The sequence below is a fragment of the Ostrea edulis genome, chromosome 8 (genome assembly GCF_947568905.1).
Source record: "Ostrea edulis chromosome 8, xbOstEdul1.1, whole genome shotgun sequence".
In the NCBI taxonomy this organism is placed as follows: Eukaryota; Metazoa; Mollusca; class Bivalvia; order Ostreida; family Ostreidae; genus Ostrea; species Ostrea edulis.
The window spans coordinates 30,550,738-30,622,826 of NC_079171.1; the positions used below are offsets into that span (position 1 = coordinate 30,550,738).

The following is a 72,089-nucleotide window of genomic DNA, read 5'->3' on the forward strand; positions in this document are numbered from 1 at the left end:
TATTCATATCATCTACCTCTGTACCGACAAGACACGAACATGTATCTTCTTCAAAACATGAATGGCGACATTCCTATATTGCATTTCCTTTGATATCTGTACATCATCATTTTGGTGATGATCAGCTTATTTCATACGCTTTGACATGGTTGTTTGCTGTGCAATTTTGTCAGTATCAAAATAAGTTTATTTTATACGTTTTTACATGGTTAATTGAGTACAATTTTGTCATTTTACAAATTTTAGTCCTAGAATCTTCGGAATGTAAAAGTTTTTTTTTCTTCTTATGATTTGAACCAATTTTACGGTATGTCAATGGAATACATTTGTTATCGTATAAGGGTGTGTTAATTTAAGAAATAAATTTCATATTTGAAAATACTTGAGAGTATGAACCACGACGCTTGATATCGTAATACATTTAATATGAATCGCGTTAGCGTCGGAGCTTCCTGTGGGCGTGAAACGTCTCAGCTCATGTTCTAAAACCTTTCAATGAAAAAATATTCTACTTTCATTTCTGTCGAAATTCACGGCTGACAAAATAGACGTACTAAGTTCACCAAAGTTCATGCGCGCATTCTTTACAATTGCATTTCGTTAATGACTAAATTGTGATCATTACAATTTGTAGAGAACAATGGAAAGGTAAATCTTATGCGGTGATAGTTGATGGTGAAAATAGTTTTTTGGGTCTTTTTTTTTTCGTGATATAGATATAGGAACAATATCATTTATGCTCTCCATTTTTGTAAGAATATGAAATACTATTCGATGAAACCGATTTTCTCATGTCTCGCAGCTTTGTTATTTTTCTTGTTAATTAATACCAAAGTACATATTGTTGGTTGAAAATTGTCATTCATTAATGCCGATTGCAGAAGTTGACATCTTATTTATAAACCCTATAATATGGAGATCCCTGAGCATCAAAACTACAACTCAGACAACCTAAACAAGAATCGCATTGGGATGCTTACTCCTCCTAGGCACCTGATCCCACCTCTGGTGTGTCCAGGGGTCCGTGTTTGCCCAACTATCTATTTTGTATTGCTTGTAGGAGTTATGAGATTGATCACTGTTCGTTATCTTCACCTTGCATTGGGATCTCCCTAATTTTTATGTCTTGTTAAATACAAACATAATAGATTAGAAAAATAAGGTCACACCTTAAAATTTTGCCTCATTTCATCATTGCGACTTCGTGAATTCTTTGGGAGATTAAATTCCATTTCCATTCAAGTGAACGTACAAGAGAACTTCATTAATTTTAGAAGGATTGAGTGTAACATTGATTTCCATATGTTTGGAAGATAATTTCTTTTCAATATGAGTCCGTATCTTTGTGTACTTAAACCACGTCAATATCTTCATGTGATGCAATAATACATTAGATAAATAGTGCATGTAGCTGAAGGTGACTTTGAAATTCTTCACCTTAAGAAAACCATTGTCAACGGAGGCGCAGTCGAGATTTACAATTGTTTTCGAGAAGTGAACATTGTCAATGTTACTCTCAACTACATGCAATATATGTTTTATTAAACTGAATGGCATACATTTATTATGAGTTTTACCGACTATGTTGTCTAACAGTTTTCAGTGAACCGTACACGTACAATCTGTGCGCATGTGATAATGTTATTGAGAACACCTGTTACCCAGTATTGTTTTCCCGTTGCTAGGAATTACCACCCCGGAAGGCGTGGTTTCTATTGTCAGAGGATAACATTAAGTTTTTTGCAACTGCTTCTCGACCAATCAGATTCAACTAAACCACACGAAAATATAATGGTGTAATATGTGTAAAGGTCAATAAAGAGGTTATGTGAAATATAATGTTGTATGTTTCAATTTCTACATGATGTTTTGGGGTATTCCATGGAATAAAACGTGACGGGAAACCCCATTCTTAGTCTGCCAACTTTTAAAAATACAACAACAAAACCAAAAAAAAAAAAAAAGAAAAGAAAAGATACTGCTGCATACAATGGTATGTATGGCTTAAAATAAAACGCTAATACATATATCTTATATAGATTTACTTATTTGAACTTACAGAACAAAGGTCTGTTTTATGCATTGTATTATTACATCACACAGACAACACAAAAGTATGTTTTAGGTCACGTGTGTTTTGATATTACCATTTAAATGCTAAGTGGTGAATCCATGAAATCCATGAAATTCTAATGCGGCGGGGTGTGGGTGACATAAGGTTCTATATCTAATGACAGTGTCAAAGTTCTAAAAATAAAAGGTGGCAAAATATTGCCTTTTCAACAAAAGGGGGAAGCGCAAATGTCATCCCCCTATATCCCCCACCGAATGTTGATAGGGTAAAGTGGCCATGAACGCCACGCATATGTCACAGTTTGTTGAACTTTCATTTACAAATTTCTGAAATCTCTATTGAATGACAAAATATCCGATGGGACGCATACCAAGCGCACAGGCTATCAAACTGTGTCATCTCACAGAGAAAGAGCTATCCATGTTTGTAAAAGTTGTGAAACGATGCGTCATATAATTTTCTACCATATCATTGTAAGGTCACACTCAAGGTCCATAAAATGAGTACATCGAATTATTATTGGGAATTATCTTATTTATGGCCAATTGTTTCTATTACTATATGGCGGAAGCAGGTGCTGCAATTTGTAAAGAGTTGATGCTGGGGGACTCAACAAAATAAAACCATGGACTGAAAACATCATCGCCAGTCATAATTGTGTGTTCATATTCCCTATGTCCTATGTATTTGCCCTTGATATCTCTACAAATTGTAATGATAGATAATCCTTCATTAAAAAAAACTTAGTAGCTGTACACAAGTTGCGTATGAATACAGATCAACGTGTTAGGGATACTTTAACGAATGGAATCCCGACCGAAATATAAGTAGAATACAAATATGAAAAATAAACTTCACTTTTGAAAATACCAACGCACTCCATGAAGCATGCTGGCATGAATCATCGCTGTTTATTCTCTTATGTTTTTTCAACAACAACAAATATTTCAAAAATGTGCAGTTTCAATAAAAATAAAAAAATATCTTCGAAAATATATCTCAACGAAACTGCAAAATCTTAACAGTCGACGAATATTTGTCCCCACGAATCTACCGTAATTACTAGTGCACCTCATCGGCTTCTGTTACAGACCTAAAAATTATCAAGGGCTTTATAATTAAAACTCACCCGTCATAGCAAGGGGTACAAATTAAAATCACTCAAAAACGATTGTTGTCACGTATCGGGAAATATCATGTATCATTACAGTATGATGACTTATCTCCCTTGCTTGATGACATCAAAAGAGACTGGCTTGACACATAGATACTAACATTTGCGGGATTTAGTCCTGAAGATAATTCAATGTGCTTATATTCAACTTTGATAGATGAGTTAAGAAGTGTGTTTAAATGTTCTTTTCGCCTAAGGATTTAACGTTCAGATCAAAGTCACAAACTCGAATTCGTGAGACAATCATTTTTCTTGGGGGGAGGGGTCAGTTTAGTATACATCCTCCTTGGCCAAAAAAATATCAAATGAAATAGAAATGATAAAACATTAGAAAAGATATTGGGTGTTAGAAATCTTTAAATTATTTCATCGCGACCAAATTGTTTTTATTTACTTCAAGAATGGCGAAGACGGGAAAATCCCCCAACCTTCCATTGATTGTATATTGATGAACATCTCGATCGAGATATGGAAGACGTCACCATTGCCAGTGAAGGGCTGCAAAATTTTGGCCTATGCTCAGCGCTTATGGCCATTGAGCAGGGAGGGGTTTTTATTGTGTCACACCTGCTGTGACCCCGGGGCCTCGGTTTTTGCGGTCTCCTCCGAAGGACCGCCCCATTTAGTCGCCTCTTACGACAAGCAAGGGGTACTACGGACCTATTCTAACCAAAAACTTTGATAGCTTTTTTCAAACATGTATGCATTATATAGTGACAGTAGTGAGGATGTTTATAATTTAATACACTGTATCAAGTAGTCATATGAAGCTCTTCTGATCAGAACTTTTTGTAAATATATATAAGTATCGGTAAATAAATTATGTACAGATGAATATATCTAACGTCATGTTGAAAGTTAAATTATCAGAACCCTTCCCCATCACCACATTTCTGTTTGAAAAAGAATGTCCAAAGAAAATGGTGGAGCGATATCAAAATTACAAATATACATTGAGCGAAATAAACTAATGTTCACACTCATGCAGGAGTCGGGGGATTGGTTTTTTTGTTTTTGTCTTTTTTAAAATTCTTTTTATTCGTTTTTTGTTTTGTTTTTTGTTGTTTTTTTTTTAAATTTTTAATGAAGCATACATTTACACGTCGGCGTCCTTACCAAGGACGAAATTTTAAAAAAAAAATGGTAACATTTTGTTGAGGGATACTAAATTATCCTTTATATAGGCACTAATGCAGCAAATTGTATTGTAAAAGAATGTCAAGTAGCCATTATCTTTATTGTAATATATTCAATTGTCATACGAAAATAGCTGCACACGATGCATGTGAAAATCCACGTACAGATAAACTGGGCGACTGCCCTCTCCACTAGTTGGAGTAAGTTTTATTTTATAAATTCTTCTCACACCACATCCCCTGCCACGATTTTGGATTTTGAAGATTGGACGAAATTCTTCTTTGGAAGGGGGGGGGGGACACGGGAATATATTTCTATATTTAATTCTTCGGTTTTTTTCTGATTATGACGAAACTTCCAAAGAGTCGATTTGTAACCGACGAGGATTAAATACCGAAATCCTTGTATTTTTCACTGTGTCCCCCCATTATATAAAAGAAAATAATTTGAATGAAAATACTCTCAAAATGACATAGCTACATGTATATACTTACTTTAAACAATGGATATAATTTATACCTTAAAATGTTATTAGTGAAAACCAGTTCATGGAATAAATAAATCATTTCCAGAAATCCACAATTTTTCATCTCTTTTTTAAAAGTATCTTGTCCCAAATGATGTTTTAGATAAAATTTCCGGGGAAAAAATGTCAGATTATCAAAATTAGAATAATTCTTGATAATTTTGTGACTGTCATTTTTATTTATGAGGTGGGGTCAAAAATAGCCCTTAACATACATATACCAAATCAAATCGTAACTGCTTGGTTATTTCCGTAATCGCAAATGAACATCGTATGTAGATCGACGCCATCAGAGTAAATTGCTACATGTACACAAATGTAACTATGACGTCACAGTCGTACGTTACAATATGAAACGCTAGTATTCAAATGCATCTAAGATATCATACATATCATATAAGTTATTATTATATACTTTCAATTTCATCTCTTCTTTTTTCTTTAAAAGCTTTCGGGCATATATCACACAATATATGCCCGGAAACATTGCGGCCCGCAAGCATTACGTCAGAATCAAATTTCAACGCCGTTAATTTTCAAATTTTTCGTGTTTTTCATCTTTAACTCAGTTAAACCAATAAAGAAATTGTTAAAAATAAAATTATTGTTAGTTTCTAAATGAAATTGAAAGTATATGATAAAAAGGTTATAAACTTTGTATGGGAAAATATGACGAATAATACAGGAGTTTGGTTCTGTCCTTTTAACCTCATCCACGGGTGCGCTTCCGGTGAAGAAATGCATCGATTTGATGCAATTCTTGCACCGATCCGTTCCAGTCTTCTTACCGGTTGCGGAAAAAGACGAGCGCGTGACCCGATTGATACCTAGTCCGTTGTACATGTATATAAATCACAAAGTAGCGTAACATAATGCGCGCGCAGATTGCTACATCCACCGGAAAAACATATAAAATCAACTGTGATTGGTTGCAGCCTATCAATTAATATATGTGTAGTAACGAATGAAAGCCATTTCTACTTTTTAATGGATAAAGGGGTAGAATTGTTGACACAGAAAAATACCAGAATACATCTAACTTTAAACTGTCATATTAAAAACATACCACGCCTTGCAATAAATTTTATCATGATTTAACAGAATCTTATCTTGAATCAAACAGAGTTGTGCATTCGTATCATTTGAGTACACATGTTTTCCGATCTATCCATATGCGCTTGTGCAAGAGTAAGACCCGTGGCATCCACATTCACAGTTCAACAATCCAAGCGTTCTAGACCTGTGCCGAAAGGTGGTAAAGGGCGGTAACTGATTTCCGGTGAATGGATTTCTACACATAATACACTCATCCTTGCACGTGACTCTTCTCTGAGATAAGGGGCAGTTCACAGATCCGCTACAGCGGCAGAAACATCTCTGGAAGTGACACTTGGAAAGCTGAACCCCGAAAACAGTCAGTGACGTGTACGATTCGCCTCTATAGTCACAGTCACGACAACGCTGTAAAGTGGTGACGCCCACAATGCAGGTGAGAAAAACTAGGACGAAACAGCAACGAGAAACCTAGCAAAAGGCAAAACACATTCCTTAATTTCAAATATTAAGTGAACTGGCACGATGAGAAAAAGCAAATTTATGTTTGTTTGCATTGATATTTTTTGTAAAAACCAGTAGAGAATTTGTTTCTCTTGTGCAAAACTATCACCAGCTTTGATAGGTGAGGTACCACAAATGCTTGACCTATGCGTGGCGTTTACGGTCGTAGTAATGGTGATTCTTTGCCGTGTCAATGACTAACGTAATGCAGGGCCTCCTTTTTTCAAGGTCATATCAAAACGACGTGTGACCGGAGTTCGCGAATACGAAGCGAACGCTCTAACTTCTAGGCTAAGTGTGAAGATGTTCTTAACCATCGTGAAGAAATGTTGGAAGGAGAATGTGCTTACAAACATTCGAAACAGGTACTATATAGAGAATTTGTCAGATAATTCATATGTCGACTTGTCTGATAATCATATTGACTTGTCAGTTAAACATGTGGAATTGGCAGATAATTATGTCGACTTCTCGGAAAAATCTGTGTTCATATTTTAAATTTTGATATGCTTGTACCATTTGCTGGCATTTATTGTCCGTCGTTAAGTCTGATAAGTCAACAACACGATCATACAAGTCAATATACCCCTCTGACAAGCAGGGGTGTGATTTTTCACCTTTTCAGAGGAAATCCTCTGATTTGCTCAATTTTCGAAAAAATGTAACACTCTGGATTTGATCTAAAGTGGCAGAAAATTATATTTTTCCAGGTAGGGTGAGGTGTTTTCCTCCCCTTTTGACCAGTTTTCCTCCGATTTCTGAGGAATTCAGTCACATCCCTGGACAAGACAGCATTGTAATCTGAAAACTCGACAAAACCATCATCAAGTCAACTTGACAAAGCATTATGTTGACCTGTCAGATTTTTTTGTCAGCTTGTGAGGTCATTACATTGTATATCGACTAATCAGATCATTAGATTGTCTAGTGGATAGTATATCATATTTACAGTTACTGTTTTATTTGACAAGTGGACATCTGAGCAGTAGATATAATTAACTATAAAGTCGACATAATTATCTGACAAGATACTATTGGAAGGTTCCGCTCCCGTGACGTATCCGATACGATAAAAATAGCGTCCCCCCCCCCCGTTTCTTCGCCTTCCTCACAACATAACACAACATAACCCTGCCATAACTGGACTATAATAAATGTAATAACTGTTGACTACAGTTCTTCAACGGGATTGGGATATGTACATGTGGTAAATCAAGAATCAAAGTTTGCAACATAGGGCATTAAAAAAGAAAACCTTTATGTTTATACTAAAGTCAACTAATAATCAGATTTCGCACTATAAGAAATCAGTTTTTATGCTATAGTAAATTAAAGTATGTACGATAGAAAATCAAAATCTCAAAGTGTTTAAAGCAGTAAATCAAAGGTAACACTAACTTGGAGTATAATAAAGTTTTACAAGTAGCAAATCAAAGGATCGAAATATGTACTATATTATGCTAAATCAATGAATTAGAGTACATTAAACTTTAAAGTACGTATATATAAAGCTTTTCTATGATAAATCAAACTGTCAAAGTTTGTTCATATTAAATCAAAATATCAAAGTGTTCTCATATTAAATCAAACTATTAAAAGTTTGTTCATATTAAATCAAAATATCAAAGTGTTCTCATATTAAATCAAACTATTAAAAGTTTGTTCATAATAAATCAAAATATGAAAGTTTGTTCAATTTCATCTTAAAAAAATTAATATTGTATATTATTGATAGGAATTATGGGATTGATCAGTATTCGTTATCTTCACCTTTCATTAAATCAAAATATCATAGGTTTTTCATATTCATCGAAATAAAATAAAAAAAACCTTTTAATTTGGTATTTTTTCTAGGAATTATGGGATTGGGGTCAGTGTTAATTTTGTTTAATATAATCCCACTAACACTAAAAGCTTAGTTATAACATAACGCAGGCGAGGTAACGATCACTGAGTATGAATGAAATAAAACAAAAACACCACACACGTTTTGCAGGTAAAAATCAAGGTGAACAACTTACAGCACAATCTCTGCTGATTGGAATCCAAATTATGAATCCCTATATTGAAAACACCTACTGTTATATATCAGATTTAAACGAAAATTTCTTTTTTCATACGATAAAACAACTCACCATTGTGCGATGCATGTTGGATCTTGTCGTGAGGGATGACAAATAGATGTTTTTATTGCTTATTTGAGTGAACTTTATCGTGCCCCAGTTTTACGCGTTAGGATGGAAAAATAGAATAATTATCTGAACATTTAAATTTGCATTATATAGACAATTGAGGAAATCATATCAGAAATATGGGATTGTTACAGATTATCTTGTTTGTAAGTGCAATCTGACGTGGGTCAGCTGTTGTCTGGTGTGTCACGTGCCGGTAGTTAGGGCATTGTTTGCGTGTCGATTTCGGCCAGATTACTTTATTTGCGTGATCGGAATGGAAGCTTCGCGATGGTTGTGACCTGCCAACTAACGAAGGTTGTTCTTCCTGGGTACTAGTCCGAAATATCTGACGTTTTCCTGGCTTTTTTTATGATTTTGATATTTATCGTGCCAAGAAAACGTCAGAACCGGCGCCATTACGTAAACTGGAAATTCTCCGCCTCCAGCTGGAGACGGCATTCTCGGGCCGATTTTAAATACTTACGAGCCGAATTTAATGTTAAACTCATAATTAATCAATAAAATGATGCTTCTATCGATTTTATAGGATCCTTAATCACATAAACAGCCTCATGAAAACATTTTAACAAACTGTCGAGCTGTTTTGAGTCACGTGACTCGTTTGCTCAAATGACAGCGAAAATTCGGTTGACCTCAATTGTGTGCTTCTGTTATCGAATTTTGGAGTTAACCGATATTAGTAAGTACAAGAAGCATGTTAACGACCTACATTTAGGACCCTCCCAAAAATGTTATAGAATTTTAATGTTTTGATACTGCTAGGAATTCAGTTCTACCACAAATAATAGTTTGCATTATCAAATATTTGAATTTTGTTTCTATCTATAGATTCTACAGGGGGGGGGGGGGGGGGAATCGGGGCGTAGCAGGTGAAAAACAATTCGCCTCTGCAATGTTGCCGACGTTCATCTCCCGCTTAAGGATGTACGGGACTGACGATTTTGAAATTACCGCGCAACTCCGAATGACGTAAATAAATCCTATGTCGTTCGCATCTCCTGTTTGATTCTGAGTGTATGTTAGATAATATCTACAATGCAATTAATTCTATAGATATATTTTACATAAACTATGACAAAAATATTATTAGATTCGAAATATAAACAAATCGCGTAAATTTTACGACTTTAATTACTTTTCGGCAATGTATAGATATTGAGACTTTTGACACATTGAAATGCGGGGGAAACGCAGATTTCAGTCAGCTAACCAATTAAGTTATAGATACCTTTAAATACGTAGAGTATAGATATTACTGACCAGTAATTTATCTAAATGTAATAGCTGAAAATCACCTGACATTGACTTGTCTCCATTTTTGGTAATAATATCCATATTTGAACGATGGTAGAGAGAAATGTCTAAACTCATGAAATAAATAATTGTTTAATATATGTAAGTGTTATTTATTATTATAAATTCATTATAATGTAAAAGGTAAAAAAAAAAAAGCATATTTTTTTTAAATACTACTTTCGCCAATGCCACGAAATAGGTCACGGGAATGTGTATATTTACACGCGGTAAGATGACACTTAAAACTGCATCTATCTAGAATGAAACAAAATGTGTCTTCATAGTTGCAAATGTCATACAAGAAAAAAATGTGTTCCTGGATTCATATTTCATAGAATGTGCATATCAACACGAGGGCAGACAACATTACAAATCCTAACACAAACTGTGCCTTAATAGTTACAAATGACAAACAATGAATCTCGATAGAGAGTCAGTGAATTCATGTAAATATAAACACCCTGTCTGCACCAAATCTGAAAGTGACAATGCCGGAAAAACTCTCAAACATTCTTCAATGAAATTTCAACAATATTTCGTTCTGTGAATCATGGTAAGGATGAAGCAACAGATGGAACCAATATGTCTTCCCATTTCGAGGATATTCGTGCAATTGGAGAATATTTAGTCTACGTTGTTTTTATTTTCACCATTTGAATCATGAGGCATAAGAAAATCCCACTGTCAGTAGCATGCGTGTGTATTCTTTTCTTTAATGTGTTGTTTAGAATCAACAAAACTGCGTTATATATTTGAATAATATGACAATGAAATATTTTATTTCAGTGTTAAGAATGGTTTTTGTTTATTCTAACCTTTTCCTCGCGTACAGTTTTGGGGGAAAAAAGGCCTGACGAAAATTATACAATTCATTTCGCTCAGTCTCCGATACACGCAAGCTTAAACCATCAATGATTTTTGGAGAGGAAGCTGTATAGAGTATAGTCTTGTTGATGTTTAGAAAAGTCAATATTTCTCGTACATTGAAGCCCCCTCCGCTTTGTTTCTTACAATATAACGAGTCAATAACATGTAGCCTCCATGATTTATTTCAGTACTGTTGATCTGATTGAAGGTACATCTGAAGAATTAAGAAATACGATTATGGAAATTTACAGGCCTTTGATTCAAAGATTTAGGAAACTTGAAACTTTCTTTTTCCTGTTTAATCCTCTCATAAAATAACAGGTGCTTTTCATGCTTTATTTGTGCAAGATATACAGTCATCGTTAATTAATGAATACTCACTGGCACGGCATCTTTTGCCCTATTCACTGCTCTTCCAATCTGAAGACGGAGTGAAAATGCGTATTTTGCAAATCGTTCTAGCATATCTAGTTTTAAGCGTTAACACCAATGTCTTTGGTGAAATAACAGTAGAAAAGTTCAAAAAGCAGAATTGTCGATACGGAGGGCCGCCTATAGACGGCGCTGTTGTAGAAGTCAAAGCGAGATCTAAATTGAAATGCGCGGCAGAATGTTCCAGACAGGCGTGCAAGTCCTTCACATATGACAAAACAACAGAGGCGTGTCACCTGAGTTCTTTTCTCATTAGTGACGAATCCGGAGTGTGGTATTGTGCTCCATTTTCACGTAAGTTTCATTCCTGTTGAGATTGATATCAATGTATAAACATAGAAATGAATTTAAAATGTAAATATAAAAAAGATACTATTTTAAAAAAAACCCATGTACATTAGGGTATGAACTGCAGCGCTTCACGCCGGGATACTTTTCACGAAGCGCTTATGAAATTCATTTTTGAAGTTAATCTAATCAAAATACAGTGTTTGTAGACTTATCGCAATGGCAGGAGTTATATCGTTAGTAGAACACTTGGCCGCATTCAGAGAGTACGAGCTCGATTAACAATCTGGCTTGTTAGCAATATCAGAAACCTGCTACACAAGGATAAAACAACATTGCATTCAGTTACCCTATTCATGAGTTTGGCGAGTTTTAGATTTAGAACAGTTATAAATCGTAAACTTTCATTTTTCTCAAATGCCTCAATGACATGAAATCTAGAATTCACGATCTAGATCGAGAAGTTAATGCTCTGAACATGCACTGAGGAACATATACTGGTCAAAGGAACTGATACCGGTTAAAGGAACTGATACCGGTCATAGGAAAAAAATACCGGTCAAAGGAACTGATACCAGTCAATGGAACTGATACCGCTTAAAGGAACTGATACCGGTCAAACCAACATATACCGGTCAATGGAACTGATACCGGTTAAAGGAACTGATGCCGGTCAAAAGAACTGATACTGGTCAAAGGAAATGATACCGCTCAAAGGAACAGTTACCAGTTATAGGAACTGACACTGGTCAAAGCAACCAATACCGGTCAAAGGAACTGATACTGGTCAAAGGAACTGATACCGGTTAAAGGAATTGATACCGGTTAAAGGAACCGATACCAGTCAAAGGAACCGATACCGATCAAATGATTGATTGATTGGGGTTTTTCGCCGTTTTGGCAATATTTCAGCCATTTGACGGCGGTTAACTTGTTCAATTATGTTTGGTTAAGAGTGTTTGAGTTTCCCTGTCGGACCCCAGTGAACATACTCTTTTTCGAACATCATGGAGAGGATCTTTTGCGTGACAAGGGGGTTGTGATCCTTGACACGCGACATCCTTTAACGTCCTGATAGAGGTCAAAGGAACTGATACCTGTCGAAGGAACTGATGTTGGTAAAAAGAACTAATACTGGTCAAAGGAACTGATACTGGTTAAAGGAACCGAAACCGGTAAAAAGAACGAATACCGGTTAATGGAACAGATACAGGTCAAAAGAACTGATACCGTTTAATGAACTAATACCTGTCATTGGAACTGATACCAGTCAAAGGAACTGACAATGGTCAAAGGAACCAATACCGGTCAAAGGAACAGACACTGGTAAAAGAAACCAATACCGGTCAAAGGAACTGACACTGGTTAAAGAAACCAATACTGGTGAAAGAAAATGATACCGGTGAAAGGAATGGATGTCGGTCACAATATTTTTACATAAAATATAAGGATTAAAATGATTTTTTTTTTATACTAAAGTGATGAAATTACAACAGAAAAGCACTTAGATATCTTGAATTTCAGAAAGTGTAAATAACAGAGGTATATATTTAGAACGTTTTTTGTTGTTGTTGTAGAGTTCATTTTGTGATGTTCATGATCACAATAACAGCCATTTCATCACAAACGCGTTACATTGACGGAAACTAATATCTAATAACAAATACATGTAGCTAATGGTGTTTGATACTTGCTAACGAAAGAAATTTCATTCGACCTTAATTCATTGTGATTAGCAGACAGATCAACAAATGAAGAGAACGAACGGAGATAATTCTCAATAAATCCTTAAAAAATACAAAAATAATAAGCATAGGGAAAACACGGAGCCATGTAAACACCGGAGACAGGATCAAGGTGACTAGGAGGAGTGATCATTTCTCGTTGACCGCCTAACCCATCATGAACCCTCTATCTTGACCGGGTAAACGGAATCATCTGCAGTAGACTGCTCTAAATTTTGTATTCTCTTCCAGATTTATAGGATTGGTCATCGTTCGTTATCTTCACATTTTAGGTCAACCGAGTAAACGTAGGATACCTATTGCAAGTTGTTGTCTCCCGGCGTCGTGCGTTAACAACTGATTTTTTTTAACTCCTTGATAACTACCAGTTCAATTCTTTTCATAGTTGGCATGAAGCATCTTTGGGACAAGGGGGGGGGGTACATAAATTACAAGACTGTTGCACTCCTGGGGTGTTTGGGGCGGGACAAAAACTGCCCAAAATTTACTAATTTCCAAAATGTTTCTTCTCTAGAACCGCACAAATGTAAAAAAAAAAAAAAAAAAAAAAAAAAAAAAAAAAAAAAACCAAAAAAACCCCCAACTATATGCATAGTGATGTAGAGAAGGAAAACCTTTAGCAAAATTGTAAATTGGATGATCTCCGGGGTAGGGGTTCTGACCCCAGGGTGGGGTCAAACTTAATGTATAGTGTTTATGTGTAAAACACTTAAATAGCATATTTTAGTGCTAGTGATACTAAACTGAAGCTAAATAAATATTTAGAAAGAGCAGGTAGTCCTTTACCAAGATTGTAAATTTGATGAACCCAGAGGCAGGGGTTGTGGCAGGACAGGGCAGAAACTGACAAAAATTGACCAAATTTCAAAAACCTTCCTCTCTAGAACCACACATGTGTAAGAAAAACAAAATGCATAGTGATGTAGGGCAGGAAGGCCTCTACCAAAATTGTAAATTTCATTATCTCAAAGGTAGGAATTCTGACCCCAGAGCGGGATGAAAGTTAGTATATAGTATTTATGTGTAAACACTTCAATAACATCTTCTTTAGTGCTATCGATACTAAATACGGAACTTTCGGGATATGCCGGAACGACCGATTATATTTGACGTTTATACACCACGGTCACGTGATTATAACCAATTGTAGGGCAAAGTTGACATCGATACGTGTGGTGTTTTGCTAACAGACGGTCCGTAAAGAGCTATGCGCAGTCCCACGATGACGATCCAACTCATTATTGGTGCTTAGTACCTGGTTGTAAATTAGATGGAAGGGAAAGGGCGCATTTAGACGCGTACCATTGGATGCAAGGCGTGGAGTTTTACCGATATCCTCAAGATATTCCCTAGATTTATTTCCCGCGCCGACTCGCATAATTTAATCAATTGTATTTTCCTATAAAATGGTTGTAGTGATTCCTTTCTTTCAAAAATAGCATTTAAATACAGTAACTTGATAGCAATTAAAGTATTCCATGTTTGTTTACTTAGTTGTTATTGTAATCCGGAAGTGATATGCTCTACAATTACGTTCAACGCGCGATAAAAGTCAGAGTGGATCCGTATCTCGAAAGTCCCGTATTGAAACGAAATAAATATTTAGAGAGAACATGTAGTCCTTTACCAAAAGTGTAAATTTGATGATACGGGGGGTAGGGGTTTTGGAATCTGGGTGGGGCAAAACTAGCCAGTTATTAAATGTGTGAAGAATATAAATGTTAACTGCTTCTTGGTTGCTATCTTTCCAATTATTTTCAAATTTGGTATGAAGCATCTTTGGCACAAGGGAAACATAATTGTAAATGTTGGGATTCTTGCACCCCTGGGGCCTTAGGGGCGGGGCAAAAACTGTGTAAAATTGACTAATGTTAAAAAATCTTATTCTGTAGAAACCCACATGTGTAAGAAAAACAAAATGCATTGTGGTGTAGGGCAGGACGGCCTTTACATAAATTTTAAATTTTATGATCCCCGGGGTAGGGGTTCTGAAGTCAGTGCGGGGCCAAATTTAGTATATAGTGTTTATGTGTAAAACACTTAAATAACATATCCTTTAGTGCTATTGGTACTAAATGCTAACTGGGTATGTAGAAAGAGGAGGTAGTCCTTTACCAAGAATGTATATGTGATGATCCCAGGGGTAGGGGGTTTTGTATCAGGGTGGGCAAAAATGGTCAGTTATTAAATGTGTGAACAATAAAAAGTTTTAACTTCTTCTTGGTAACTACATGTACATGTATTATTTCAATTCTTTTCAAATTTGGTATGAAGCTTCACTGGAACAAGGAGGACACATATTTTAAGATTCCTGCACCCTGGGGTCTTAGGGGCGGGACCAAAAACTGCCCAAAAATGTCTTATATTCAAAACTGTTTTTCTCTAGATCCGCACACGTGTAAGAAAAGCTAAATGCATACGTAGTGATGTAGAACAGGAAGGTCTTTACCAAAATTGTAAATTTCACGATCCCCGGGGTAGGAGTTTAGACACCCAGTCGGAACCAAACTTAGTATGTAGTGTTGATGTGTGAAAGACTTAAATACACGTAACATCTTCTTTTGTGCTATTGTTACTAAATTGAAACTAAATTCATATTTAGATAGAGCAGGTAGTCCTGTAAATTGTAAATTGTAAACTTGATGATCTCCTGGGTGTGGGTTCTGGCCCCAGGGTTGGGCGAATCTTAGTATATAGTATTTATGTGTAAGTTTGCTGATGCTGTATAAAATCAAAATTGGGTCTGATCATTTTATTTGGGTTCATCATTCACTTTGTATGGGTCCACCCCACCTTGTGTTTGGTCCATTCCTCATTGTGTGTTTGGTCTATTCTCCACTTTGTGTTTGGTCCATTCCTCACTTTGTGTTTGGGTCCACCCCACTTTGTGTTTGGTACATTTCTCACTTTTTTGGGTCCATCCAACTTTGTGTTTGGTCCATTCCTCACTTTGTTTGGGTACACCCCACTTTGTGTTTGGTCCATTACTCACTTTGTTTGGGTCCACCTCACTTTGTGTTTAGTCCATTTCTCACTTTGTTTGGGTCCACCCCACTTTGTGTTTGGTCCATTCCTCACTTTGTTTGGGTCCACCCCACTTTGCGTTTGGTCCATTCCTCACTTTCAAACTAATTTTGCTTGAGTCTACTTCCCACGTGGCTTCCCCAAATTCATATGAGGGCGTGTGTAAAATATGGGTAAAAACGGTGTTCCGGCAGTAACTCGAAAAAGTGCTATTCATTTGTCCCACTGATCACTTTGTTTGGGCCCATCTAGACTTTGTTTGGGTTTACTCCGCATTTTGTTTTTGTCCATTCTCTATTTCTTTGTGTCTATTTTCCATTTGGTTCTGGTCCACTTCATACTTTACTTCGGAACACTCTCAATTCGCTTGGGCCCACTTCCGACTTTTTTAGTCCATTTTCCATTTCGTTCAGGCCCATTTTCCACCCAATAGCACTTTATCCAGATCCTCTTTCCACATTCTTTACCTTGTTCAAGTCCAGCCCCCACTTTGTGCAAGATTATTTCCCACTTAGATTGGGTTTTTCCCCACCCCTTCCCATCCCACTTCCTTTGGATCCACCCTCTCTTCCTTTCCACCGGCCTTTTACACTGTCAAGTGATTATTATTAACATGTATTTTTAATGACATTGATTTCATTCAGGAATTTTCTATTCTAGAACAACCAACCTCTTCGTCCTGCTCCGCCTATTTTCGATATTATCGAGGTGTTTGTATCGCGACCATTAACAAATCCGAAGACTCAACATACGAACAAATGAATGGAGTATGTAATCAGATTAATGGACAGCTTTACCAAATTGAGGACATGCTATTACTATCTACCACGAAAAGGAATATTCTCCAAACCTATGTGACCAGTAAGTGAATTCATTTTCATAATAAAATTATCTTAACAGATCATTTAATTTTTCGTGGGGGAGGGGAGGCGTTATTTCAACTAAATTGGTTTTTCATGAATATTCATCCTCCATGAATTTGAAGTTGAACATACCCAGAGTCCTTTTTGTCACCAGTTGGATTTCTGCTTTCCTTTTCTGATCGTTTTTGAATAACTGCCACTGTGAGCTAAAGTTGAAAACAAGTTTACCTGTCCGATATCCCTTAAACATATACAACTCTTAGTGTTCTTTTTTTTCATCGGTAAATTCCATGCATGATGAAAACTCAAGTTCTGGTTTAAGGATGAATTCAACCCGTCTTTCCATCCATTAAACATATGCATGTGTTAACAAGATGTGTTTTTGAAACACAAATGCCCCCTATAATGGCCAATTCAAAAGACGGCTAAGGTCACAAGGACAAATATCTTGGTACCAGTAGAAAGATCTTGTCACAAGAAATGCTCATGTGCATTATGGATGCTCTAATATTTACCATTAGAAGTTATGACCGATGTCATTTCTTTTAAAAAGTAGGTCAAATTTCAAGGTCAAAAGGTTTAGTACCAATGGAAAGGTCTTGTCACAAGGAATACTCATGTGAAATATCAAATCTCTTAGAGTTGATAGACAATTACTTACTGTTCAAAAGTTATTAGCAAGATTAAATTCTCAAAAAGTAGGTCAAAGGTCGAGGTCACAGGGTCAAAAATGTTGGTACCCACGAAAAGGTGTTGTCACATGTGAAATATCAAAGTTTCTAGCACTTACTGTTCAAAAGTTATTGGAAAGATTAAAGTTTCAGACAGAATTGTAGAATGACAGGTAGGACAAAAACAATATGCCCCCGATCTTCGATCTCCGGGGCAAAACAAAAGTAAGGATAGTATGTTATTGTATGTATTTATGTAGGTAGGTAGGTAGATAGGCAGGTAGGTAGATGTAGGTGGGTAGGTAGGTATCCAAACATTAAATATTCTCAGTATCCGGTCTTTAAATATTTAAATTATAATATAAAAGCCAACACGAAAGTAAAACGTTAGCGCTTCCCTTAATGGTGACCGCCCAGTATTCCGACGGTCCGATAGTCCGACGGCCAATTAGTTCGCCGGGCCGGTATTCCGACGGCCCGATAGTCCGACGGGCCGGTATTCCGACGGCCCGATAGTCCGACGGGCCGGTAAGTCAACAAGTAAGATGGCTTGGATAACTTAATGGGTGTGTATAATCTAATCATTAAATCATATAATAAAATGAATGTTTTTTCACTCGTATTCATAAACTATCATTTTTGTTATAAATTTATGAAAAAGTGTCATACAAGTATTTTGAATATGTGCTGTTTTCATGCATAGTGTATTGTTTTTCTCTTTAATTACATTGTAAGTCATTTATCTTCGATTTCAACTATCGACATGTGTATTGATAATCACACTGTTGGCTTAGCTCCTCCCACTAGTTATTTTGGCTTAGCTCCTCCCACTAGTTATTTTAACCCCGCCTATTGGGACTGCTGGCACTGCGTTTCGGTTTGTTTACTAGAACTGCTGTGGGACTGCCCTGGCACTGCTTTCTGTCAGGTTGAGTCTGGTTGGTTCTGTACAATATTCACCTCGTCCTTTGGGCTCGGTGAATATTGTAGTACTCAGGCGGCTTAATCACTGTATTGGCCTCAAAAACAGCACTATTTGTATAATGTTACATTTTTTATCAATTTGATGGTCACTGGTATCTGTTAATTATATTGAAAAAAATTGCATATTAAGGGGAAATTTGGTTATAATTCTCATTTTTACTAAGAAATCAGAGAAATGGAAAGTTGTTTTAAAACAGCATTCCTCATATGTTATAAACATCAGCTTATACCACATGCATGTATTTGAGTAACAGGCATTGGGTGTGGTAATAGTGGGGAGAATGGTGTATATTGATATATCCCTGTAAGCTCGAAATAAAGGACACCACAGAGTCGTCCACCTCTGCTTCATACTTAGATATTTTATTGAAAGTAGAAATCAACGGCAAACTGACAAATCAACTGTATGACAAACGGGATGATTTCAGCTTCTCCATCGTCAACTTCCCATATTTATGTAGCAATATTCCATTATCACCTGCATATGGTGTTTATATACCTCAACTGATTCGATATGCAAGAGCTTGTTCTGCGTATAGTCAGTTTTTAAATCGAGGTAAGCTACTGACAAACAAGTTGATGGTACAGGGATTTCAACAGTCTCGATTGAAGTCAGTATTTCGCAAATTCTATGGTCGTTATAACGATCTACTTCGTCAGTACAACCTCGCATTGGGTCAAATGCTGTCTGACGTGTTTCATACCGATTGTTAAGCCGTTCTTGGCAAACTGATTTTGACTGCGGATAACTCCGTTTACCTGATCAGGATATAGGGCTCACGGCGGGTGTGTCCGGTCAACAGGGGATGCTTACTCCTCCTAGGCACCTGATCCCACCTCTGGTGTGTCCAGGGGTCCGTGTTTGCCCAACTATCTATTTTGTATTGATTATAGGAGTTATGAGATTGATCACTGTTCGACATCTTCACATTGCATGTCCTACAACGGAAAACCAAAAAAAGGAGGTCATTAAAAGTCTTAGAAACATACAAATATTTACAGTATTAGCTGACATTATCTTAATATTTATGCTATAGACATTATATATTTACTAGGAATAGAATAAACATGTTGCTTCTCGGCTGCATTTCCTTAAAATAACTTTGATATAAACTAGTGTAAACATTTTCTTCGTTACGGACGACATTTAATGGCATGGCACTGTAATTTACAATCTCAATCGGTTACTTGGTGGTATTTTGAGTTTTAGTTCAGAAGATATATTTACCAGCATCATATACATGTACTTCATTTAGAATATATTTTTTAATTGGGGCATATTTCACGCCTTTTCGTAACAACCTCTTATATTATTAAATCACTTCTTATAAGATCTTGACTCACATGGATAACGACACCGGGGCTCTGTTTTTCCTTTGTTTGCTCTGTTTGCTTTTTAGGCTTCTTCTTTTCTTTTCTTTCCCTATTTTGCTAACAAACATGGTTATTGCAAGTATTATGAATGTATAAATAAATGCTATTTTTGCCAAATCATACCATTAATGTGAAGAAGTTTTTTTTATTTTACTTTCTGTACGCGACAGTTCATTGTAACATTCATTTTGTTTTGATTGATTATACAGATTAAAACTTACAACACGTGTAGCACTCTTTCATCATCGACCAAAATATCATTTGCCTCATTATCTTGATAATAATTTCATAGACTACTAAATTCATATTCATACACAAAGACCTACAGTGTAGTCAGTTAAATCTAAAAAATGAAGTAAGAATTTTATCATGTCAGGGAGTAAGACGCGGAGAGACTTAAACATATGGGGCTCACGGCGGGTGTGACCGGTCAACAGGGGATGCTTACTCCTCCTAGGCACCTGATCCCACCAGGGGTCCGTGTTTGCCCAACTATCTATTTTGTATTGCTTGTAGGAGTTATGAGATTGATCACCGTTCGTTATCTTCACCTTGCATTGAAAGGCAATAATTATTGTGGTTTTTTTTAAAGTTATGTGTTTTGGCCAGATTTCAAAGCAATCCGGTTTAAAGCTTGACGATGTTTGTCCGTCCGTGTAAAAACATTGGTTGAATTTCTCTGCAATGGTAAGGGTCATTTACTACATATTTTGCCTGTACTTCATCAGCAGTTTTAATTTCCATCATAAATACCAGGTTTCTCTGATTTAGTTCACAATTGAATGATTTTGATCAGAAATTGATTGTCTGATTTTTAATCAGGCCGTGTCGAGTTTGGCGGCTTCTGGTAATTTCCATAAAATAATGCCTGACATGAATAAATTTTAACTCTATTAATCCAAATGTTTGGTAATGGTCAACATGTCGGACTATCGGACCGTCGGAATATTGGACCGTTGGAATACCGGCCCGTCGGACTATCGGACCGTCGGAATACTGGGCTTGAACCCGAGTGTTACATCTTTCAACTGATTCGATACGCAAGAGTTTCTTTTTTTTCTGCGTATGGCCAATTTTTAAATAAAAGCAGGCTACTGACAAACAAGTTGATAGTGCAGCGGATCCAACAGTCTGGTATAAGTCAGCATTTCTCAAATTCTATGGTCGTTATAACGATTTGCCAATACAACCTATCATTGGGTCTAATGTTGTTTGACGTGTTTCATACCGATTATTAGGCCGTTCCTGACACACTTATTTTGACTATGGATAACACCGTTTACCGGATCAAAATATAGGGCTCACGGCGGTGTGGCCGGTTAACAGATGATTACACCTCCTAGGCACCTGATCCCACCTCTGGTGTGTCCAGGGGTCCGTGTTTGCTCAACTCTCTACTTTGTATTGCTTGTAGGAGTCGCGTTTCACCTCAATGTATTACTTAACTTATTTTCCGGTATTCCGGGACTTGAACATGTTTATGAACACGAATTCTGCTTCGCAATGATGCAGAATTCATTATGACCCCCGCAGGTTTTAACATTTTGTTTTATATGGACAACTTTGTATTTGTTAAGAAATATTTACAGATCTCCGTTAAGAGTATTTGGTTTGATGTGGCGCAGAATTCGGGAAATCCCGTAAGGGAGTGTCGGCCTGACCACTGGATGACCCCCACTAATCAGTGCACATAGAAGATTGTTTGTATAAAACTTCAGTGATGACGGATTAAAAGCGATTTTGTTACACATGGTTAAGTGCAAAAACATTAAATGTTCGGTACCCACGGTAACGAACATTTTAAGAAGGCTCACGAAAAACTGCATTGTATTATGGTACAAATCAATTAAAAATAGTCAACCTTTGTTTTCTGTACCAATGTATATAATTTAAATCAAAGTAAAGGTGTACACACATTTTTGTTATAATTTGACAAGGACTCAACCATTGTAAAAAACACTTTTGTGATGATAATGGCATTTTTGTATTTTTTGCACGCCTGGTAGTGAAACGGTATCATTGTATATTGATGAAGTACTGACAAATAGCTATATATCGTTGTTTTTGAAAGAGGAATTTATTTTTGTTGGTATGTACACGCCTATCCCCTATAGAACACTAATAACGAATATTTCAAATAATGGTAACGGGCATTTATTTTAAGAATTGAACAACTTCACACAGAAGCATGGGAAGATTCAAAAGGCATGCATAGAAAGGTTAAAGGAAAAAGACAGTGAGCAACAGCCTGCAAAATTGATATCGGGTCCAAAATACAGAAATGTCCGCGACCCTTGGCCTTTAATGTAATATCTCAACGTGGATAAATTAATATCCTGCAAAATTTATATCGGGTCCAAAATACAGAAATGTCCGTGACCATTGGCCTTTAATGTAATATCTCAACGTGGATAAATTAATATCCTGCAAAATTGATATCGGATCCAAAATACAGAAATGTCCGCGACCATTGGCCTTTAATGTAATATCTCAACGTGGATAAATTAATATCCTGCAAAATTGATATCGGATCCAAAATACAGAAATATCCGCGACCATTGGCCTTTAATGTAATATCTCAACGTGGATAAATTAATATCCTGCAAAATTGATATCGGATCCAAAATACAGAAATGTCCGCGACCATTGGCCTTTAATGTAATATCTCAACCTGTAAAATTGATATCGGGTCCAAAATACAGAAATGTCCGTGACCATTGGCCTTTAATGTAATATCTCAACGTGGATAAATTTGTTACTCTACTTGGGACATGAAATTTTAATTTTCTAGTTCAATGAGTTCTATAGTATCGAAAGAAACATTAAAAATGATATCTAAATTCAATTTCTCTTTTTTCCCCTCCAATTGTGTTGCATTGATATGAATTCTCTTTATATATTAAATCTTCCTCGTACAATGCTTAATATGTCCTCGTATGCTTTTAACCAAACTTTTCAACATATCGTGTATTCAAAATACTAAAGAACATGACCCACGAACCATGAAAAATGGCCTAGCCTGGGATATTGAAAATTTCCGTATATAATAATCTTCGGGATATAGGCTTTCTAGAAATGTTTTTCCTTTTTTCATATATTCTATACTTTTGTGTTACTATGACGTTGAATATTGTGGTATTTAATGTTAAAAAATTAACATTTCGGGATACACGTCACAACAATAAACCTCCAATGACCATGTACGGTGATTCACCCTGTACAATGTACATAAACCTATAAATTTCTAAATATATCAAGTTATATGCACTCAAATAGCTAGAATGGCTTAATCAATGATCATAATACGCATTTTGGACCAAATTTGGGAAATAGAAATAAGAAATATTTTGGAAATGGTGTTCAAAGCCGTGATTGTTCAACTTTACTTTTAAATTATTATTACTTGAATTTTAAAATACTGAAATAAGAATAAATATAGTATGTAGTCTATTTACATGGTGAAAGAAGTGAATCATTGGAACAATTCTGTTTCATATCATATTCCATAGTTTTTTGTTGTTGTTGTTTTTGTTTTGTTTTTTTTTTTGTTTTTTTTTTTGTTTGGTATTAAAACGACCGAGTATCGATATCAATGGTAACGAACTAAATTGACACCGCGTCATGTTCAATACTTCTCATTACCAGCTCGTTATAGTTATCGCGCTTTGATGACTCTTGTGCGTCATTGGTAAGAAAATGCACAAGTCTCGCGAGGAAGTGCAAGATTACTGGGGCATAAAGGAAAAGGTCATAGACCCCCCCCCCCCCCCCTTTTAAGAGTTAAAGTACATAGTGTATTTGTAAATAAAATAACCATTGGTCAAACTGCATTTTTCAGATATTCTAACACAATCTTATTAGAAATGTTACATGTTTTTTAAACTCCACCACACCTATTTTAAAAATTCCAAACAATGATGTTCTCTGTCGTAAATCCATCAATATTTTGTAATTTTCAAAATAGCTTAGATGCAAGTTTGGAAACGCATTAGTTGTGTTAATAAGTGTTATAAACGTCTTAAAATACAGTTTGGCATATGTATAATTTGTTCTAAAATACGGAAATTGAGGGGGGGGGGGGGGTATGTGTACGATTACAAAGTCCATGCCATATGAACTTGTCCTAATTGTATGATAAAATAGAATGTCTTCATAGCCTGACAGAATAACTTTAAAAACATATTAATAACATTAATTACAAGAAAAGTTCTTGTGTTGGATGTGCATATAGGTATTTCCCTTCACAGTTCTTCTTGCGATTGATGCTTTATATCGGTCAGATTTGGCAGATTTAGTACCTGCACTCCCTCACATAGTTTAATAAGTTCGTCTGTTTTCTTGTAAGAGTAACCAATTCCTAAATTTGACTTTAGAATTTTAATCAGTGTTGTGATTTGCAGTCGGTTATATATAATATGTATCCGATACCATAACTTATATTGTATATGCCTAAGTAATGTTTACGTATGTTGTCCCAATCTCTACCCAGAGTTGTCGTTCCTTGCTCTCATTTACACCTCTGTCAACGTCTCAAGGGTTTTACAAGATTTTTGTAAAATGGCACTTTGCTCAAATAAGGTATGGTTTTGACTTCAGTTACAAAAATATACGTAAATAAATAAATATTAAGCAGATGTCAAGTCTTTTTGTGACACAAGAAGCATTGGTTTGGGTTGAAACGTGGATATTGGGTAGTTCTATTGCACCAGGCCTATACATAGGTACATGAAGAATATATAGGAATGGGAAAATATCTACAAATAGCTGTTTGTCCTACATTTTCCCGATATTTTATAAAATAGATCTTAAGTTTTATTAGCCGTAAAAACAAGTGGATTTACATGTGGAATAACATTGCTTATTTTGAGACGTTAACAGAGATGCAAGTGAGAGCAAGGAACGATAACTCTGGGTAGAGATTGATGTTGTCCCGGTAGCACGACTTCATGCGCCTTTAATTTGAAGAGTTCCACTAATGGAAATGATAAGTATTCGAATTTACTCGGAATTACACGTTCAACAAGCATTTGCTGTGAAACCTGATTAAAGGAAAAGTACTGTAGACACCTAATAGTAAGTATCAAATGATCTTTTTTGTTACATGTACATGTAGATTCCATAGCGTGGATAATAACAACACACCACTGATATAGGGGATCAGAGCCAGTACATTATTGATTCTGATAATACGATTTGAGAAATGATACTGTACAAATTTTACTGTATTTATCATCAGCAATAATTTTATATTCCTATACGTATTAATCATGTAAAGATACTGAGGTCTTTTACCCAACAATTTCAAATGTTTGTGCAATACATTATTGACTGACAGAACGTAATTCATAAGCTATGATCTAAAAATCTTTCAGGCATTAATATAGATTTGAATAGAATATATCCTAAGGCTCTGTAGTTTTAAATTGTTTGGATTATATTGCATTTACATGTAATGTATACATGCTTGTAAATGCCACAGAATGAGAAATAATCTAAATTGTTTGGATTATATTGCATTTACATGTAATGTATACATGCTTGTAATGAGAATGAGAAATAATCTAAATTGGCCTATTTTCATAATGTTCCCAAAATAGAAGTATCATGTAGATCTATACAGGAAATAACATTTATAAATCATAATGATAATACTAGTAGTTTATAATAAGTAATTATTCTGCTTAAATCAAATACCCTTTTTATTGTCAACAAATACATCACTGGTAGAAAGGTTATAAAGCTTTTATCTAGCACAAGTTTCCATATTCTAAAGATTTACATATGTCAGTAAGTCCTCAAAAGCAGCTTTAGGGGTTCCCAGGAGATTCTGATGCTCACTGTTAGTTAGACTTTCACTGTTGTCAAAATCCAACCTTATTTTCTTTTTTCTCAAACCTTCAGCTCTCAAAAACTTGATTGATTAATTGTGGCACTCCTGTTTTGTTGAACATGGTGTTGTCAGCAATAGGTTCAAGTTCTTCTATGTCTTGTTGTAGGTGATTTGTACAGCAGCGAGCCCCGGCAGGAATGATGGCCTCTTTTGAAATGAAGATTTCATGCCTTATTCCTACTGGGACTACAACTAACTTTGGACTGGTCGCTTGCAGATACAGCATGAAGTGTGCCCTCTTGATGTACATGGGAATGGGAGTGATACAGAAGGAGGATTAATTGGAAGAGCTGCTGCTGCTGGTGATGGTACTGAACTGTCTTGAACCTGTGGCCTAACCGACCTGATATTCTTCCGTTTAATATGGGAGTAACACACACACTCTGACATCTATTGCACAGAAAATCATGATCAGATGGTGCCCTACCTATCAGAGTGGTGATCACTGTCCTATATTTCTTCGAAATCCTAGATCTGTGTTTTGGTTTAAACTCTCCATGGACAGTTGAAACAGAGAAAGAATTTGGGACCACTCCTTGGCATATCTGAAATATTTATGTCATATACATGTAATTGAAATTATACAATTTGGGTTGGATGAAAATCTTATCTTCATGTTAAAACCCATAACCCTAGGTTATTTTTCCTAAAATCTAATTATAAATCAATTAACTTGTTAATTAATGCTTGGTGAATCAATTAATAAATTGTATTTAAAAACTTGGAATTATTTTTTTTTCCCACTATTAAACTGAAAATGTGTATCTTCAAATGTTTTGTTGATTAATGTCAGTGTGAATTATAGAGGGAATATGGGGTTTACAACAATGTACATTACATGGTTAATTTATTTCTATATATAGTCCATGGAAATTTCTGTGGAAACGAGGAAGGCTGCTTCACCTTTATAGATGGGTTTTTTCCCTAACATTTAAAACATGTATTTTCAATATCCATTTTGTATATAGCACAAATTAAAAATTCTAAAATCAATTAAAGCGTTTGAAATACACGTGTATATATAAAACAAAACGAAAGAAAAAAAAAAAACTAGGATCCACCACTAGTAAGCTATGTTTTCCATTTAGAGTTATTGCCCTTCAATCGAAAAAAAAAGCAAATAAATATAATTAAATAAATACTCTACATTTCAACACAAGTTATGTCAAATATTATTTAACAAGATATACTTTGATATGTATTTAAATTGACCGACTTCATTAAAAACAAACCCTCTTTGTGTTTTTGTAGGTTTCTTTCCAAGTAAATAAAACGGACTTAGTAATTTACAAACTTAAATAGTTGAAACTGAAAACAAAATGTTACCTCTGTTAACTCCGTTCAATGAATAAATATAGTGCATTCAAATTCGCAAGTTCAAACGTAAATTAGATAATGCTACTGATTGTGTTTGACATTGCCGTAATATGCGGACATTTGTTAGTGTAACACGTTGGTACAACTTTACAGTTACGATTGACAGACTTCATATTTTATAAGTAACTTTGAACTGTAGCCTATAATAAACGTGTAAAAGTGTGAGAACCAATGGACAAATTCATACGATAGAACATACTGTCTGTATACATGTATATATCGCACATCTCCATGCGTAATACATGTGTACATGCTGGGCCTGCGCCTGTGTAATTGAAATGTTTACTGGGGTATTCCGTATGGCCGTATAAGTTTGTACTGAACGCTTGATTCGAACATTCATTCTGTTTAGAACAATATAATTTTTAAAGTAACAAAAGGTAGGGAAATCGGAACTTTAAAATCCATCGGAGCGGATTTTCGGAATCAAACATACACAATAGGTGTAACCCCCTCCCCCTCCCCTGTACCTTTTTACCATAGGCCATGACTCTCATATTTACTCGTTTAGATATTGATTTTTTATTTAAAAAATATATAACAACATAAAAACTCCCCTCTTTGCTGTTTCTTTTTGAGTCGTATCAACTGCGTTAGATGTATGTATTGACTTCCTTGGAACCTGACGTTTCCAGACGACACTTTTGTTATAATTATTATTATTTTTTTCGACATGGCCGCATTGATTACGAGTTATTTTTTTTAATGGAAAGTGTTAATCTAACTTTGCATTTTAATTTTAGTTTACAAAATTGAGTCGTGAGTAATGCGGACCATGTAAATTTATAGACTGAAGTTGGCAAATTTATGCGATTTTCCCGGAAAACGTCAAACTGCGGTAGGTTTGGGCATTTACTTGAGTGCTTTAAACATCCAGTGTAAGGAAATGATTGCGCAATAAAACTTGGTTCATGTTATGGATAAAAAATATCGTCTTAGATTTATTCTAAAGTGTTCTTTAATTTTTCCAAATTTGGTAAGCCAAAAATGGCAACTGTGGGTCATGTTCTTTATCGAAAAGTATTAATTTGTAGAACCAAGCAAATAATATGTTTTACGGCGTGACCGTGTTTGAGGGCGAAGCAAAAAAGTTTGGGCATTTGTATCTATATCCAAAACAGGACAAAACAACCCGAAGTTAGCACGCGGACGGAGCTGTATCAAAGCATTTTAATTTTGGACATTTGATCCGCCTATATATTGAACGCGGGAAATATAACACAATTGATATAAACAGTACTTTGTGACGTCAAATTCAGCGTCGTTATTTAGCAAATTTACAAACATAGCGTTTGAACCACAACAAAAACATGGCGATAATCGTGGGGTGATTATATATGATTAAGAAAATAAAATTTACATGCTTTTACGATTTTATGTAACATCTCAGAACGATGTGAACTAGGGTAGACGAGATTCAAAATGGAGGAATACATGTCCACGTGCTAATATTCGAATCGACGCCATTGGTATCAAACTTTTCAAGTTCCATAGGTATGGTTTAATTTTTCATTATTTTCCTATATTTTCCTTTTAAACATGTATATATACGTATTACCTATAGGGAGAGCTCCGCTCTCACGGCCCTTCGGGCCGTGAGAGGGCTTTGTCCCCTATGAGATAAATCAATTTTGACTATTGACTTTAACGAGTTTGTTGATATTACCTAATGGTAACGGACATTTTGCATCTTTGGAGTACCTTAAATCAGCATGGTGCTACACAAAGACCGATTAAATGTTGTATAAAATCTTTTACTTCCAGATTCTGTGAAACCTAGCAGATAAAATGGCATATGATTTTACGAATAACATCAAAGTTGATATTTCGATTTTTCATTATGCCATTTGGACCAAGTTATTGAAAAAGGCTGACTATGAATCTTTGTGATAAAATAATATTGGATCTTTCTTGAAAGTCGAGTTTTGTTTTATAGTTTGATGGGAACCAGAAAAGTCTGTCCCGCAATACTTGGAATTATTGGTGAAAAAGAAAAGATAGCAAAAAGTGATCGCGCTCAAAATCACACAGCTTCTCCCCTCTGTCAGGGCGTGTTCGAATCCCGCTCGCGACAGTAAGTGAGAAAGTTTCCCAGTTTACTTTCGGGGGTTCGGTGGTCTCTTCCCAGGTACATTGTATCTTGGTTCTCTCTTCCACCAATAAAAAAACTGGGCGCCAACATATAACTGAAAAATTATTGAGTGTGGCGTAAAACATCAATCAATAATTTAAACAATACAACATTATAAGTAGGGCAAACACGGATCTCCGTTCAAAAACCTATTATTCGAATAACTATCGTATAAGCAGAATTTTTAGCGATGATTTAAATTTGGCCTTATTAGCAAGAGTGGCAAGATCGCTAAAATTGAACATTGCTAACAATTTATTCCATATCCAGAGTAATAGGTATCTTTCCCGGAATAATAAATTCGCTGAAATTCGTTTTTGCTAATTATATATATATATCCATGTTTTATGGGGAAATCGCTAAATTTATGCCGCGCTAAAAATTCCCTTACTATAGTATATCACAATATGGTATTATGTTTTGTTTCCAGATTTTCTCAAGAATGGGCACTACGTCATACAGGGTAGATTGGTCATCTGTGTGCCGCCCTTAAAATGTTGGAGAAATGAAGATGGTACAGTGGCTGTTCCCTTAACCTTCTTCCCTCCCCCCGATAACGTACTGGCTATTGATGCCCGTACAGGTGATGTCGATAGCAATGGCATTGATGTAAAAAGTACACGAGGATTTATTTGCGAGGAGGTAGATATTGATGACTGACACTCTTCATGGCGATGTGTAAAATTGTGAAACGACCAATTGACGTGGCTGCCGCTATTGTTTAAAACTGGCATGAATAAATAAATACAGTGGAATTCTCGGTGTCCAGCATATTTCTCTGCTTATCCGCCATATTAGATTAATGTTCTTTAGTATATATCAGGGTTCGCATGGTATATAAAGGGACGAGTTTTGCTACGCTTCACTTCACATCAGTGTTGTCGATTAACCTGTGCGAAAGGTAACATGTACATCTCCGATACTTAGGTATAAGACATCCAAAAGAAAACAAATCACATTTTAGAACACCATGCAGTGCTCAACATTACAACAAAAATATCCTACACTAATATATCATTCTAAAAGCTTCGGATAAATAAATTCAGAATGACGTTTCTTTAAACGACTGTATTCACAGTTGCAGTCAACACGCCATAGTCATACAATAAACACGGAGGGGTTATCTATTGATGGAAAGGAATAAGTAAGGGAATTACAAAGTATACTCACTTCAAGCAAAATGCAAAAAATAAATAACACTGTAACTTACGCACATGACATGTACGCTCACCATGAAAACGCATCGAATGCGGATGGCTATTTACCTGGGTTTACTCGTATATTGCTTAATGTCCCTCTCAGGAATGTTTCATTCACATGGAGACGTCACCATGTCCATTGAAGGACTTCAAATTTAAGCCTATGTGCCCGACGCTTACGGCCATTGAGTAGTGAGGGTTCTTTACCGTGCCACCACTACTGTGACACGGGTCATCCGTTTTTAAGTTCATCTCCGAGGACCCGTGACATTCACACCTGATGCCGAGCGTTTGGCGATGGAACTGCCACTACCTGTTTAAACGACTTGGGTATGTCTCGGCCGGGATTCAAACCTCGACCTTCCGCATGCAGGGCGAACGCTCTAACCTCTGGGCCACCGGGCCGCAGGTGTACATGTACACTTTTCGAAAAATACTCTAAATAGTATTAAATTGCCTTTATTTTCGAAATCCATGAGAACAAAACCCGACGATCTCCATTTGTATTCTTATAGTACATGTAATTACGTTGTATAACGTCTTTATCACACTTAGCCCGTGCCAATCAGCTGTCTTCAACATATGGAAACAGTCTAGCTGATTTATTCATGATCTTGATCTCAGGTTATCTTAAGGTTATGAATATTCATTAAGCGCGTAACTTTATCAGAAGTTATTGTACCGCGCATATGGAGAAATTCTAACCACTTTATTCATGAGCTTGATATCAGGTGATCTTATGGGTATGAATATTCATTAAGCGCGTGACTATATCAGAAGTTATTTTACCGAATGCATATAATGGCAATTTGTGGTGTAAAAATTAATTTTAAAAGCTTGAAAAGTTTTGACAACACAATATTTGATACACGAGAGGAATTTAAAAACAAAATATACTCCCCGGCACGTACCAATTTGTCCAAATAATATTACACAAAGAGGATCCTGTTTGGTAAGTCAATGTATATAACATAGAACACCCCCCCCCCCCCCCCCCCCGTAATAGTCAGCAACATACACTATCGGACGATCCCACCTCTACCAGGCAATTCTATCTCAAGTATTTTAAAATATTTATTTTAACTGCAAGTACGAATACATATTTACTAATAAATGTTTCCTTTGTTTTGAAGATGCATCAAGTTTTAGTGAAGCATCACATTTGCATAACTGTTGGTTTTCCGAAATCATGTAAACATTTTGAAGGTATCCATTCAGAGGGCCCCATGACGTCAGTACAAATGTCAAGGACAGAATATATGACATTAAATTATTTCTATTCATAAAATGAATACATGTGCATGACTGCATTTCTAAATCTTAATTTTCCCTGTCGATGTCTCTTTGCCGAAATGCTACAAATGCCGAAAACGGTGGTTTTGATTGAAAAACGAACATTTTTGAAAAATAATTCAATAAGTGAACAGATTCCGGAAAAACACCCATCAATTTCCCTTTTCCGATGTTGGAATTGTTGATCGTTACTTGTATCCGTTGCTTTTTGAAGTGACAAAGCGAACTTTTTGTGATTTCCAAAGATTCCTGAAATGCTTATAATATATTAAATGGGGCTCCTCCATTCAAAACTTTATGTATGCAAGGTGAAGATAATGAACAGTGATCAATCTCATAACTCCTACAAGCAATACAAAATAGATAGTTGGGCAAACACGGACCCCTGGACATACCAGAGGTGGGATCAGGTGCCCAGGAGGAGTAAGCATCCCCTGTTGACCGGTCACACCCGCCGTGAGCCCCATATCCTGATTAGGTAAACGGAGTTATCCGCAGTCAAAATCAGTGTGCCAAGAACGGCTTAACAATCGGTATGAAACACGTCAGACAGCATTTGACCCAATGCGAGGTTGTATTGACGAACTAGATCGTTATAACGACCATAGAATTTGCGAAATGCTGACTTCAATCGATACTGTTGAAATCCCTGTACCATCAACTTGTTTGTCAGTAGCTTACCTCGATTTAAAAACTGACTATACTCAGAACAAGCTCTTGCATATCGAATCAGTTGAGCTATATAAACACCATATGCAGGTGATAATGGAATATTGCTACATAAATGTGGGAAGTTGACGATGGAGAAGCTGAAATCGGGATATCCCGTTTGTCATACAGTTGAGTTGTCAGTTTGCCGTTAATGTCTACTTTCAATAAAATATCTAAGTATGAAGCAGAAGTGGACGACTCAGTGGTGTCCTTTATTTCGAGCTCACAGGGATATATCAAATCGACATATGAATGAAAACTATCATTGTTAATAGACAAAACGTCATCGATATATCTAAAAGTCGAATTGAAGGTCACAGCGAGAGATTTTTTCTTCTCACGTAGAAGTTTTTGAATAAATTCCGCTTAATATGAATATAAAAACAGGTCAGCTAACAAAGGAGCACAATTCGTGCCCATGGGAATTCCAACAGACGTAGAAGATAAATGGAACACGGAATGTTGTATCAGTTACAATGATACGAACATGAAGAATGGGGTGTGATACTGAGGTTAGTTTATAATCGTGATTTACATGTTTTTCTCTATTAATTTCTTTCCGTAATGACTGATACTTCGGTTTCCAAGATGGCGGCATGCAAATTAGCCAAAATGGTACAAATTTCTCCATCTGATCAGATGAGATATCACAGTAGAATATTTACCCTGTATTGTGCATGAATCATTATACTCACTACTTTACAATGGTCAGGTGTTGCAGATATAAATCAGGAAATCATTTAGGTACATAAATAGCGCATGCAACTGAACGAGTGTATGGAACGAGAGAGAGAGAGAGAGAGAGAGAGAGAGAGAGAGAGAGAGAGAGAGAGTTTATTGGCTGATATGCTATTTATTTCTCAGTTACATTCTAATGTGGAACGTTTGTTTTGTCTTTTATACAGGGGTGAAGATACACCAAAATAAATTAAGCTTAAACCTGTCTAAAACTCAATGTATGCTTATTGGATCGGCACAAAAATTAGCAAAGTATCGAAAATTAAATTTAGTGATAAATAACCATGTCATAGAATGTGTTCAGGAGTCAAAATTACTTGGTATTATTATTGATGAAACTTTGTCCTGGAAAAGTCATATAGAATCACTTATGAACAAGATTTCCAAGAGAATTGGCATTTTAAGAAGAATAAGATATTTTATGTCAAACGATGCGCTGCTGAAGATTTTTAATACTATGATTTTTCCACATTTTACATATTGTTGTACTATATGGAGCAATCCAAGAAATGCTGAAAATGTGAATAAGCTTTTTATATTGCAAAAACGAGCTGCAAGGGTAATTCTTAACATCAGAAATTTTGAAACACCATCTAATGTCATGTTTACTGAACTTAACTGGTTGCCTCTCTATCAGATTACTTTGTCTATAGAAAAGTCATTTTAGTGTATAAAGGTTAACATGGTTTAATGCCAGATTATTTAAATGTTTTTAAATATGTATCAGAAGTCAGTCAGAGGCAAACTAGAAATTCTTATTCAAATATATTGTATATACCCAGGGCAAAAACAGAATATTATAGAAGATCTTTCAGCATTTCAGGGAGCACAGTGTGGAATGTCTTGAGTCAAAATATAAGAAACTCAACGAGTGTTGCGTGTTTTAAGAGAAATTATCTTAGAGATTATCACCATACTTTTAAAGCTTCATTTTGTATTCTATTTATCTTACATTCATAATTATTTCTTAAGTTTATGTGTATTCTACTTCTTTTAATCTGTGTTTATTTTACTAATATATGTCTGTATGTATGTTATATGCAGGACCATATTGAAAACTAGCGTTATCGCTAAAGATGTAATCCTGGATAAATAAAGGCTTTATTATTATTATTATAAGATGGCATCTGCGATGTATACATAGAATATGGAATACAATTCAAAATAATGGTCTCGTAGCATAAATAAACTAGTCCATCTTATCATAATTCAAAGGGCCTCCATGGCCAAGTTGTCAGAGTATCGCGCTCAAAATCACACGGCCTCCCACCTCTGTCGGCGCAGGTTCGAATCCCCCTCGCGCCGGTAAGTGAAAAAGTTTCCCAGTTTACTTTGGGAAGGTCGGTGGTCTCTTCCCAGGTACATTGTATCTGGGCTCCCTCTTCCACCAATAAAAACTGGGCACCACCAGATAACTGAAAAATTGTTGAGTGTGGTGGAAAGCATCAATTAATCAATCAATTATAATTCAAATTTTCTATCCAAAAATACGTCATGCCCAACACAGCAGAATTTACTAACAAAGACAATTTCAAATTAACACAATTTATTTGCAATTATTGAAAGAATAGTATAAAAATAACAAAGTAATAACTTACGACAGGTGAACAAAATATTGTTTTGTCTCGGACTAGAGTGACGCAGTGACGTCAAAGCTACACAAAAAGGGTGTGAAACAACAACCTGGCGGTGAAGACTAAGATTCAGGTGTACAGTGCGTACGTCCTATCCACAGTCCTCTACTCCAGCGAAACTTGGACATCATACGCCGTCCAGGAAAAACAACTGAACAGCTTCCATCTGCGCTGTCTAAGACGCATACTCGGGGTCAGATGACAGGACATAATCACCATCGCTTATGTGCTGGAGCGCGCTGGACTGCCCACCATCTACACCTTTCTGAGTCAGCACCGTCTCCACTGGTTAGGCCACGTTTGCAAAATGGAGGATTGCCGGATGCCTGATTATCTGCTGTATGGGGAGCTATTGGGAGGTTCCAGATCCAAAGACCAGTCCAAACTGCGCTTCAGAGACGCCCGCAAAAGGGACATGAAGAGTGATGGAATCGACACGCAGTCATGGGAAAGCCTCGCAAGACCCCGGAATTCTGGGGTGCCACTGTGCAAAGCGGCATCAAGCAAGATGAGCAGAAGCGCATCGACTGCTTGAAGAAGAAGAGAGCCAACCGCAAACTCCAGCTTCACAGGCCAGACGGTGACAATCCACACCTGTAGCCTTTGCGACAAAGACTGCCACTCCCACAGTGACCTTCACAGCCACACGAGGAGATGCAGCGACCAGACCTGACACAACCTGGTGTAGCTATAGTCTCTCGACATGGAAGGAGGCCGACGAGAATGACGCTAAGTTATTGAATGAAACACATCACGTGACTGGCATCTAAAACTTCTAGACGGGAAGTAACACAATTCAGTATTAATAATAACTTTTATAAAATTATTGTTATAAAATTTAGAAATTCATTTCAAAATTAAGGATTATCTCCCTCATGCATAGCTCTTATCATTGGACGAATTTGGCTCCACTTTTTTGGCACGCTGTTTTTGGCTATATTTAGCTCTAAAACTTCATAGTTTTTCGGATTTCAAACATTTCGGTTGAGCATCACTGAAGAGACATTATTTGTCGAAATGCGCATCTGGTGCATCAAAATTGGTACCGTATAAGTTTTACATTTTAACAATTCCTGTGTTACCATATATAAGTTTACCATTAACGATAAGTAAGCGGTCATTGTCCTACATGTACATTGTACTTGAATATTAAATTGAAAATAACATTTTAAAACTTTAATTTGTTGAACAGTGTGTTCATGTATTGTTGGTACTATGCTGAAACGATCTTAGTTCAGGTCTTGATGGCTGTTCATAGATTAAATCACTGCATTTATTTCTTATAATTGATAAAATACAAAAGGTTTGCTCCTAGACAAAACAAATCATTTATTAGGTTTGATACCAATTGTCTACGGGAATATAACGGGTTGTTCAATCCATAAACGGCGAGGCTTAGATGGACCTGGACAACCGGACATATTTCCGTAGAAGGTCAGTAACAAACTTGATAAGTAATAATGTTCGATGCCGAGCTCAATCTACACACAGTCACGAGTTAATGTCCTAAATCCTTTCCACAGTTATATAGTATCCAAATTTGTAAAGTGCCAGAGCTTAACATAATAATACATTTTCTGGTACATTCTTGAAAGACAGTTATGCAACCATTAGTTAATCTTTCTACTAATCTAGGTTACAGGTGTCAATCAAATACATCCCTATTTGAATGACAGAGAAAACTTACGTCCTCGTATATCCCTACGTGTTTATACATCACTCTAAGCAACGAAACAAAGGAACACTCTCATGGACCCCCCGATGAAGCCTCCTCTATACAATTCTCTAATATCAATATTATATATATATCCCACCTTGTGCTTCAATGATTCTTATTTGACATTTTATGCACACAAAAAAAAAAAAACAACAAAAAAAAAAAAAAAAAAAAAGAATGAGAGGGCTGTGATGTGGAAAAAAAGAATTGGATGCACAGTAACATTAGTGATTGATTGTATCTTGTTTAATGTCCCTCTTGAGAATCTTTCACACATATGGGGACATCAACGATGCCGGTGAAGGGATTCAAATTTAGGCTTATGTTCGGCACTTACGGCCATTGAGCAGCGAGGGTTCTTTAGAGTGTCATTCCTGCTGTGACCCGTGACATTCACACCTGATGCCAAGCGTTTGGTGATGGAACTGTTACTACCTGTTTTCAGGACAAAGGTCTGTCATGGCTGGGATTCGAACCCCGACCTTCCGCATGCGGGGCGAACACTCTACCTCCAGTCCACCACGGCGGTCACAGTAAGAAAATCATTTATATAAATATCAAAATGCATAAGCAAAAAAGGTGTGTAGAAGGTTAGGGGGCGTGTTGCATGAACCATCATGTCTGTGCATATATTAAAACATCAACACGTGCGACTTATGGTGTTAAATATCGAGCCCGAAACGTACGATTAAAACTAAGCGATAAGTTTTCCTCATAAAAAATGTGACGCGCGGACGCGCCAAATATAACTAGCCTTCAAATAAACATCAAAGCAATATACTTTATTCAATGGTTGAATAATTATTTTGTGAGACTGTACGTTTCTTTTTGGAAAACAAGAAACAACCCTATCTACATTGTCACTATGTTTTTGAAACAAAGAAGCATCGATTCCTACAACACTTGCATCTAGAGTAAGCTTACCTTGCTCAGAAAAATATGGAGCTCAAAGATCTGCTTATGTTCGGCGCTTGCGGTCATTGAGGAGCGAGGGTTCTTTAGCGTGCCAGTTGCACGACGGTTAGTTAACTTTAACAGGCAGTTAACTTCCCATTAACTCATACATTTATACAGCGTTAACTAGACGTTAACTATCAGTTAAACTTAAGGTGGGTCCTTAGTCCTGGATTTTTGGGGTTTAGGTAGCATTTTTTTGTTTGGAATCAATAGATTAACATTCAGAGTAATGAGAAAAGGCAAATTAGTTAAGGATTTCCAGATTTATTTTCATTACAGACACTACTGAAGTAATGTACCCCTATGTAGATTTTTATGAAATTCATTTGAAACAGTTATTTGTTGTTATTTTAAAATAAAAACAAAAACAAAAATTTTAAATTGCATTTATTTATCAGGAAACATGTCAATAACTAAAACACATGTCATTTTCAATATGTTCATCAAGTTTTAGTATAATAAGTGCAAAATTATTGAATTAGCCTTATTCTCCAAAATGTTAAAAAAACAAACAAATATGGACACAATTTCCTTATAGCATGGTTTACATATCATTTTTTCTGTTTATATTAGTAGATGTACATCTGTTATAGTTATTTATGAAAAAAACCCATACCTTTCCTTAATAATTTCAAATCTATAGCTTCTAGAGTATGTATACCCCCATAAAAACCGTAAGTCTGGCACCATACAACTGAGCTATTCAAAACCACTCATGGATTAAAATTTTATGTAATTTCATGAAAAGACACAGATAATAATTCCTTATCACCTTGGTAAAATGTTTGTGAAAAATATAGGAAATCTATTGCATAATGGACTTGATAAATAATTTAATGAAAACAGAGTTATTGTCCTTTGATTCAATATTTTGAAACGCATCATTGACTATTCAAATATAACTAAAACTTTTGAAATATTTTATGGCTAACAAGATTTTTTATAATAACTATTGAAAAAGACTCCAACAAAAATTATGGTCCAGTCATTAAATTATTGACTTTGAACAATCTTATGACGTCACAGGAGTGTGGAACTACGTTAACTCATCTTCGTGCAACTGTGTCCTGGGCTGTTCATAAGCACGTGTTTATTTTTACAGACTGATTCGTTGCAGTCTTTGTCAATCTTAATTTAGCCCTCTTTTGCAATTAGTTGGTAAGTGAACCAATTGTTGAAGAAAAACCTGTCATACCCAAAATTCTCATCAACTCCTTTGTTTGTAGGAATCGGAGATTTGCGATAGCCTCCGCTTTAGCCATACTAAGTGTACCATAACCTTGACCTATTTTATGACGTAGATACTCTGCAGTACCACGACAAAAGTCATTTCTCGCAAGGTTAACTTCTAAGTTTACTATTGCCAAAATGTCGAAGAATGCACGCATGATTTGTAGATGTTCCGCTCCTGATGCGTCCCTGTAGATGATAGCATCATCAATGTAAGCTTCACGTCCTTTAAAGTCGTGTAGAAGGGAATGAATCATCCTCTGAAAGGTTTTCGTACCACACGGCAACACTTTGTATTGTAATATGCCACCAGGAGTCACAAATGCAAAGGTTTCTTTGGCTCTGGGTCCAATTTCATTTGAACCAGCCGTGTTGAGGGGTTGATTGATTAATTGAATATTGTTTAACGCCCCTCTCGAGAATATTTCACTCATGGAGACGTCACCACTGCCGGCTGCAAAATTTAGGCCTATTCTCGGCGGTTATGGCCTTTGAGCAGGGAGGAATCTTTATCGTGCCACAAGACCTCGGTTTTTGCGGTCTCATCCGAAGCACCGCCCCATTTAGTTGCCTCTTACGACAAGCAAGGGGGTACTGAGGACCTATTCTAACCCGGATCCCCACGGGAACATGGTGAGCCTCGACTTCTTTTCTTCTGGTCATCGATTTAAATAGTCGTCTTCTTCCCCGGACGCAACATTGCAAGTGATTTTCTCTTTTCTCACATACTATTTGATCTGGTACAACTCTGCCACCAGCTAAATCGTTGCTTAGCAACAAGGAAACGCCTTGGATAGGAAGAGTAGATCAAACACCTATGATAACTGGCCATGGTCTAGTAATCAAATCTGATTTCAGATATATTTTATGTATGGGAATACCAATGGCGCATAGCTCAACACCCTGTAATAAATCTGACCCAAAAGTAGAATTGTTCTCAAAGACAAAACATTCTCTAACAACAATGTCTGTGCAACACCAGTATCTCTCAAAATCTGAACAGGATTAATCAACTTCACTAGAGCCATTGAGTGAAACAAATCCCTGAGACAAAAAAAGGGCTTATAAACCTCTTTAGAATTGATCAGGTAAATGGAATAACCCTCATGTCAAAATCAGTATGCCAAGAACAGCCTAAATATCGGTATGAATATGCTAGTTATACCCCCCGCAACAAGTTGGGGGGGGGGGGGTATACTGGAATCGGGTTGTCCGTCTGTCTGTCCGTCCGTCCGTCCGTCCGTCTGTAGACGCAATGGTTTCCGGGCTCTAAAGCATTATCCTTTCCACCTACCGTCACCATATCATATATATGGACTACCCATGGGATGAAGATGTTCCCTTTCGATTTTGGGATCCAAAGGTCAAGCGCACTAAACATCGAAGTAGCAATATGGTTTCCGGGCTCTAAAGCGTTATCCTTTCACCTACAGTCACCATATCATACATATGGACTACCCATAGGATGAAGATGTTCCCTATCGATTTTGGGGTCAAAGGTCAAGCGCAATGGACATCGAAGTGGCAATATGGTTTCCGGGCTCTAAAGCATTATCCTTTCCACCTACAGTCACCATATCATACATACATGTATGGACTACCCATGAGATGAAGATGTTCCCTATTGATTTTGGGGTCAAAATGTCAAAGGTCAAGCACACTGGACATTGAAGTAGCAATATGGTTTCCGGGCTCTAAAGCGTTATCCTTTCCACCTACAGTCACCATATCATACATATGGACTACCCATGGGATGAAGATGTTCCCTATCGATTTTGGGGTCAAAAGATCAAAAGTCAAGCTCACTGGACATTGAAGTAGCAATATGGTTTCCAGGTTCTAAAACGTTATCCTTTCCACCTACAGTCACCATATCATACATGTGGACTACCCATGGGATGAAGATGTTCCCTATTGATTTTGGGGTCAAACGATCAAAGGTCACGCGCACTGGACATCGAAGTAGCAATATGGTTTCCATTTAAATTCTTTAATGGCTTTTTTCATCGCATGTAGATGCTGTGTTCCTAGATACCTTTTGGATCATAATACTGAAGTTTTACCTAATACCAACACCCTTTGGGAGATTGGGGTAAGCGGGGGGGGGGGGGTATTCTTAGTGAGCATTGCTCACAGTACCTCTTGTTAACATTTGATCTAACGACTGATTGAATTTACATGAAGGGTTCTCGGCAGGTGTTGCCGATTAATATGATGTGATTACTCCTCCTAGGCATCCGATCAAACTCCTGATGTGCACAAAGGTCCGTTTTTACTCTACTTTTAATTTTGTATACTTTATATATTTTTAAGATTGATAACTGTTCGTTGTGTTCACCTTTCCATAATCATAATGGCCATGTAATTTGCAAAATGTTGAAACGAGATTGTTGAAACCCGTTTGTCAGTAATCTCTCTAGGGTTAGAAAATTTATCATGCGCAGAACATACTCTCGCATAGCGAATATATTGATTGTATGTTTAGTCTAAACTGAAAACACCGTGCATTTTACAAAGATGTGAAATGGTGGGTGGGATTCTAATAGAACAGATAGATGCATTCATACTTTTACTTGTATGCACGTGTAATGGGGGTATGAAATAATACAAACAGGTGTATACCCTGTAGTGTCTGTCTGTAAAAAATATGCATGACTAGACCTTCTATGGCGTATTGGATACATTAGAAATAAGATGTTTCAGTCGTTTCAATAACTAATACAATCAATTATGATGAAGAAGACAATGAACTCTGAACTATATCCCCTGATGATTCGGTGAACAATACTGCGTGGGAATGCATTATTGATAATTAAATGTAACATTCTACCCTTCAAACGTTTGTACATGGAATTAATGTGGAACAAAGCCCTAGAGTTATTAATTATATATTTAGAAATTTTACCAATATAGATTTCCAAACACTTGATATCTAGAGATTTAAAAAAAAACAAAAGGTTGTTTTTATGCTGTGTTCTGAAGCAATCAGTTATACATCATGAACATCTGAAATTGAAACGATCTCTGAAATGGTCGGTGTTATCAAACTCTGGTTCTTGTTTTCAAAATAATGCTCTCTCTCTCTCTCTCTCTCTCTCTCTCTCTCTCTCTCTCTCTCTTTTAAACTGAAGATGAAATTATATAGGGCTTTCACCGATGTTACCTTTCTACCAGGCCTGGGGGTTATAAAATCTTATACTGTACTCGTATTCAAACTCAGTCATGTTTGTTTTGAGTACAACTCTGAGCAAGCTCCGAAATATACTCGAAAAATGTACTCCATTTGAGTATGAGAATAATTTCATTAAAGTTTTATAACCTTCACGTTTGAGTATGAGTACGATTTAGAGCACGGAGTTTGAGTATGGACATGTGCTCAAATAACCCCCAGGTCTGATCCAGCTAGTTTCCGTTATTGTGTGGTCATCTTGACCGCCATTTATTTGTAACAAACACGAATATAGATTTTATATAGTAATTTGTCATTCATTTAGCGATATTACCAGGTTTAAGGGAAGCGTGGTTTTTGAAATATGCATGGTTTTTAGGACGATAGGAGTGTCATTACTTTCATTATTTTAATTTTGTATTTTAATCGTATTAATGCCTTCCGTAACACATGACCTTCGTTTAAAAGATATTCGAAAAGACCTTTACTTCTCATGGTGGATGCGACCTGCTGATTGAATACTTTTAACGTCCCGTATGAGAACTGTAGTCCTATGGTCGGCGCTTAGGGTTTTTGCACAGGGAGGGGTCTATATCTTGCCACACCTGCTGTGACATAGAACCTCGGTTTTTGTGATCTCATCCGAAGGACCGCTCCATTTAGTCGCCTCTTACGACAAGGAAGGGGTGACTGAGGACCTATTCAATCACGGACCCTCACGAGAGTGTGACGGGTCGACAGGGACACTTATACCCCAGGCACATGATCCCACCTCTAGAACACCCAGTGACCCATATGTTTGTTCCAATCTTAGTTTCGTATTCTTTATAACATTTTGAGATTAACCGCTGTTGAGTATCATCTTATCTTCACATTTCCTGTTTCAAGGCGCTCAGCGAAGGAAGAATCACTACGCACGGTGATTTGCCGCGCCACTAGGATTTATATAATCGTGCAAGGACCGGACCCCCCCCCCCCCATCCGGTTGCGAAGCAAGTACCCTAACCACTAGGTTACTGCGGCCAGTGGCTTAGTGGTATCATGTTCAAGATATATGACTGAAAAGGTAAAAAGAAGGAACAGCAATCAATCTCACAGGGCAAAAACGGATCCCAGGATATACCAGAGGTGATACTAGGTACCCAGGGGGAGTAAGCATCTCTGCTGACCGGTCACACCTGCCGTGATCCTTATATCCTGAACAGGTAAACGGAGTAATTTCGAATCACAATCAATGTGTAAAGAACGGCCTAACAATCGGTATGAAACCCAGTATTTGACCCAATGAGAGATTGTGTTGGTAGAGTAAATTATTCTAACAAACATAAGAATTGCAAAATGCTGACTCTAAAAAAGACTGTTGTAGAAACCCTTACAGGTACTTTATCATATCCTTTACCAATGTGACGGCGGCCTCCGTGGCCGAGTGGTTAGAGCACCACGCTCAAAAGCACACGGTCTCTCGCTTCTGTCGGCGCGGGTTCAAATCCCGCTCGCGCCGGTAAGTGAGAAAGTTTCCCAGTTTACTTTCGGAAGGTCGATGGTCTCTTCCCATGTACATTGTATCTGTGTTCTCTCTTCCACCAATAAAAAACTGGGCGCCACCATACAACTGAAAAATTGTTGAGTGTGGCGGAAAACAACAATCAACAACAACCACCGATGTGACGTCAGTGTGTTCTCTAATTGCGTCATTGATAAACACATCAACTCCAAAAGCCCGGTGTCAGTGAGACTGTTTCAGCTAAGGTCATAGAATACTCGCGTTTTTGGATATATAAAATGAAATAGAAATGTGCAGTGTATCCATGGAATTTATCATACAAGAAGGCAAACCGATCATTTATAGATGAGATGCACCAGTAAAAAAGATATTTTTAAAGGATTTTAATTTTGGGGTACATGTAATGGGTTTTCCATGCTATTTTCAAGTAGGGATTTGGGAATGATCAATTCATGAAAGTGGTTTCTTAGGAGGATTTCGTGGTCAATATGAATTGTTAGCGAATACTGAATTATTAAAAGTTGTTTTAGAAGCATTTTGTGGTAATTATGAATTGTCTGCAATATGGAAACGATGAATTTAAATCTACTGCTTTATCGATACGACTTTTATCGTTTAAAAATAGATAGGTGGAAACTCAATATAACGTCATTAAACATTAACGACACACTCTCGGTAAAACTCTAGGTCGTATTTCACGGCATCACACTGAGCAACGCACCAAACCAAACGCAGGAAGTGCTCATTATAACTGAAAATGTTCCATCGTTTTCTACAATCCGTATTCATCTGTAACGTGTTCTTCTGCTGCGATGCCAATATAAGAACGGGCTACCAGAACTTACAGTACGGTTATCGACTTGATGGGAAAATGATAGATTCTTTTGCGGAACACAGCATTCTTGATTGCGTGAAAGAATGTCTGCGAACAACAAGGTGCTTGTCCTTAAGTTATTACGGAGGAGCTAATTATTGTGAGATTAATTATGAGAACAAACGGATGGCTTCTGGGCGATATATAAAAAGTCTTGGATGGGTTTATAGCCAAAGAGAAGATTGGCCAATGGTTAAGTATCTTCTTGTGAATTATTTACAGATATTGATATTATGAGGGATTATTTTGACAAGAAAATTTGAATTTGCATATGAATGATATCTTATAACTTTTATCTTCAGAAAATATGATATTATGTGTATTCGGGTGAATATCTGACTGTTGCAATAAACAATTACTCTCAGGTATTAGCATAATTGATTCTGATTAAATTCTCCCGAATCAAACTAAGCCGGATATACCAGGCTACGCGGAAGGAATTAAGTGACCCGGCCACATTACAGTAATTAAAATGTTGACTTTCCATCGAATAAACATTATTTGACATAGAAAAGGCCAACACTTTTACAAATTAATTTATTTTACCAGTGTACCCGGATTAAAAGCATTATGTCTTAAAATAAACCATTCTCAATACTACTGCCTCCAAGGAGGCCATCTTGACGCCGCCTGCACCTATCATTCGACCCCCCCCCCCCCTAAATTGGCTCACCCACCGGGATGCTTGCACAATTCCAGCTCACTTTCAATTGTGTCGCCGGTCTTCGTCTGTTTACCCACGCACGCTGGGTCGTTTAAATCAAGTATGGGATACCGGTATATTCAGCATTTCATGAAACACTTAATATGAATTAATTTTACACTTTACTTTCAAATCTGTTAAAATTCCCAAACGTTCCATGAATTTAGTACTGTAATCATACTGGAATTGTGGGAAAATAAATATTTACCAATGGCCTGAGCAAAAGGATTCTTCATTTTGTTTTAGTCTACCGTGACGTGGGATGTCCGTATCTAAGGTTGATCGATCCTCATGTGATGTTATACGTTTTTGCAAAAAAATTTATTATATAGAATTAACAGATTATTTTGTATTGCACTGTTGGCATTAAGCATTTGTCATTTCAACAAGGTTTTATCTATTTTTATTACTCTGTATAACAAAAATGTCTGAAATTTCTGTGAACATATAATTCTGCTTTTGAATGTCTGATATCTTTAAAAAGGCGGCAACATACACCTTTTCTTTGGATATTAATCAAATCTAACCATATTGAGTGGAAATTCATACAGTTTTTCCACTCTCAACCATAAATAATGATAAGTCAAATGAGGATGGAGCTTCCCTAACGTCATCTCCAAACGAACCGTGACTTTCATTTCTGATGCCAGGCACTTTGCGAAGGAACCGTCACTACCTACTATGTTAAACGTCTTAGGTTCGAAAGCGGCGCGGGAGATCAAGAATCGAACTCGGGACTTCCCGATCGCAAGGCGAGAAACCTAACCGCTTGACCGATAATTACCGTAATTAATTTCTCCAAAAAAAAATAATATTAAGTGTCTGTTTTAGTTTGTTTTGTTTCATCATTTTGTTTTTACTTTTGATTGATAGTGGTTGCAATAAATGTACACACTGGGTTATAGATATACATGTATGATTAAAAGAATGAATGAATGATTAATCTCATAACTCCTATAATGGGGTATACAAATAAGAGTTGGGCAAACACGGACCCCTGGACATACCAGAGGTGGGATCCATGTGCCTAGGTGAAGTAACCATCTTCTGTCGACCGGTCACAGTCGTCGTGACCTATATACCAGCTAAAGGGAGTTTCATTTAGACGTATAATAAATTCGATTGAGATTCGAATTTATATTTGTAGGAACTCCTAGGAATATGTTCTACTTCTAATTGCAACATTGGTGAGAAATGCGAAGAAGTATCTTCAACAAGATTTCAATGCAAAATAGCAGGTAATGAGATACCCGTATCTTAAACATACCGTATAGCGGGATTTTTTTTTCGCGGGGTGATGCATTTGGCTTATCTTAGCGGTAGAATTTGGCTCGCCAAATATGCACCCAAATGTGACTTCAGTATTTGCAAGAGAAGTTACTCTTCCTTGTCCGCCAAAATTTATTCCACTAAAATTATTTGTATACCTTTAAACAATCAAATCGCCAAATATTAGACCCTCGAAAAAAAGCCCACTACACGGTACTCTTATCTTCTACATGAATTCCGAAGGAAAACATATGTATTGGAGAATATCATAAACAGGAACTATAATTTGTAAGATATGTGGCGCTGTCACTGGTTCGCATTTCGATGTTTTCTTTTCAAATAATTACTTGATTGTGCAGTAAAATATTCTAGCAATTTTGTCGTCCTACACTACACAATGTTCTTCAATGTAACACCGTATCGCTAAAAATTTGTCATCCGATTCAGTTATAAATACGTTGATATAATCTAATGTAGTCGAACATATTTTTGATGTAAATATTTCCTCATTTTGTGAATTACCAGATTGTGGGCTACCAGAAATTCGTGGAGTTGATATAGAAAGTGTTGGGAGATGGAACGGAATAGGAACCGGACAACAGGTGCGCGTTCAATGTGAGGAAGGGTACACAACTATTGGTTCTGGACTTCTTCATTGTCAGTCAAACGGCCAGTGGAAGATGAATATAATCTGTGGTATGATATAATATTTAACATTCGTCATAGTTATGCCACTTATATCAACCTATTTGCCTCTGTATTTCGTTTTAATGGGTATTTGTTGACTGGTTTTGTTCATTATTTGCAGTGTTATCCGCCCTTTCTAATTGAACAACTATCTTCACCGTTTACACCTTCATGAATGTCGTTGTTCACAACGTCATTCCTGGATTTTCAGTAACCGTATATAAGAGCGCATGGTGCTGCTACTAAATTTGTGGTACTTCACCTACATGATCAGCTGGTGACGTCTCAATATGAGTGAAAAATTGTCGGCGGGACGCAAAACAATCAAGAAACAAACGGTGCTGCTAATAAACGAAGGGTGCAGCTAATAAACGAAGGGTGTAGCTAATGTACCGGTATATGCCTCGCGTTTCCCTGACTCCTCGCCTGGTTTTCTCTAAATAAACTTGGACTGAAGCTGATATCTTATTCAAATTTTGACTGCTCAAACAAAAGAAAACGCAAACTTAAGCTTGAGAGATTTTTTCGAGAAATCTAAGATTGTTCTCAAACTAAAATGTTGCAAGAGCAAGAATACGGTTCGATTCTTGAGTGTATCGCTTTTGATGAAGACGCGCCTGCAAAACATGACTGAACTAAAGTTCGAAGAATTAAATTTTCGGTTATATACTGAAAATTATGATTGAATAAGAAAAAAATTGCTCCTGTTCCTTCATGGTAGTCACCATTTTTGGTTTAGCATCCGCTTCCGATTACAAAGACGAAATAAGATCCCGCTCATACAAAGTCTCGAGAGCGAGCGTCTGGGGAAATGAGGCTATCAATGAACAAACGGTGCAGTTAATGAACAAACGATGCAGTTAATGAACAAACGGTGTATTTAATGAACAAACGATGCAGTTAATGAACAAACGGTGTAGTTAATGAACAAACGGTGTAGTTAATGAACAAACGATGTAGTTAATGAACAAACGGTGTAGTTAATGAACAAACGATGTAGTTAATAAACAAACGACACAGTTGATGAACGAACAATACTGCTAATGAATATTGAGCTTGGCGTGGTTTTTTTAAAAAAAATTTTATTTTGGCCTTTGTTTTTGGATCATTCTCAAACGCCTGTTGATTTAATTAGATGTGGCATGCAAACCTTTGTTTAAACTTTTAAACAGCTGAAATGATGTCTGTTTAAACCTAACAGGATAATTTTCATAGATGGGTAACTTCTCACTCCCTGTATTCAGGCTTACGACTCCCGCCTCTTACTTTCTGGAGCACGTAATTCATTTTCTGACAGTGTAATGGACATCCTTGTGCGACAGACTACATTATGAACTTTAAATTCCGACCAACCGCTAAATGTCGTCATTAAGGGTCATATATTTAGTTGCTTAATCTGCAAATGGTTTGAAGCATCGTGGGAAACCCACGGTTGATTACGCTTCGTTCCTCTCTCCATCACCCGTGGGTCCATTCATTCCTACTCGCTCGTTCTCATGAATAATTAATGAGACAATGTGATTGGGCGCTCATGGAAAACCCTAAGCGAATTTGTCCAATCAAAAAAGACGTTTTCAGCCCAATTTCAGTATACAATTGCTGTTATAGCAAAGCTAAGTTAGTGCTGCCTTTAAAACAGAAGAGTTCCATTGCTATAAGGATTACTTTGATTGGACGATATTTTAAAATATTTATTCATGAGAACGAGCGAGTAGGAATGAATGGTTTGAAGGGGAGGGGAGTGGACCGAAAACATTCCAAAAGTTAAATAATACTTATGTTTCAAAAATGTTACAATTACTGGGTCATTAAAGAGGTTAATTACAGAAGAGAATTAAATATTCCGTTTAAAAAAAAACAAAGCTTTGTACAAACGCTTCTATTATAAAATCAATGACGTAATGAATCTGCATCATTACATGCAGGTACTCCTTGGACACGCTTGATTTGTCTACACCAACCACAAAGTGTACACCTTTCCGTAATCAAGAGCAAAGGTGTATAATTTTTGGTGTACACCTTCTGCACGCTGTACAGAGCATGCATTGGTAAATGCACCGACAAATTCAATATGGAGACAAATGGCGAGACGGAAAATTTGCAGATTTTTTCCCTATATGCTGTTAGTTGTAAAGTAATAAAAGAATAATTCCAGTGTATTGAATTATATGTACTCAATTACAAGCGTTTAAAATATATTTTTAAAGAACATCTGAAAACGATTGATATTTCGTACAATCATATAAAAAACAAGTTCTGCGCCGCGAGGTCCGTCCGCGACAAAAACGAGGTCGTCATATTTTCCCAAACAAAGTATAACCCTTTTATTATATACTTTCAATTTCATTTAGAAACTAAGAATTTAATTTTTAACAATTTCTTTATTGAAAAAATTGAAAATTAACGGCGTAGTAACGACTTGTGTATTGATTGTGACGTAATGTTTGTGGGCCAGAATGTTTCCGGGTATATATCGTGTGATATATGCCCGCAAACGTTTAAAGAAAAAAGAAGAGATGAAATTGAAAGTATATAATAATATGGAGTATGACCTGGTATTGTTCAGATTTATTTAAAATCATTAATTCTCCAGTGATCATCTCCTCAGCTATTGGACGTCCATATTGAATATACTACACTACACCAAATTGTACTATTTGTCATACTTTATTATTATTTATGTACAAAGCAAAGTTAAACACATATAAGTAGCCTACAAATCCAAAGAATTCTTTGAGCCCCACCCTATATCCCCATTTAACAAATCGTGGATCCGCCACTGTACTGCTATTTGTTTACCAGAAAGAACTCTGTATGCTAAGCCCCCTAATTGACTTCCATTCATTTGATCTGTTTGGTCCAACTGTAGGTTGTTTGCCACAGAATGTATTTGGAGAACACTGCTACATGTTGCATTCGGAAGTGTTGCTTTGGGAGGATGCCAAGGTCGGTATTGTACTACAGTATTCTAATTCACGTATCAACACTTCGCGAAAGTTACGTCCCTTGTCCGCCATCTCCAGGATAAAAATCGTATTTCCCTACGTTGTCCTTTGTAATTTTCCTATCTGTAGCTTTGACATCTGTTATTTTTCCATCCATTGCAGTCAACTACAATATGCCCCAGATTGGGGCAACGCATTAACTTGTATGAAAGCTTGGTAATTGGCTAAAATTCAAATTAATAACATCTTACATTTGGTAAGGTAAAGAAGGAAAACTTGGTTTTTCACCGATTGACCTTTGGCTGACCCCGCAAAGGGACGTAACTCGCGGTGAAGTGTTGATACGTATATTCAATTCGTATCGACATACTCAATGTACAGAGCATCTGCCCATCTTGGCAGTGAACTTTAGTGTCTAAAAACCATTAAAAATTGTTATTCACAATCTCATATTTTTAACAAGCCGAGTATGTCAGTAATATATAGGATTAAACATTCTTTTCGAAGAATTTATCGATGTGTAAACTCCGGACATTTTACTCACAAACTGATTAAATATGAGACACATTTTATGTTAAGTTTGTGAGTAAAATATCAGGAGTTTACACATCGATTATTTCTTCAAAAAGAATGTCTGATTCTTATCATTCCAATTCATTCACTGCATTATCAATTTCAAGATATTGAAGAGTTTCCTCGCACTACGTTCATTGATTTCAGGCGCGTATGAATACATCGCGTATCAGATTTATTGATGTGTAAACTTTCGTCCAGCTTTATTTTTGTCCAATCAAAACAATTGTAATAAATGACATTGGAATTATTAATCCATGAAAAATTAGTATTTTGATCCATGATTCGAAAAATTAATGTAGTATATTTATCTCATGTCCCGACATTCGGCCTTTATTTTGAAAATCTCATTTGAATAAAAAAAGATCTATTTTATAGATATTTGTTATCGATAATTAACCATCAAAGCATTTATCAGTATATGAATTAATTAATACATCAACTCCAGGCGCAGTGCGAGAAAGAAGGTGGTTATCTGGCAGAAGTGGGCACAGCTGCTGAAAACCAATGGCTTTTTCAAACTTTCGTTGCCGCAACGTTTTCAGAAGGTAAGATTTGTTAAATTAGATCTGTTTATTCACGTACTTAGTAGTGAGCGAATCTCACTCCAGTGATTTCACATGTGAGTCCCGTGATTTCTTCTTCAGTTAAATGGGAATTACCCAAACTGGTTTTGGAAAAAATTGCCGTCACTGCGGTACTATCGTGTTATCCTCATTAGATTTTTTAAAAGGAAACTCCATGATCACTTAAGTTTCTCTGCTTTGGAAAATTATGGCATCATTTCGTATTTCAAGCATAGACACGATTGAGTTGAAAAAAATTGTTTTTCCAATTTTATTGTTCACAATGCTTAGCAAAAGTATTTGTAATGGTCAACCTAAATTTGAATATCAGTTGTTGAGCTACTAGTAAGGTACAGTACTTACAAGTCATTGTTTTAAAATATGGCACATGTCCTGTTTTTATTTACATATAGATTGCTTAATAGAAAATAGCATGTCTAAACAAAATGAGATGTGCTAAACACGAGAAACTACTTGTATTTAATTTTCTTATTAACTTGTAAATTGAAAACTCTGCTTTTAAACGGACTTCTACTAGCACGAACCTTGTTTACATTACAAAGAATTGTCAGCTCTAGATCTCCCATGTACCTCGACAACCGACAGTCAAATTTTTCTGACCATTACAAATACATTAGTTAAACATTCTTTAAGTCAAAATGGAACATTCAAATAAAAAAAAAATTTCAGCTCAAATCGTGTATATGTCCTTTTAAGTTGTACTACCGATTATATAGGGCTTCAGACGTCTCTATATGAGCGAGCAATTATCGAGAGGGACGTTTAACAATATTATATAATCAACCAGGCAATATATGCACAGCGCTTCTAAATAAATGACGTCATGATATACCAATGCTATTCCAAGTCTTTCCCGAACACATACACCTTTTACAGAAATAAATGTATCATAAAAGAATTAAATACACAAATAAATTGTTATGTCGGGTTAATCTATGTATCTATTTATCGATTTTTATCTCACTTTAAGTATTCCGTCTCTTTCCATGCCTGACAGAAATTTTACATTGCCTGACAATGTCAACACTTTCAGTAATTAAACATTTACGGCCATTGTGTGTGTATTGAAGCCTCAATGTGGGTTGGTTGTGCGTTTGACGTCCCTTCCAGAATGTTTCACTCAGACTGAGACGTCATCAGCTGTAGGTGAAGTACCACAAATTTAAAACTATGCTTAGCGCCTACGGCCATGGTAGTGAGGGTTCGTGCCAACGCCTGTCGCGACACGTGACTGCCGCGACACGTGACCTCCAATTTTAAGGTCGTATCCTAAAGACCCGTGGTTCTCGCTTCTAAATGTCGAGTGTTTGGTAAAGGAACAATCACTACCTGTGTTCGCCCAACTCTGAATTTTGTATTCTTCATAAAATTGATTGATCGATTGTGTATTGTTTAACTCATATAGAGACATCACCATGGCCGCCCAAGGGTTGCAAAATGTTGGCCTATGCTTGTCGCTTACGGTCACACCTGCTGTGACACGGGCCTCGTTTTTATTGCGGTCTGATCCGAAGGACAGCCCCATGTAGTCGCCTCTTACGACAAGCAAGTGTTACTGAGGACCTATTCTAACCCGGATCTCCACGGGAATTATTGGATTGATCACTGTTCTTTATCTTCACCGTTCTTAATTGGATAAGCTGCGTTGCTAAACTCATTGGTTGTGCATAGGATAATATGTGGGTGAACTGAAGCATTGGTATGTCCCTGTAGCGATGCGTAGATCACCTTTATTTCGCGAGACCTCATTTTTCGCCTGGATACGATGATGTATTACTTCAGGAAACTAAACTTTCGCGAATTATTTCTTCTATTTGTAAGAATTTATTCACGAGAACGTAAACTCTTTTCGTCAAAGGCTTATCTCGCGAAAATACGCGTAACTGTTTTACCGAATAGAATGTCATTCACAGTAATGCTCACGGTCATATCAATGACTATTTTATATCTTTTAAAGAGGACTGTCCAAAATACTATTCTTGTGCAATCTGGATTGGTGGAAACGACCTCAAACAGGAAGGTCACTTTGTGTGGAGTCATAACAACAACACAATACCACTGACTAATGGACTCTGGTTGACAGGACGACCAAACGACTTCAAGAAGGAACAAGATTGTCTCGCAATCACCCACAGCTCTGGACTCTGGAATGACTTGAGCTGCTCAACCGAAAGGCCGTTTATTTGTGAATTTGAATTCTAGAAGGAAGTTCTAAGAGATGATTTCTCATATTGAATGTATCATTAAAATGTCCGCACTCAGATGATCAAAAAACTTATGTGGTAATCAGAAGTGAGATTTTCTTTCATTGTATCCACACTATATACAATTAGGTAAATGATTCGAAACTTGTCAAATGATGCTTATCTTCATTATGTGAATAATATCAATATTCGTATACAAATTAACAGAGGATGCTTACTCCTCCTAGGCACCTGATCCCACCTCTGGTGTGTCCAGGGTCCGGGATCATGAAACTGTCTTAAACTTTAAGATTGTCTTAAATCAATAAAGCTGCACTTAAATCTCAAGACTGGTCTTAAAGTGGATCACAAAAAAATCACTTAGGCTTAAGATTGGTATTTTGTCTTAAATTTTAAGACTACCTTGGAGCTGTCTTAACTTTCTAAGACTATCGCTAAGTTCGTTCAAAATGGCTGCGCTGGTTGCATTTTTGAGGCGAGTAAGAGAAAATTAACGTGATGTCCGTCGTTGAAGATGTCTGTCCCTACCATGAAGCGGACAAATCATTTATTTAAGAAACAATAGACTGTCGGTTGATCGAAAACAGGATCTTGACGTTCAAAATCATATAATGAAAAAAAAAATTGTTTTTCTTTAAGCAGAGTATTGACATTACAGGAAAAGAAGTCAAATCCATGTAATCGAAAAGTAACACCACTAGCCCAGAAAAATTGAGAGCGGGCGTTTTAAAAAAATATAGGCATAAATATGACTTCTTGTGTGATCAAAATATCGCAGGATTGATCGCCCGATTGTCCGTTTCACTGCCTGATCGTAGTTCGTAAAGTAGATGTAAATGTGAAAGTAGCACGTACACATACGACCGTTTCACTAAAAAGTTACGACTACAAAAGTACATGTATTTACCTGACTGAGTTTGTTGACAATGTGGAAGAAGAAAACAATCATTACTTGCAGTCTGCATTTGCACACGAATAATGTGCAGTCCGAGCCCGAATTTGAAATTAATTAGAGTTATCCTTCTTTGCTACATGTACGCACACAGTCGACAAAATAAATAAAGGCATTGATAAAATTATCGTTTCAATCACTCTTACATTTCCACTTTCATTCATTACTACTTTTAGAAAGAGGGAGGCGACGGAGTCAATACATCAAAATTTGTATGCACATGTATGTAATAACGAAATTAAGTTTCTTTTTAATAAAGGGGGTGGGGGGTGGGTGGGTGGGTGTTGGTACATGTATGTGCCTGCGTCAGCATTAGTGATCATAAACTAGACGTTTTAGACACTGACTATGCTTTAAGTCATTTATTTATTTTTTATCTTTTTTTTTATCTCTACGCAAAAGAGTTCCTTGTTGCTATAGCAATTTAAGATTCTAGACTTAGACTTAAGTTAAGACAATCTTAGTTAAGATTTGCTTAAGTTCGTTTTGTGATCCATTTAAGTCAGCAATCTTAGCTAAGTTCAAATCTTAATTTAAAGTCAAAATTTTGACTTAACTTTAAGACAGTTTTATGATCCCGGAGCCAGGGTTCTGTGTTTGCCCAATTATCTATTTTGTATTGCTTGTAGGAGTTATGAAATTGATCACTGTTCGTTATCTTCACCTTTATAGGAGTTATGAGATTGATCACTGTTCGTTATCTTCACCTTTATAGGAGTTGTGAGATTGATCACTCATCGTTATCTTCACCTATCATATGTAACAGGAAGAAGTATAACAGAGGCACTAACTCTGTGATGGTATAGAATATTGCTATGACTAGTTCTATTTATAGTTCAATCCAGGAAAGGGGATTCCCAAACTATGGTCAACAGTTCTGAATGAGAATACGAGTAAATAGTACTAACTTTAAAGATATACCATGTAGTTTATTTTATTTGATCTGAATTCACTTTGTAAGATAACAAAAAAAGAAGTTGTAAAAAGGAAAAAAAGAAAAAGAAAAAAAAACAACAACCAAAACAAAGAAAGAAAGAAATTTTTTTTTTTTAAAAAAATGCGCTTTATAAAAGGTTTGAAAATATATCAAAACTGAAAAGGAAATGTTGATCAAACAAGAAATAAATTGAATTGTCCGATATCTTAGAATATGAAGGTATCAATGAGACTTCGCAATGAGACACGTGAGTTTCCTTCTACATAATGGACCCTAGCGCCAACATCCGTGCATCGAAGGGCCTCATTGGAAAAAAGCTTTCAAGCTTTCATGAGTTATTCTTGATATGTACGTATATTTATAGGCCCTGTGTATATACCGAATAAACATTAATTCTCATCCCTCTTATCCAATCAGAAAAGAGCTACCTTATCCACTTAAAAGTGAATAATAACATGGATGACACTTCCTATTTAATACAATACAATGTGAATGAACCAACCATATCAAACTTGGAAATTTTCATTGAAATAAATAACTTGAAAAATAATTAGTTTCCTGTCAATGAAATGATAAACTATTTTATGTAATAGGACTATAATTTGAGGAAATTATGTGTACTTTACGATGAAAAAAATCAGATCCGCCTCAGACACATTTTCTAATTTTCAATTCTACATCTTTATTGGCTAATAAAACACACAGAAATACAGGGAATTCAAAGTCATCGACTGGTGTGACTAACTGCATATCAAAACCAAAACGAGTTGTTATTCTATTAATGTTCTTGTCTGATTCGTTCCTCTCCCTCAACTCTTGTGTCATTTATATTTAGATAATTATCATGAATTGTATTATGTTTGTTTTATTTTCATCCTGTACATATCACGTGGTACAGTTGTATTTCCCATATCTTGGGTACAAATGATATCTGATGTTTATGTTCACGTAAACGTGAGGTACTATAGATCCACGTTAGATTTAGATGCATCTGAGAAACATTTCTCGGGAATTTGGTTTTGTTTAATATAGGATTAAACATTCTTTTTGAAGAATTTATCGATGTGTAAACTCTGGACATTTTACTCAAAAAATGAATAAAAGTGCGAAGAATGTTTGATTCTTATAATTCCAATTCCTTCTCTCAACTTCCCTATATAAGGAATTTCAATAATTTGAATAGTTCCCCGCACTATGTTATTTGTTTTCAGGCGCGTATGTATACATAGCGTTTTTGGATTTATTGATTTGTAAATTCTCGTTTAGATTTATATTTGTCCAATCAAAACAATAGTAATAAATAACATTGGAATTACATGACATCACTGCAGTGTTTACTTCGATATATGTTTTATTTTCAGAGAAAGATGAAAGATTGACAAGACTTATTTCTTGATTTGTTTTTGGTCCTGTAGCATTAAACCATTAGAGCTCTAGCTTATATTTATCCTGTTTACTTCATTTACAAATCTAGAAAGATTCAATTTCAGATACTCCGGTGGCAAACGATGTAAAATTTTAAACACGCTGTGCATTGCACGATGAACAATGAAAGTTTCTAGCTATATCGACATATACATTGTCAAATTCAATTCATTTCAAATTCCAGTTGACGCATAAACTCTTCGTTTTTTGTTCTGTTCATAACATTTTTTTTAATTATTAGTCTCATTAACATTTCGTCACAGTTGCTAATCTGAACATAAAACATTAACGTTTGACGTCCACATGGGAAATGCGCTATTTTCATCTTAAATTAATGCGATCATCGAACTTGATGTTCAATATTTTTTTCTTCATTACCATGCATATTTATGAATTTCCATTAAATCAATATAAAAAGCATAACTTTTATTTGTGCTCCACAAATGTAGTTTTTATACCCCAGTCAAATGAAGGACGTAGTGTATTACAGCATTACCGGTCCATATGTCTGTCTGGACCTTGTATCACCGTGTACAACCGTTACCTGGGGGGGGGGGGGGGGGTCACTAATGCCGCCAGGGGGAGTAGATTATTTACGATAATACCCGCTTCAGAGTCAGACGAAAGGTACGTCGGAGCATCGTCTTGCGTTTGTAACCATAACTTCAACAAAATGTTTATTCCACGAAACAGTACAATAATTAAATTACATCTACATCTGCAATTTGTCTGGATTAACCTGCTAGTAATGAAAAGAAGCAAACTCGACCCCCCCCCCCTTCCGTTCCTTTAACAAATTTAAATATATCGACCTCGTGCATTCTTTAAAGAAGAATTTTCCAAATCCTGAATATAAGGCAATGAAGAGCAACGTGAAGTGATACGTATAGATTACATTCTAGCAACTTTTGCTGCGTCAATATTATATAATTCAATGTCTTTATCACCGCAACAGCCAACAATTTCAATTCTGCAAATAGTGTCGAAGGTTTGAACACACAAGCAGGTTAATCCAGACAAATTACAGATGTAGATGTAGCTTAATTATTGTACTGTTCCGTGTGATAAATATTTTATTGAAGTTATGGTTACAAATACAAGAAAAAGCTCTAACCTACCTTTCGTCTGACTCTGAAACGAGTATCATCGATGACAATTTACTCCCCCTGGCGGCATTAGCGACCCCCCCCCCCCCTCCCCCAAAGGTAACGGTTGTACACGGTGTTGTATGCAAAACATAAAATGAACTGTGGACTCAAGGATCTTAAAACTTGGTACATTTAATCATGACCTACTTTGCATGAAGTGTGTAGCGTCGTGAAGCGTCGCATTTCATACTCTAATGTGTTTTCAAAAACTAAATTCATCAGATTTTTGTTATGGAAATACATTTCCTGCGATTTATCCATTCACAGTAGTTATTTTCATACTGCGCATTGTGAAAATAAAAAAAAGTGTGAAGATAACGACCGGACGCGATGAACTGTGAGCATTTTCATCCGCGATACATATGATCATATCCACTTTTGTAACCATAAATTTATTAAATTGTCCATGTTTGGATAGCCAAAGTAAAATTTGATTAAGTTGTTTATTGTTTGAATGTATCTAGTTTTACTTTTTTTTTCATATTTCTTAATGCACTGATCCGGGTTAGAATAGGTCCTCAGTACACCTTGCTTGTCGTAAGAGGCGACTAAATGGAGCGGTCCTTCGGATGAGATTGCAAAAACCGAGGTCACGTGTGGCACGATAAAGATCCCCCCCTGCTCAAAGGCCATAAGCGCCGAGCATAGGCCTAGATTTAGTGAAATATTCTCGAGAGGGACGTTAAACAATACTTAATCAATCAATAATGCACTTAGTAATATTTTCTGCGCAATGTTGTTGTGAACGACTAAAGGATATGAAAGAAAAACCGAAGAAAAAATGTCTTGTTCATGGTCACGTGTATAGATAGGACGGATTTTTTGAATACATGTATTTTCACTTTGGCTTCGCACTTAACAAATGTCAAAACAATCCTGGTTGTCTCATGAAATTAATTTTAAGTGTATATCACCAAGTTTATTTCTTGAATATGCCAAGACGCACGGAACGATGGAAATTTAGTGTAAATGTAGTTAGGATCAAATGAAACTGTTGGTGAACGAAAATCTTTTGAAAACGTGGAATAAAAAAACAACATCAGTGTGTATTACATAACGACAATGCATGACATGGATGTGTCATTATTGTAGCCATGGCCAGTCATGCGTATCACTTCCAAGGAAATGATGTTCCACTACATTAATCACCAAAACCATATTCATACTGACTGGTTTTTCTTACCAGTCTTTTATCTTAAGTACAATGTTGTATATAATGATAAGCTACACTGAAATAATTACGTTTTTCGCCAAGTAAACTTATCACATTATATTGCAATGACGTTACATTGATAGAGTACCCGAATCACCTAAGTGGCCCATTGCCAGTGGTGGATTTAAGGGGGGCACAGCCGGCGCCCCCCCCCCCCTAAAAATTTCAAATTTAAGGTAAACCGTGGTATCTTGTTTAGAAAAATGTACTAAACGATAAAAGAAGCAATAATTTCTTCCACGCCCGGAGAAATCAATGACAAAATCTTTTGATTTCTTGAATTACTTTATTAGGAGAACTTAATTTTTTCGAGAAAAAAACTCTTAAAATTTGCTTTATTTTATTAATTTCACCTTATAAAAAATGATAGAAAATAGTACAAATGACTAAATAGGAGACATATTTCAAGCCCTGTAAAATCCCGGAGCTTCCGGGAGCTTCGCCCCCTAGGTCCCTACCAAGGCTTCGCCTCAAGGCTGCCCCACCCACTCCTACCTCATAAAGTGGCACCCCTGTAACTGCAATTCCTGGATCCGCCCCTGATTGCTATTGGTCTTCGCCCGTCGTCGTCGCGTCAACAATTGAACATGTTTAACTTCTTTTTGATAACTACCAATCCAATTCTTTTCAAATTTGGTATGAAGCATCCTTGAGAAAAGAGTGACTTTAATTGGAAATTTCTGGACTCCTGCACTTCAGAGGTCTTAGGGGCGGGTCAAAAACTGTCAAAATTTTATCAATTTTTAACAATCTTCTGTAAAACCGCGCACCTGTAAAGAATAACTAAATGCATAATCATGTACAGTAGAAATCCCTCTACCAAATTTGTAAATTTCCTGATCCCCGGGACAGAGGTTCTGACCTGAGGACAGGGCCAAACTTGGCATATAGTGTTTATGTGTAAAACCTTTGAATAGCACCTTTAATGTTATTGATACTGAATTGAAACTAAATGGATATTTAAAAGGAACTCGAAGCACTTCACCACTATTGTAAATATTAAGATCTAAGAGATAAGGATTTGATACTAAGGTGGGTCTAAAATAGTCATAGTGACTAAATATCTTTATCATTGACATTTGAAAGATTTTAAATGCATATTAAGGAAAAACAGAGAGGGATGCAAGAAAATTGTGAATTTACAACCTCAAGAGTCCTAAGGCGGGTCCAAAATAGTCAGATAGTGTTAATATAACATATAACAAACTGTGTAATAATGCATTTCATCAGTAGGGACACTTTCGGGGCATTTGTATTTTCGGAACATATCTGGTCTTACACTGCTACTGAATATTGGAATTTAGCTTATATATGTAGAACTGGAAAATTATTATGGATTCCATAACCCCTGGGGTTAATGATAAACCTTATCCAATACTCAGGTGACCAACGAGGCCTGTGAACCTCTTGTTATATTATTCCTACCAGTTAAAAACAACATGAAATGCCATTTCTACCTTCTTTCTTTTTTGCATAAATAAATTCACTCTCATCCATTTTAATGCAAGTCTAGAAAAATTTTACGAGGATGGACACCACAATCAGAGAGAGAGAGAATTATCCAGTTTTGAATATTTTTATGCCCCCTTCTTCAAAGAAGAGGGGGGGGGGGGGTATTGCTTTGCACCGGTCGGTCGGTCAGTAGACCACATGTTGTCCGCTCAATATCTTGAGAACCGTTCATTTCATCGTAATGATATTTCATACCAGGGTTGGTTACGAGTAGAAGAGGACCCCTATTGATTTTCAGGTCAAAGGGTCAAAGGTAAAGGGTCAGTTTTCTCTGGACATAGGAAGATGCTGTCCGCTCAATATAGAAGCCTTTCCTTCACAGACATTAAACTTGGTACACTGATACAATGTGAGAAGTAAGATGCCTCCTATTCATTTTCAGATCAAGGGTCAGACTGGACATAGGAATATACTGACCACTGAATGTTTAGAGAAACCTTTGTTTGAAAGACATCAAACTTGTTACACTGGTACATCTTGAGGAGTAGATGACCGATGACCCTATTGATTTTTAGATCGAAGGTAAAGTGTCAAACTGGAAATAGTAATACACTGTCCGCTCAATATCTTAAAAACCCTTTGCTTGAAAGATATCAAACTTGGTACTCTGGGACATCTGCAGGAGTAGATGGTCCCTATTGATTTTGAGGTCACATGGTCAAAGGTCAAGGGTCAAACTGGACATAGGAAAATACTGTCTGCTTAATATCTTGAGAACCCTTTGCTTAACATACATCAAACCTGTTAGACTGGTACAACACAAATAGTAGATGACCCTTATAAATTGTGAGTTCATATTGTCAAAGGTCAAGGGTTAAACTTGACATAGTAATATATTATATCTCCTATACCATAAGAATCATTTGCTTGATTTACACCAAACTTGGTACACTGATACAACAGAATGAGTAGATGACCCCTATTGATCACATGGTCAGTCTACACTAGACATAGAAAGATATTGTCTGCTTAACATCTTGAATTGGTTTGGCACTACTATCAATTAAATGATGCATGTGTAAATAACCTTTTTTCAATTTTGTACCATGAAGGGGGGGGGGAGGTATATGCTTTACAAACATTTCTTGTTACTGTTAGCGCTTCGTGGTGGTGTGAAAGGTCGCATTTCCTAGCCTCACACATTTTCAAAGTTTTCTATCTACAATTTATTCTAAGTTCTGTGGAAATCCCAATCGTTAGAAGAATCGTATTATATTTCATATTTGTTGATATCCGTACATACTACAATGGATGCATGAGAAAATAAAAAAACATGGCTATTTTGAAGAAATTTGAAATCTAAAACAAGATACATGTATATATAGTGCTGATAGTAAACATGGTTAATTGCGAAGTCATTTAATTAAAAATTAGATGTCGGTTCGCGCGCATACTTGCTTACATTTCATTTTAATCAGACTGATTGTAAAGACCCACCCCCCACCCCCCAAAACCACCTAACATAAAACAATTAATGTCCCGTGAAACGTCAAACATTTAATGGAAGGGTTTTAAATCAATGTTTTGATTAGTGTTAAATTGAACTGTTGTGGATCCTTTTTGAAATACTGAAATATCATCAATCATAATTAAGATATTTTACGTACTATCAGAAAACAACACAAAACACCAACTAGTCTGTTATGTAATTACAACGCACAATACATCTATGACTGTTTAACCAGGCATAGTATTCCCCAGGAAAAACCCCGTTTCACAATGTCTGTCACTAAGACCGTTTATAAGTAGAGTGTGTTCTCTCTGTACTTTTATAGACTGACTATGTACATGTAGCATGTTAAACTGACAATCATACATCTAGGCTCACGTTGTCAAAAGAAATCATTTTTGCATTTCACAGTCACAATCTAAAGTTGAAGATTGGTGGGAACAGTGATCCATCTTCGGAAACCCCACGATTGGTTACGCTTCGTTCCTCTCTCCATCACCTGTGGGTCAATTCATTCCCATTACTTTGATTGGACGATATTTTTAAATGTTTATTCATGAGAACGAGCGATTAAGAATGAATGGACCCATGGGTAATGGAGAGAGGAACGAAACGTAATCAACCGTGGGTTTCCGAAGATGAGAGTGATCAATCTCAAAATTTCTAAAAAGAATACAAAATTAAGAGTAAGTCAAAAACGAACCCCTGGACACACTACAGTCGGGATCAGGTACCTAGAAGGAGTAAGTATCCCATGTTGACCGGTAACATCCGCCTTGAGCCCTATATCTAGATCAGGTCAACAGAGTAGTCCGTAGTTAAAATTATTACGCAAAGAACGGCCTAACAATTGATGTGGAATACGTCAGACAGCATTCGTCCCAAGGACAGTTGTATTTGTAAATTAGATCATTAGAACTAAATAATTTGCAAAATTCTGACATTAAACGAGACTGTGGAAACCCCCATAACATCAAGCTATTTGTCAGAAGAATACCTCGTTAAGGAACCGCGTCAATGATCACGGTCTAGTGACACAGGCAGTCAATAATGGCGATACTTGTAAACTAGCCAATCAGAGCATGGTTACTTTCGTTAGATGAAAGAGTATAAACCTCCATTGTTATTTTTTTTTTTTGCTTGCACAGTGCGCTCAAACGCAACTTCAAACGTATGTTTTGAATTTAGAAATCTTCTTACCAGTTTTATCAATATTCTTATCAATATTGTTAAAATCACGTTTAGTATTGTTTGGGATCACGTGACAGGATCCGTTGGTCGTGTACTTTTCATAAACATCTGGTAAATTCGTGTCGCAATTTCATTTTTATGATTACACGTCGCTTAAAATCATGGTCACGTGGTCATTGATTACATGCACTGCGCATGACACAAAATTCAATCTGTGTTTGCTACATGTCGTTAATTTCGACAATGGGTAGCAAGAATTTTAGATTTGTTTTATTTGTGAGAAGAATCAAACAGTTATTGAACATTTTATTATAAATTGTTTATAGCCAATCTTGATAAAATTAAACAGAGTCCCGTAGCTTTGGGGGGTGGGGGTGGAGATAATGTTGATGTTTACCAAATCAAGGTGCGTCTTTCTAATCCACTTTTAGATCTCTGAATTCCTTTTATAAACCTCAGACGCCTTCAATATAAGTCGTAGTTTTTAATGTGGAACGTTTTTTGTTAGTGCATTCGCGTGATGGCGGTTCTCCTCCATTTTACAGATAATAGTCAATACTAAAAGTCAGTGGTTAAATGCGACCACAATGGAATCTTTTTCTCATCAATATCATTTTTCATCGAAATTTATCATATTTTCCCCACATAAGTGTATAAATTCATTTGAACATTGAAGTCACGGTATTTGATTGTCGATGTAGCTGGGCGTTTGAGGGTCAAAACTTTAGGTCTGAACAGTATAAAATATTATTTTAAAGCATGCTTCTGAATGAACAAAAACACAATCCTTGATCACATGAAAAATTGAACTTGTAGTTGTAAACCACATACTTCAACGTAGTTGACACCGCATTAATGGCTGCAATCAATCTCCATTTAGTATTACTGGTGTGAAAACGACAAAAGAACAACATAAAAATAGTGACCTTAAATCTTCTAGAGATCCTGTGTCTCTCAGGAAGTTATACATGTTCATTTTGAAAATCAACAATATTGTCTGTTTTCCGGATTTTCTCCCTGTTTTACCCATTTGTTATTACACGTATATACTGTAGATAAGTCCCATGCACTGCATCGTTTGATTCCATGGATTGAGTGAAATAAACTGAAATTCACCGAACTTTCCTTGACATACAAATCTAACTTGCATTGTTAATTAGATTCATAATTCGAATCTTTTTTCGTCTTGCGTCAAAATTTCAAATCCATCCATCGTCTTGCTTTTAAATTCTCCGGCTTCGTCTCCCATCTAAACAAACCATCCATTCTAGATCTGGAAATAAATCAATCAAAAGGGGTCGCCGGGGACTAATTGACTTGTCAGTAGACAAATCACTACCTAACGAGCAATGCTCCAATTGGCACATGAATTCCATCTTTTTTGCATTCTCACAGATTCGTCACGAGATATTTAACACACAGCGGCAGGAAATATACAAGATTTGTAGTACTTAGAACTGAAGTCCATTATGCAGTTTCTCATTATATTTATAAATAAAGACGGAGGATAAAATTAATTACATTACGTATGTGTATAGATAGTTCTAAATTGTTTTTACAACTTGCATTATTGATAATACATGCATGTTTATTTACAATTATTTTTTCACTCGAATTTCCCTTTTTAAAAAATATTTTTCTTTTTTTTATTGGGGGGGGGGGTCTGTTTTTTTTTTTTTTTTTATTGTATTCTTCCTTTTGTCCCATACAATAACGCGATGAACTTTAAATGAATAAATAAAGATGTATAAATGAAAAATGAATAAATAATAACAGCCAGTAACTTATCCATGCATTTTCATGAAATTGATTTTTTGAATTTGAGCAGTATTTCATTCATGTATATATAGAATATACATACACAGACAGAATTACAGAGCAGCGCAATGCCTATATAAGCTCTCTCTATATGTCACAGGTCAATGAGGTCAGTTATGACAGATTGTAATCACATATATACATGTAATAGGGTACATGCAAATATCAATAAAATGATTGGAAAAAAGAAGAAGAAAGAAATAGGTTTCAAATGCATGGCATTGATATATTATGTATGTCCGTGATTGCTTTGCATTCTAAACTATTTTTAAAATATCTAATATATTTTTTCCGCATGGATGGTGTTCGCATATTTACTTAACTGAAACACGGCGGAACCTTTGCGCTTCAATCATTTATTGATTACCTTTTTCCAACTGCAGCTGACATTTATAAAAAAAAAAAAAAAAAAAACATTTTAAAAAACTCTTGGAAACGTAATGTGTTTGATTGACTTTTATGTACATGTGTTAAAGGTGTCAAGTAACTTTGAATTCAGTGCGAAATTTCCCATTACTTGCATTTATGTGATTTTGACTTTTCCGGAATCGGTACAGAATATTTGTATCGATGATTATGAATTATTCAAAGTAAATATTTGTGCAGTGTAGGGATAAGAGCTAACCTTTATCAAAAACATGAGTCAGTTTAATTTTCAAAAGAAGAAAGATAAAAAAAGAGAAGAAAACAGTTATTTTATTGAAGAAAATTTTGTTCAGTATTGACCATGTTATTGAATATTTACGCTAATTAATCAAACATTTTATAATTACTAATTGGCTCTTTCCAACGAGTGCTAATATATTAGTATGTACAAAGTGCTGTCTCTGATAATTAGTTTGCCAATTAATGGATATGAAATATAATTTTAGTAAGATTTATGGACACCGTGGTCATACTGTTCAACGACCCCCTCCCCCTTACGCACAAAATAGATAAATCCTCCACCATTTATCTCAAGTCCGGATAAAAGGACAGCGCAATCAACGTAAATGACAGAAATTATAATATCATAAATAGTTTTTATGAATCCACATACAAAGGTACAGGTAAAAATAGGTCAATTAAAAAAGAAAAGATCAAAATATTCATAATCGAGAATTCCCGTCACGTATATTCGGTGTCCAGGCTGTGTCATTAGCGTTATTTCAATATCTATATAAAGTCTGGATCATCCTGACGCTTGTATATATATATATATATATATATATACCCTGATTCACCACAAACGTCGTTTATGGAGAGTTAGCATATACATAAACGTTGGGATGATCCAGACTAATCTATGCACACTTGTTCATATTTCCAACCAACGAATATCGTTAATTTAGATTGAATAGTATTTAATCCCAATCAACGATATTCGTTGGTTTGAAATAGAATGGAGGGGTGGGTCCAGAAAATTTTGAAAAGGGGAGATGTGATACAAATATGTAAGTTTCCCGCTCCCAAAACGGGTTGAGGGGTGGGGGATTGAAAACTCCAAAATGTCAAATTATAATATCTTATTGAAAGTATGTTCAACCGAAAGGGGCGGGGTGCAACAGCCATACTCTCCTCCTGCTATAGATCCGCCACTGAAATACCCTATTCTGTTATTGGACCCCACCTGTTCTGCACCCTCTCGGTGTTGTTAGAAATACCGCCCTTAACGACATTTGCTACAAATTAAAAAAAAAAAATGATGAAAACAAAATTCAAATTTATCGTTTTATCGGTAGAACGACTACAATATACCGTGTGTAAAGTTATCTATTTTCCTAAAAAAAAATTCAATTAAGTCCAAAAAAGAAAAAAAAAATATAGAAGAAAATTTATATAGGGATTTATGATTTATGATTATATATACATGTATATATAGTTATATTTCATATCCATTAGTGAGACATATATATATATATATATATATATATATATATATATAGTGGGATAAATCTCCGATATAATCTTCTAGAGTGCTCGACAGACCACAGAGCTATATATATATATATAATTTTGTACATCAATGAATATTTACAAGTCCCTTATTTTTTTTCTTCAAAGAATGCTATATTTGTACTTATTTCCTCGTTATATATAATTTTGGACATCAATGAATATTTACATGTGCCTTATTTTCTTTTTAAGAATGCTATATTTGTACTTATTACAACCATTTATGTATCACCCCATCCATATTTTGTTTATATAATGTGTCCTTAGAGCACTGGTTCAAGTAAATTTTGCCGGCACCAATTATAGTTTGTGTCGAGCTATTTATAGTGATTTCAATCATTCGAGGAAATTAAGAACGAACTATCGATAACTCAGAAGAGACTCATGATTGATTGGGATAGATGAGTTAGATTGGTATTTGTCAGGTAGTCGTACAAAGCATGATGCATTAATTGCGCAGGGAAATTAAATTTCTATCATATTTGTTTTCAGATACGTACAATGTATAGTACAAGGGGCGTGTCTTCCAAATACGTCATAAAACGATAAGGCTAAAATCGTGAATAACAGCTTCCTTCAATTTATGAATTTTAACTTCTTTTTTTTTTATTATTATTATTACGCACTACGCCAAGAAAGGGTTGTTTTTTTTGTATCAACATCATCATCATTAATAAATTAAACAGATGAGGAAAAAAAAAAGAAGAAAAAAAAAGAAAACATCGTTCGTGCAGATTAACATGCCGAATCCATGGTATTTGTGTGCAATTTGTGGGTGGAGTTCGTTAGGTTGTGTTTAGTGTTACTTAGCGATGTCCTGGTTACGTGCGAGTGGTGGATTTGTAAATATGTCACGGCTTGTATCACGTTTGATGTATTTTTGGTTGATTTTTAATTTTAAATAAGGGTGTAACTTATTTACCACGCATTTTGAAATATTAACATCCATTTTCATATCCTAGAAGATGCTTTAAAAATCACTGCGGTCAGGAACGTCAATTAGTTGGGAATTGATGAAATGCATGTATACAGTATGTTTCGTAAATAGCTTACATATATACTTTGTTCATATTTTGATATTTATAAAAAGTGTATGTTAGGAAAACTAGACCCCTGGTTCTCCTTTCATATGACAGATTAGTAACTGTATTTCCTGTCCTTGGTCACGAGTGATGGGTTTGAGATTCAGTGTTTTCAGCTCATAAATCTATCAGAGTCCATTAAAAACATCCAGTCCAATAAGATCAAACTACGGGATTGATACATGTACAGTATTGGTTAATCAGGTGAGAAAGCTGTAAATATATTTCAGTAACCTTGACCTTTCGCGTATAAGTTACAAAACCCAGTTTAGATATGATTTGTTTTGTTTTGTCATTGGCCTATTTTTTTGTGGTTGTGTCAGAAAATGCGTTGGAAAAATGAGAAAATATCGTATCCTGTTTTTCTTAACGGAAACAGCTTATCGAAACTTCTTTTTAACAAGACAATCTGATTGAGAATGAAACTGGCATCCATTAGATATACATGTAGGAAGGGAAGTTAATGCTTTAGTATTACTTAGTTAGAATAATTCCTTATTGACTACTTAAATAACGTGTAAGTTCTGAATAAGATATGTTTGAAAAAAAATCTAAATATGAAAATTAATTCATTTGCTTAATACGCTTCATTTTTTTTTTCATCATTATCATTGTGTTTAGATGTAATTAATTCAATATTTTAATACGAAGTTTTTGTAAGACGTACAGACGAGAATGGCGGTGGTGAGATGCAAGATATAAGAGCAACTTGAGAATAATAAATAAATAAATCTATTATAAAAAGAAGTTATTTTGGTTTGAATACGCACTAGCTGCTAATAGGTATACTTTGGTTATTCTGATGCTAAAATTCCCTGACGTGCAAATCGGGGGTGCAGTCACTGCATAGCAAGTTTTGCAAACTTATCGAACCAGGAGGTCGTGTGTTCGAGCCCCCTAATACGTAAACAGAGATAGTGCTTCATCTCTCGCAAAACACTAGATCTGAAAATCACGGGTCTTTCAGATATAACCTTAAAAACGGAGTTGCGATAGGCGTTGTGCCAACGAATCCTCACTGCTGCGGCCCTGAGCGCTACGTCTGTAATACCAAAAATGCTCGATGGGACATAAAACAAACAACCAACCAAATAAAATATTTAATTCGATAGAGGGTGCGACAAACGCTGATGTATGCTGTTACTTTCACTTTTTCTTCTTTTATTCTAATATTCTGACATAAGAAAGAGAGTTTGGCGTTTGGATAGCAATTTTTATGCTACACCTCTCCATTGCATAAATCTCTTTCAATGCTGTTCAAGTTTTAAACTTTGTAAACTAGATAAATGATAGAGGGCTATGTGTACTGCAGATATCCTGAAAATCGTCGTCTGCTCGAGGAAAACAATTTAATCATCTTGAAATTGGTAAATTTGTGTATTAACATTTAACTTAACCACTAATATGTTAACTTTGACGTTTATGGTTTTTGAGTAATCCACATGTTTGTGTCAGGAAGACCGGGGAAGTATTTCACAACTTTTATCGTGTGTAGTGAATCGTTGACATCTCCTGCCAGACGGCTAAAATTGACCTATCAGACTTTTCCTTGTTGCCGTTTTACAGGTTTGCTTCAAAACATTCATATTCCTTGTCTGTAGAACACCCATAGTTTGACATGCCATCTGTGCAAGTTTTACTGATTATTTCAACTTACGAAATAAATGGAAAATGTCTATATTTCATTAAAAATAAAAAAGCTCTACATATCCTTTCTGATCCTGCACTTTTTATTTATCAAAAATCATATCATTAAATAAGGCGAACATGGCTGCTAATATTTTTTCCTATATGTTAATTTAGTGAAAACAAACTTTCAAGACAATACTTTCATGAAAGAAAATTAATCCATGTATTTCCATGTAACATCAGTAAAGTACCGACAAGGTCGGTGTAACGTTTGACTTAAAACTCCCGACAACTAAATTCAAAGAAACGGACGAAGGCAGTAAACATTTTCGTTTTCCCACTAACTCTAGAAAACAGCGTAGACATTGGACTTGGTATACAGAGTAAACAAGTAGTGATCTATCCAGGAGATAATGAATGAAATCTTGGCAAAATGGGGATATACATTGTACGCAATGGTATATATTTTGGATGGGGATATACATTGTACGCAATGGTATATATTTTGGATGGGGACATACATTGTACGCAATGGTATATATTTTGGATGGGGATATACATTGTACGCAATGGTATATATTTTGGATGGAGATATACGCAATGGTATATATTTTGGATGGGGATATACCCAATGGTATATATTTTGGATGGAGATATACGCAATGGTATATATTTTGGATGGGGATATACGCAATGGTATATATTTTGGATGGAGATATACGCAATGGTATATATTTTGGATGGGCATATACATTGTACGCAATGGTATATATTTTGGATGGGGATATACATTGTACGCAATGGTATATATTTTGGATGGGGATATATGCAATGGTATATATTTTGGATGGGGATATACGCAATGGTATATATTTTGGATGGGGATATACGCAATGGTATATATTTTGGATGGGGATATATGCAATGGTATATATTTTGGATGGGGATATACACAATGGTCTATATTTTGGATGGGGATATACACAATGGTATATATTTTGGATGGGGATATACGCAATGGTATATATTTTGGATGGGGATATATGCAATGGTATATATTTTGGATGGGGATATACGCAATGGTATATATTTTGGATGGAGATATACGCAATGGTATATATTTTGGATGGGGATATACGCAATGGTATATATTTTGGATGGGGATATACGCAATGGTATATATTTTGGATGGGGATATACGCAATGGTATATATTTTGGATGGGGATATACGCAATGGTATATATTTTGGATGGGGATATACGCAATGCTATATATTTTGGATGGGGATATACACAATGGTATATATTTTGGATGGGGGTATATGCAATGGTATATATTTTGGATGGGGGTATACGCAATGGTATATATTTTGGATGGGGATATACGCAATGGTATATATTTTGGATGGGGATATATGCAATGGTATATATTTTGGATGGGGATATATGCAATGGTATATATTTTGGATGGGGAGATACACAATGGTCTATATTTTGGATGGGGATATACACAATGGTATATATTTTGGATGGGGATATACGCAATGGTATATATTTTGGATGGGGATATACGCAATGGTATATATTTTGGATGGGGATATACACAATGGTATATATTCTGGATGGGGATATACACAATGGTATATATTTTGGATGGGGATATACGCAATGGTATATATTTTGGACTTTAGAGATGGGAATATACGGAATGGTCTATATTTTGGATGGGGATATACACAATGGTATATATTTTGGATGGGGATATACGCAATGGTATATATTTTGGATGGGGATATACGCAATGGTATATATTTTGGATGGGGATACACACAATGGTATATATTTTGGATGGGGATATACGCAATGGTATATATTTTGGATGGGGATATACGCAATGGTATATATTTTGGACTTTAGAGGGAGGGTGTGTTAGTAGTTACACCCGAAATAACATGCCATCAAAACACACTCGACACCCCAATTACTTCCCAAACACACCCGGAATCGCAACACTGCGCAAAAAGAGCCAGAACTCCTAACACCGCGCAAACACAGCTGGAACTTCCACCACCGCGCAAACACAGCCGAAACTCCCAACACCGCGCAAACACAGCCGTCCCAATACCATCAACTAACACACCCAGACACCCCCCCCCCCCCCCCCACTAACACATCCAGAACCCCCTCCCCCACTAACA

The 72,089-nt window shown here is 36.1% G+C and overlaps 3 protein-coding genes across 3 annotated transcripts; 2 read left to right on the forward strand and 1 right to left on the reverse strand.

Annotated features, from left to right (window-relative positions):
• Positions 1 to 5,940: 5,940 nt before the first annotated feature.
• On the reverse strand, positions 5,941 to 8,720 carry LOC125661538 (uncharacterized). The gene is made up of 2 exons (XM_048893579.2): positions 8,604 to 8,720; positions 5,941 to 6,435 (listed from the first exon to the last, which is right to left on the reverse strand). Exons 1-2 carry the CDS (start codon positions 8,616 to 8,618, stop codon positions 6,076 to 6,078), a joined length of 375 nt encoding a protein of 124 aa, XP_048749536.1. The 5' UTR covers positions 8,619 to 8,720; the 3' UTR covers positions 5,941 to 6,075.
• Positions 8,721 to 11,444: 2,724 nt separating this feature from the next.
• Positions 11,445 to 30,360, forward strand: LOC130049552 (uncharacterized). The gene is made up of 3 exons (XM_056147369.1): positions 11,445 to 11,552; positions 16,976 to 17,176; positions 30,036 to 30,360. Exons 2-3 carry the CDS (start codon positions 17,074 to 17,076, stop codon positions 30,263 to 30,265), a joined length of 333 nt encoding a protein of 110 aa, XP_056003344.1. The 5' UTR covers positions 11,445 to 11,552; positions 16,976 to 17,073; the 3' UTR covers positions 30,266 to 30,360.
• A 19,470-nt stretch (positions 30,361 to 49,830) lies between these two features.
• LOC130049663 (collectin-11-like) lies at positions 49,831 to 53,741 on the forward strand. Its single transcript, XM_056147550.1, has 3 exons — positions 49,831 to 49,845; positions 51,257 to 51,356; positions 53,353 to 53,741. Exons 1-3 carry the CDS (start codon positions 49,831 to 49,833, stop codon positions 53,595 to 53,597), a joined length of 360 nt encoding a protein of 119 aa, XP_056003525.1. The 3' UTR covers positions 53,598 to 53,741.
• Positions 53,742 to 72,089: the final 18,348 nt, after the last annotated feature.

Excerpts from the sequence above, each read along its gene's own strand:
- LOC130049552 (XM_056147369.1), top strand. The coding sequence starts at position 17,074 with ATGAATGGAGTATGTAATCAGATTAATGGACAGCTTTACCAAATTGAG. Across the intron at positions 17,177-30,035 it reads TCTCCAAACCTATGTGACCA|ATTTTCTCAAGAATGGGCAC; the intron begins GTAAGTGAATTC and ends TTTTGTTTCCAG.
- LOC130049663 (XM_056147550.1), top strand. Across the intron at positions 51,357-53,352 it reads TGCCGCAACGTTTTCAGAAG|AGGACTGTCCAAAATACTAT; the intron begins GTAAGATTTGTT and ends TATCTTTTAAAG.